The sequence below is a fragment of the Schistocerca americana genome, chromosome 11 (genome assembly GCF_021461395.2).
Source record: "Schistocerca americana isolate TAMUIC-IGC-003095 chromosome 11, iqSchAmer2.1, whole genome shotgun sequence".
Taxonomy (NCBI): Eukaryota; Metazoa; Arthropoda; class Insecta; order Orthoptera; family Acrididae; genus Schistocerca; species Schistocerca americana.
The window spans coordinates 133927826-133999914 of record NC_060129.1 but is presented as its reverse complement, the minus strand read 5'-3'; positions in this window follow the sequence as shown (position 1 = coordinate 133999914).

The window sequence follows — 72089 nt, the reverse complement described above, 5'->3', positions numbered from 1 at the left end:
ATCAAGGGGACAGGCGTGGTTCTCTGGCTCTGAGAGCTAATGGTGTGTGATGCAGCTATAGGAACTGTAACAGGAGCGACAGTGGCGGCATTAGTGGATGTCATTAGTACTGGATGCAGTCGTTCAAACTTATGCTTAGCCTCAGTGTAGGTCAGCCTATCCAGGGTCTTGTATTCCATTATTTTCCGCTCCTTCTGGAGAATCTTACAGTCCGGCGAGCAAGGGGGATGGTGCTCCCCGCAGTTGACACAGATGGGAGGTGGGGCACATGGAGTGTCAGGATGGGACAGTCGACCACAATCGCGACAGATGAGGCTGGAAGCACAGCGAGAAGACATATGGCTGAACTTCCAACAATTGAAAGCACCACATCAGGGGAGGGATATATGGCTTGACATCACAACGGTATACCATCACCTTGCCTTCTCAGGTAACGTGTCACCCTCAAAGGCCAAGATGAAGGCACCGGTGGCAACTAGGCGATCCCTCGGACCCCGGTGGACGCGCCAGACGAAATGGACCTCTTGTCACTCTAAGTTGGCGTGCAGCTCGGCATCGGACTGTAATAGGAGATCTCTGTGAAAAATAATGCCATGAACCATATTTAAGCATTTATGTGGGGTGATAGTAACAGAAACATCCCCCAGCTTCGTACAAGCGAGCAAGGCTCGTGGCTGGGCAGAGGATGCTGTTTTTATTAAGATCGACCCTGACCGCATTTTGGACAAGCCCTCCACATCCCTGAACTTGTACTCCGAATGTTCTACAAAGAACTGAGGCTTCACAGACTCAAACGATTCCCCGTCAGCTCTGGTACAGACGAGATACCGGGCGAATACCTTTCGCTGTCATTCATAGCCTGTCGTTCCTCCCATGGTGTGGCCAGGGAGGGGAACGATTTGGGGTCATACACATTAGCCTTGAAGTGAGCTTTGGAACGCTTAGAGACTGCTGACGGCTGGCTGCCAGCGAGAGATGATGTACCAAGCTTCATTGCGGGTTATCCGCCCTGATGCCACCTACTCCGACCAAGGGCCCTCCCCACGGGCGCCACCCAGCCACAGCAAAGGCCACCAGGCAGGATGGCCATTGCCGGGAGTCCCGATGCCCCAGGGAGATGGGCATCTACTCCTTGGCATACGTGGGGAGTTAACGGCGCAGGCATCAGTAGAGCGATCCCTTTGTTGTCAGGGGGCTACAACCAAAAGGGTACATGGCAGCCCCACCACAACGGACTGGCTACCGTGCTGGATTTTAGGTGACATGTCGTCCATGGTTTTCATCTGTGCAGAAACTGGCACTGCTCATCGCATGGCGGAAAGTGCACGCAGGAACGGGTCCATGCCCAAGAGATGGAGAGCGGGCGGGACTGCAATGCAACGAAGAATAAGCTGGTGAAAGTTCTCAACGCAAGAAGGACACAATGCTCCAAGTAAGGCGCCCTTCCCCGCCTCGCTCTTCAGAAAAATTTTGAGATACGGAGGTCAAACCCGAGAGGGGACCATCACATGAGGCCGAATCGTTTGAGACTCCTTTTAGTCACCTCTTACGACAGGCAGGAATACATCGGGCCTATTCTAACCCCCGAACCCGCAGGTGGGCATGGATTCTGTGTTTCACATATTAAGCAGTGTAGAAAGAAAAATAGGAAATAAGTGTCTTTTGATTAAATGGATAGCACATCTGCAGAATTTTCACTGAAGAATCTAAAAGTCACATAAATGTTTTGCATTTAAAGCCCTACAGACCTGGAAAATCAGGGAAATGAAAGATGCTGGTCATATTTTCTGTTTTAATGAACAGTGTATCAGGAAATACTCTATTCTGTCAAATATTATGACTCTGATGTGTACCCAGCACGTTGTGAAATATAAGTGGAGATGAAAATGTACTAAAATAATCTGGAAAATAAATTCTTATGGTCCTGTTTTTATATGCAAGAAAAGGTAAACTCCAAGGTGGGGGAGAAATAAAGAAATTATAATTGTAGTTTGTATTCAGGCCTATAGATGCATATTTACAGTACATTGACAAGACTATTTTGAATGCTCATAAATCATCGAGCAGTTTCGTACCATTGTTTTATGTAATGGCATGAATTTCTTTAGTTAAATCACAAGGCTATTTAGGAGAAGAAAGCATTGAAAAACCGCGGCTTTTTTAGATCTGAAAGTCTTTAGGTCCAAACACTCTAGCTGCAATGTTCATCACAGCGCAGTTCTGACAAGCCTGTGACGTCACGGGGATACACGCAGCCCCGTGGTGCATGTGGTACTGGGCCACACCACACCTCATCGTCTCTGGCAAGAGATGGGCAGGGAGGCCACTATGAAAACACTGGTGATGACAAGGATGGTACGCTGTGTGCTGCCACTGCTGATGGGGATGCAGTCCTGAAAGCACGATGGGAGAAGGCGCAGCTCTGAGAGCCCAGCTAATGAAGCAGACCATCATATACAGAAACTGGCTGGTGTATGCTGAGGTGTGAAACGAGAGTAGCCCAGCACCATAATTTCACCCGAGGGGCTGAGGGTGAGGGTGGATGCCACCACCCAGATGGACCCTCCCTCGACACTGCAGAGATGCTGGAGACCATGGAGGGGATTCCATAAGAAGATGAAGAAAATACACCAGCTTCAGCAGCAACATTCCGCCACGACTTCTTCTCGACGTGACTTCCTGGCCTTGCTCTTTTGTAGGATGAGCAGCTTGACTGCTTTACTTACATGCTCCAAACCTTGTTGGTTCCGATCTTTTAGCATCAGAATTCCGTTAATCTGGTGCAGCTCAGGGGAGGCGCAGTGCCTTGTTTTGAATTGTCTACAGTTTTCTCAGTGACATATGAATACTTTGGGTAAGATACAGTTGGGTTCACTGTTGATAAAAACTTCTTCTGCCGTCCAATCTATGCGCTTCCACGAGTCTGTTCATCTTGGCAACATCCCAAAGTCCGTTACTCGGTACTTGTCTTTGAATATGGTTCGCATAGTAATTTTTCGAGGGTACTCATCCTTCAAACTGATGTAGAACTCTGGGCCAATCTGGAACAGAGAGGCATTCGTTTTATTCAGTGAATTCAGAAAGGACAATGGCATCAGAACTGGAACCATTTCTTCTGTCATTTGAGAGGATACCCTCTGAGAGAGGGTCAAGATTATGGTTTATTGGTGTGATGTGAAGTCATACATTATCCACCATTTAAGGTGTTTTTGGCGATTGCGTTTTATCCCCGTCTTCCCGCTGTACAGCAGACTTTCCATGTTGTGAACATGCACACCCACTCTATGAGAGGAGCTCCCGTGTGCTGCTGCCCATGTGTGTTAATTGTCATGATCATCACTCTCCATGCTCACTGGATTTCCTTGTTTATAAGAAGGTAAAGAAAATCCAACAGTGCAAGTCCCTTGCTCATTTGTCCTACAGCAAATCTTGTCAGAAATAATCTTCACCCTGCATCTACCACATCTAAGTTCGCCTTTCCCTCACCACCTCTCCTCTCCCCCTTCCCTGTGGTTCCCACACCGTTCACTCTAGTTGCCATTTCCCTTACATGTTTGGAGAAGTGTCCCTCTTCTTTGGCACCTAATGGTGATTGGGTCTGCTCCTGGGACTTGTTCTACCGGTGTCTCCTAGACTAGAGGCCTGCTGCCACAAGTCAGCTGAAGGACCCGCATTCTGCTTGCTCACTCTCAGTTCCAGATCTCGTTGATGCCTGCTCTCTCTCCAGGCCCTACCCTCTTTGGATTATGAAAGAGGTGGTGGAGGAGGAGGAGGAGGAGGAGGAGGAGGGTCAGAGGAGAAGGTGTAGCAATTTAAGTCCCAGAACAAGGCCCCTCCTCTGCCCTCAGAGGAGCTGACTCTCCCTTCGCAACCTGAGTCTGACCTCTTGTTTATTGATGTCACCCTGCCCTTGTTAGTGATGGATGTTGACCCAGTGGCGTGACTGGCTCTGGTCTGTCTGCCTCTCATTTTTATTCCTGTTCTGTACTTATTCAATGGGACTTTAGTAGCTACTGCTCTCACCTTCCTGTCTTCCAGTCCCTTAATTTCTTTTATTTTGGAACTTGTTTTATTCTCCAGGAATCTCATTTTACTGATGGTCATTCTCTAACCCTTCAGGGTTCTATTTCGTCTGTCAAAACCCAGTTGGCCCTTTGATGGCTTCTGGTGGCGTTTGCATGTTGGTCCATATGGACATTGTTAACACATGCCTCTCCCTTAAGGACACCCAGAACGACCCATGTCCTCCATGTTAATTTTAGCAAATAGAAGGAACATTTTTTCTAAAACCATTAAACATATTACTCTCCAATTTGGACTACATGTTCAGTGAATATTTCTCTACAAAGTTATAGTTCCATGTTAAGAAATATTTATTGGTTTTTGTTTTACAATTTTTTTAAACATATGCTTATTTTTTCTCTAAAATTTTGCAGTTTTTCTTCTATAACTCTTTAATTAAACAATATTTTTTTACAATTTGTTATAAAAAAGAAGGAAAAGAAGTAAACAATATTAGTATAAATTTCATTGATATACTGTTAGCACTTTTTGAGAAAATGTTCCTTGAAGATGAAAATTTTAAAGTCGCAGGAAATGGCTTCTAAAGTTTTTAATACATTCCTGCCCCATATGATGGATTATCAGCATCCTCTTCTTTTTTCAGTGTTAATTTCCTTTTCACTGGTCTTTTCTTCCCTTTTTCCACATGTTGTAGGCTTTTGTCTCTTCTTCCTGCACCTTTTAGTCTTTCTTCATCAATTAGACGCATTGTGGAAATAGTGTTGTGTTCTGATTGGAAACCTAAATGTTTCAGTACATCACATTTCTACATCTACATCTACATCCATACTCCGAAAGCCACCTGACGGTGTGTGGCGGAGGGTACCCTGAGTACCTCTATCGGTTCTCCCTTCTATTTCAGTCTCGTATAGTTCGTGGAAAGGAGGATTGTCTGTATGCTTCTGTGTGCGCTCTAATCACTCTGATTTTATCCTCATGGTCTCTTCGCGAGATATATGTAGGAGGGAGCAATATACTGCTGGACTCTTCGGTGAAGGTGTGTTCTCGAAACTTTAACAAAAGCCCGTACCGAGCTACTGAGCGTCTCTCCAGTAGAGTCTTCCACTGGAGTTTATCTATCATCTCCGTAACGCTTTCGCGATTACTAAATGATCCTGTAACGAAGCGCGCTGCTCTTCGTTGGATCTTCTCTATCTCTTCTATCGACCCTATCTGGTATGGATCCCACACCGCTGAGCAGTATTCAAGCAGTGGGCGAACGAGTGTACTGTAACCTACTTCCTTTGTTTCCGGATTGCATTTCCTTAGGATTCTTCCGATGATTCTCAGTCTGGCATCTGCTTTACCAACGATCAACTTTATATGATCATTACATTTTAAATCACTCTTAATGTGTACTCCCAGATAATTTATGGAATTAACTGCTTCCAGTTGCTGACCTACTATTTTGTAGCTAAATGATAAGGGATCTATCTTTCTATGTATTCGCAGCACATTACACTTGTCTATATTGAGATTCAATTGCCATTCCGTGCACCATGCGTCAATTCGCTGAATATCCTCCTGCATTTCAGTACAATTTTCCATTGTTACAACCTCTCGATACACCACAGCATCATCTGCAAAAAGCCTCAGTGAACTTCCGATGTCATCCACCAGGTCATTTATGCATATTGTGAACAGCAACGTTCCCATGACACTCCCTTGTGGCACACCTGAAATCACACTTACTTCGGAAAACTTCTCTCCATTGAGAATGACATGCTGCGTTCTGTTATCTAGGAACTCCTCAATCCAATCACACAGTTGGTCTGATAGTTCATATGCTCTTACTTTGTTCATTAAATGACTGTGGGGAACTGTATCGAACGCCTTGTGGAAGTCAAGAAACACGGCATCTATCTGGGAACCCGTGTCTATGGCCCTCTGAGTCTCGTGGACGAATAGCGCGAGCTGGGTTTCACACGACCGTCTTTTTCGAAACCCATGCTGATTCCTACAGAGTAGATTTCTGGTCTCCAGAAAAGTCATTATACTCGAACATAATATGTGTTCCAAAATTCTACAACTGATAGACGTTAGAGATATAGGTCTATAGTTCTGCACATCTGTTCGACGTCCCTTCTTGAAAACGGGGATGACCTATGCCCTTTTCCAATACTTTGGAACGCTACGCTCTTCTAGAGACCTACGGTACACCGCTGCAAGAAGGGGGGCAAGTTCCTTTGCGTACTCTGTGTAAAATAGAACTGGTATCCCTTCATTTGATAATTTTTCCTTCACTATTTTGGGAATCCTAATCCAAATTAAATAATTTACACTTTCATTTGGATTTTGTGTTTTCCCATGTAAACACTTTTTCAATAAACTTGGCGGTGATAAATCTATGAATATGGACTTAATTACATCAATTACAGCATTTGGTAGACTGTTTTTATGGGCATATTCCTTTCCTGATTGGTAGTTACACCATGAGTCACTCCCTGTGGGGCACAGCGCATGTTGTGGGTACTCATTTGTTGTGCAGTATGAAAAAATAATGCCCATACTGCTGTCCTCATATGCTCAATGCTTCTTGTATTTTGCCTAATTGCACACCCATAATACCTCTGCAATCTATCAATTGCATCATCTGTCAATCTTCCTCTTCCTCCAAGGGTCTTACCATCACTAAGCTTCTCGGATCCTAATGTCTGCTTTAGTTTGCACAAGTGAGCCCCCACGCGCAAGTGTGACAGTTGTCATTCCTCTGCCAAGAGCATGCTAATATTTACTGCAGTAATTGCGTACGCGAACACCATACCTTTAGAAAATCAGTTAAATATAGTTCCTCAAAAACAAACACAGTAATTAAATTTTAAAATATTTTTTTTGTACAGTTAAAGTTAAAATTTTACCTAAAACATGCGCTTATATGCAAGAACACTGATACAAACAATATTTTGAAGTACCATATATGAACAGTACTTTCTCAACCTACAATTTTATAAAACCTTTCTTGTATGAAATATGTTCAATTAATGGTTAAAACTTCATACTTCTATTTTTCTAAATAAATAACTAAACACAAAATATATTTCAAAGGGTCATCTCACAGTATAAAATTTTGTAAAATTGCAGGTATAACTGACCAATTTTTAACATACTGATCTTTTAAATCATAGTTACAATTAATCACGAGAGCATCCGGTAATTGCCAACTTCCAATTCTCAACATACTGATCTTTTAAATACAAAGTTACGATTAATCGCGAGAGCATCCAGTAATTGTCAACCTGCAAAGCAAGCCCTTCTAAAATTACCGATACCTCTCACACAACCTACCACTTTCTATTTTTTTTGTCTTTATTGTAATTTTAATCACCTCATACAAGGCGGGCTGGCAGCAGCATATTACACTGCTCTTCAGCGTTGAGCGGTACAATAACATGACATATAGGTGGCACAGATAATACAATAAAAACGGCGGGCAAAAAATGTAGATACGAAAAACAATAAACATGAAGCCATTCACGCTGGACGAGAAAAAACACTAACATTTGTTGACACGGTGCACAGAACACGGATGACGGGGACGGCACACGTGAACAGTGGTGGTGTCACGGCGAAAGAACACTAAACACAAAACGAAGGCAGAAACACGAGACACTGATGGCGATTAGCTGCGGCGCGCGAAAGTCCAGTGAACGTGTACGACTCCGGGGACCTGCCAAGAGATGAGGGGAGGGGGTAGGAGAGGGAGAGGGGAGAGCAGAGATGCCACAGGCAAGGGAGATAGGGGGAAGGGAGGAAGGGGAAGCCCAGGTGAAGAAGGGTGGTGGAAGGGGCATAGGGGGAAAAGAAAGAGGGGAGGGATGGTGCCTAAAGGAAAAGACAAAGAAAGTGGGGGGAGGATCAAAGTTGATAGGAGGGATAGATGGAGGGGAGGAGGATATCATCAGGGAGAGGGAGCTGGCGGAAGCCACCTTGGTAAGGAAGGTGGAGAGATGGAGACTGGGTGGGACGTGGGAATACAGGCGTGGCAGCAGGTGGGATGGGAGAGGATGGGCGAGACAAGCGGGTGAGGTGAATCGAGTACAGGAGGTGTACAGGATCCGTATCCTTTGAAGGAAAAGGAGGAGGTGGGGGAACGGAATGAGATCGTACAGGATCCGCATGGGGGAGGGGAGATGGATGCGATAGGCGAGGCGGAGAGCATGGCGTTCAAGGGTTGTAGGGATTTATAAAAGGTGGGGCAGAGACCCAGGGTGGATGGGCGTAACAAAGGATGGGACGGATGAGGGATTTATAGGTGTGGAGAATGGTGGAGGGGTCCAGACCCCACTTACGGCCGGAAAGGAGCTTGAGGAGACAGAGTCGGGAGTGTGCCTTGGCTTGGTTTGTCCGGAGATGGGGGGCCCAGGAGAGGCGACGGTCGAGGGTGACGCCAAGGTAGTTGAGGGTGAGGGTGAGGGCGATATGACGGCCATAGTGAGGTAGAAATCAAGGAGGCGGAAGGAAGGGGTGGTTTTGCTTAAAATGATCGCCTGAGTTTTGGAGGGATTGACCTTGAGCTACCACTGGTTGCACCAAGCAGTGAACCGGCCAAGATGGGATTGGAGAAGGTGTTGGGAGCGCTGCAGGATGGGGGCAAGGGCAAGGAAGGCCATGTCATCGGCAAACTGGAGAAGGTGGACGGGGGGTGACGGCGGCGGCATGTCCGCCGTATACAAAAGGTACAGAAGGGTGGGGGAGGACAGAGCCTTGGGGCACACCGGCGGAGGGAAAAGAGGTGTAGGAATCCGTGTTAAGGATGGTGACGTATGAAGGACGGTGGGAGAGAAAGGAGCCGATCAGACGGACGTAGTTAATGGGAAGGGCGAAGGTTTGGAGCTTGAAGAGGAGATCGGAATGCCATACGCGGTCATAAGCACGTTCGAGGTCCAGGGAGACGAAGATTGCCGAGTGACGGGAAGTAAGCTGTTCGGAAAGGAAATGAGTGAGGTGAAGGATAAGGTCGTCGGAAGAGAAGGACGGCCGAAAGCCACACTGGGTAGGAGGCGGTGCTGGTGGAGATGCTGGTGGATGCGGCGGGTGAGGATAGATTCCAGGACTCTCCGTATAAATAGGCACGCGCAAACGCTATGAACTCATTCTCTGACTCGCCTTGAAGATGGCTGGGAGGTTTCTAGCCGAAATATCGCAAGAAGCATTGTCACTGCCCCGAGTGCACGCCCGAAAGATGATGGAACAACAATTCTTCAGTTTGCTGAGGGTAGCATAATACACTTCAGAACTGATCTTTGCATCATGAGGGAGTACATCAAGCAGAATAGCCCCTTCAACAAGTTTATTAAAGAGACTACCTACACTGTAGTTGTTGGTCCTCATATGGAATGTTGCTGTGCAGTTTGGGATTATTATGTGACAGAATTGACGAAGGACATCGAAAAAGTTCAGAGAAAAGCAGCTCGTTCTGTGTTATCGTAAAATGATAGTACAGACTGTCATAGATTTGATACGCAAGGGACTGTGACACTCATCAAAGCAACGTCATTTCCGTTGTGGCTGTATCTTTTCATGAAAATTCGATCGTCAACTTTCTCCTCTGAATGCGAATATATTTTGTCAGCGAAAAAGGAGCGTTATAATAAGAAAGCAGAGATGTTTCAGAAAGATTTAAGTGTTGGTTTTCTCCTAGCGCTCTTCGAGAATGGAACGGTAGAGAAAGGGTAGCAAAGTAATTCGATGAACCCTCCATCAGGCGGGATTATGAACTGCAGACTACTCATGTAGATGTAGATGCAATTATTCTCCAAATGACTGTCAATTGCGTTGGCGAAGGTACATAGGATTGTACCACTGTTGGGTAGGGTGATGTTGGACTATCCTCCCCCCCTCCCACACACACACACACACACACATGCACACACACACTTTTGTAATCTTGGTTGAGGCGACAGACTGATCAGTAGCGTAGCTCGAGGTCTAGTTTAGGGTGAAAGATGATAATTCAGTTGAGAATCGACGAATGCCTAATAAAGATAATGGTAACAGACGGACCTATAGTTAACCTTATATTTTCGTTTGTGCCACATTTAAATACAAGCGATTCACTTTTCATCATACAAATTGAAAGTGCAAGGTAAATTCAGAAAATGTGTTTTGGGTAATGGACAACGTTCCCACGAGTATTTCGACGTGTACTATACGAATATATAGTACATAAACTGCAAAACTGCAAGGGGGAGGGGAGAGACCCACTTATGAATACTTTCTTCAACACTACATGAATACTTTTTGCATGTGTCATCAGGTACTGAAGTTAAAACATTCCCGATTTCAGCTTTTAATATATCTGTACTTCTGATTCGTTTTGCTTGCGTAACATCAACCCTAAAGACATAACCAAGTCTTCATGTATAATAACCTGGCGGAGAATTTACGTCTATAGGAGGGCCTTAACAAGGGGAAAGTGGGAATTTCATTGTGTACTCAGAGTTTACATTTAATTATCATTGGTATGAAACGTGCAACCACTTGAAAGCTACAGCAATGAAATAATCAATTTGCACCCATTACAGGCGACAACATGTCACTTCCATTACATGGAAAAAGGTCACCTGACCAGAAGTAGCTGTTAGAACACATACTTGCCTGTGCCTGTTAGTTGCTACCTGTAACTATTTATGATGTAATATCTACAATAGTAAACTTCATCTTAAATTTGGTAGGGTGTTGAAGGATACAAGTTGTGAATTCGTGAACTGCAATTTGAAGCTGTGACAGATCAGGACTGCCTCAGTAATGCACTCATGGAGGTTAGGGGGCATGAGGACAACATCCGGAGTGGAACTGCTTTCAGGGTGAGGACGCAGTGGGAGAGGGATTATATCACCATGGAGGTAGTCAGTAAAACGATGGCACCACTGGAGTTCAACAGGGGACCAGTTATGGATCTTAAGGTCAACACTAATACGGTGTGTGGTAGGAAGTGGTATAGAATGGGGTTATTTGCGTGGATAAAGATAGTGGCACAGGTAACAGTCATTTTGATGAAGAGAGTGAGAGTAAGGTGTTTGGTAGGAGTAGTGTAGAGGGATTATGGCCAAACAGGGATGTTGGTCAAAACACAGTCCTCTCACAGTAACCCAGCTAAGCTTGTTTCTACTGGATTGCAGAAGGTGGTAAATATATTTTCCCCCAACTCCTACTCAGTTCCGACTTAAATTGCAACAATCAATTTCTTAAAGCTGAAGAAATCACAGCAGTTGCAAGATGCATGGGAGCTAACTAAAACAAGGATCGAATTTTACTGTAGCAGATAGGTTCGAGAAAGGTGATTCGTTTTGAAATATGAGGGTGTTAGAAATATGATTCGGTAGTCGTTGTAATCAATAAATGACTTCTCCACAGGATCCTACGCACGTATGTGCTTGAATGGGAGGACTCAATTCCAAATCCCAGTATGCTCCAGCGTACACTGTGTATATTCCATGTAGAACCAAGACTTTTGTGATGGTTGTGCTTTTTTCCACATTTAGCTGCTTGTAAGACGATTAAGTCTCTCTTTGTAGGACACAGTGGAACCATACGCGAGAAAACGTATTAGACATGTCGACCCATGGTTGATTTTTGGGCAGTATTACTTCGTATCGAAGGCAATCAGTTATTGACAATGTATTATACTTAGTAGTAGGGGATGTCTGATAGGTTCGCCTTGAGCCTGAGGCTCATAAACTATGTGTTTGTGTTCCGAAATTTGCAACGGAAATGCCTATGTCCAGTCATAATGAAGGTATGGGTTTGAGGTGCAATACTGTGATGACGAGGGGAGGCATACGTCAAGTCATAAGAATGGTCAAGATATTTGTATTTCGAGAGCTACAGCCATCAGCAGGGTGTATTTGGATAACAGCTGATGTCACGGCCGCCATCTTCGATAACAGTACTTTGGGATGACACTCCTTTTTTCCTACTATTAAGGTAGTGGTTGGAAAAGGTATGGTGGCAGTAGGGTTATCATTTGACATGGCTGACGTATTCTGCAGCATTAGCGATGGTAGCAGCGTGAAGGCAGCGGTGATGGTAGCAGTGATGGTAGTAACGATGTTAGAATAGTGAATAAACAGCAGTGAAATGGAGATGGGGACAGTAATGAGAATGGTGCACAAAACAGAGTGCCGATGAACAGGCAATCTTGAAGGCAGAATAGACTGACGATGAACAGGCACACACACAGAAGAGCTGCTGAACAGATCCAAAGCCTAGGGGCATTGCCTATACCACGCCAAATTAGCACAACTGAATTAGTGGTAGAGCGTACACTAGCTGATTGGTACTAACCAAAGCTTTTTTTTTTTTCATTCAATCGCTGGTGGGAGTGGTGGGCCCTTTCTCAAATAGGCTGTTGGGATCAATTAGGGCAAGGTTATATCTTTATACTGTAGTGACAAGAAAAGGGAAGCTAGATTGTGGTAGACATTTTGTGGCCAAATGCTCTCCAGTGAATGAACGAAGGGGAATATTCCAGTCGAATTTCAATGATATAATAGAAATTCAAAATTTAGTTGAGTGGAATAGAGATTATATTCCAGGAATGTTATCCTTTTTCACTCATAGGTGCATAATTGTTATAGATGTTTAGAAATTGTGGAACAATAGGTTGACAATGAGAGCTAGAACTATTGACAGCTTCTGTAACAACGTAAGTTCGAACTGCTTATTGCGTGGGTGTGTTTATATTCAGCAGGTAGTAGATATTTCACAGTGAGTGAAGCATTCTTTTGTGTTCTGTGAAAAATTACTGGATTAGGTGAGAAAGTAGTGTAGACGAAAGCTAAGTAAATTGAAATAAGATAATCATTCAAAGTAAATGGAGAAACCAGCTGGAGAAAGGGGTGAAGAATTTGTCACAAGAAAGAATTATTTGGGGGAGGCTAAAAGAACTGGTTTAAATTGTTTATGTTGTAACAAGTGCATGGCTGGTTTGAAAGCTGCAGAAAAACGGAGTGTGATCGAAAATTTGTACAGTCGATGCCCGAAAAATGTAGGAGACACATATCTGTTAGAAGTGATAGAAACACACGATATTGTTAGACAGAGGCCAACCACAGAAAATCCAAACAAAACACGTCATACTGCTGATACTTCGTGTTGAAAGAAATCGGGTGGAAACTTGTTGTAAGGCGTATGTTAGTTTGCATGCTGGTAAAAATAAAGTGGTACAACGTTTAAACAAGGTTTTATAGAGTATTCAGACGTCTATTGACATGAGAGAAAAACATTCAAACCGTGGAAATACTCTTGCAACGACTACAGCTAAAATTTATGAACATATCTATTCATTTCCCAAACAAGAGTCGTAATATACTTCCATTCCTACCACACATTCATCCATCGATGGCCTAGATGGGGGGACATCCGAACTGAAGAAGGAAGAAGATGTAGAGCTCCTGAAAGAAATAACATGATGTGTTGATAAATGTGCCAACACCTTGTAGATATACGGGGCCGAAATGCACGCTATCTAACGCAGACGGGCGTGAATTCTGGAACAGGATAAGTAGTGAATTCTAATAAGAAAAGTATGCAGCTCCTCGAATACTTATCTTTTATTCTTTGATGTGGTACATCGCTCTTGATAATACAAATAAGACTATCTTCAGATACGGTTAATGGCGCCTTGCTAGGTCGTAGCCATGGACTTAGCTGAAGGCTATTCTAACAGTCTCTCGGCAAATGAGAGAAAGGCTTCGTCAGTGTAGTCGCTAGCAAAGTTGTCGTACAACTGGGGCGAGTGCTATCCCGTATCTCGAGACCTGCCCTGTGGTGGCGCTCGGTCTGCGATCACACAGTGGCGACACGTGGGTCCGACATGTACTAAATGGACCGCGGCCGATTTAAGCTACCACCTAGCAAGTGTGGTGTCTGGCGGTGACACCACATAACATATGTAATAAAAAAACTCGATCAGTTCTAAGAAGCTGGAGGATGTCTACAGGTTCAAACACAATCTCGAAATGATTCTGTAAATTTTAGTAGGTCCACATTTTGTTCTATCAGAAAATATATTGTCCATTAACAGCTGTAAATAATAGCTATTGTCTTCAGTGTTTTGTTTTGTACTATTTTCTGACTTAACTTAATTAAACTAATAACCTTCAAATTTATAATTAAAGGAAAAGTTAAGTAATAACCTTCAAATTTATAATTAAAAGAATGATTTTTAGGCCTTCCCAATAGCCTTCCTTATCATTATTGATAGAGGTGTTTAAACGGTAATTGGAAAAAGGAAAGTATTCTGTCATGTTTAATCATTAATTATTAATTAACTTTTGACACTCCTATTACGACATTTTGATTTTCAACATGGCGATCAACGTGAAAGTTAGATGTGGTTCTCCGAGGAAAATTGTTAATTTTGCCATTAAAAAGGAGGCATGTGCAAGTTGTAAATACGAAATCACAAAGTTAAACGAATATGTGTCCAGCTTACAATGTATAATCAGTGCTCTGAAAGTGGAACTTTCGAATTTTCAGCTTGGAAAAAGTGAGCCTAATAGTCGACAAATTCCGCAAAGCGTCGCCCCTGCTAGCAAAAAATTGATTGAAGTCACTTACAAAAACAGCACGCAAGAGATACAAAATCGTGTAAACAGTAAAGATACTGGTGAAATAATCTTTGTGCACGAGAACCCTTTTGAAGTACTTTCAGCTGTAGACTGATATCTCAACGAGCTGTGTCGAACCAAATGGTAAGAAAATGTACATCAGGACAAAGAACGACAGAGTCGCTTTCAATCACAGGAAAAAAAAACAATGCAACAGTGAGTATAGTCACCGACAGTGAATCAAAATCAAGTTTTCCTGTAGTTGGATTATCGACTAATATGGACAAAAAAGACAAAACAAGCAGTTCCGCCACGCAACATCCAAGTACTGGCAGGCCTAAAAACAATTATCATCAACCAGCAAAAAAGTATAAAAGAAACCTATTTGCACATACTGAAGGACGTAACCTAGCAGCCAAATTTCAGTCTAGAAGCAGTAACAAAATTACTGGCATAGTGAAGCCAGGTGCAGAAATTTCTGGCAGTCGCTTCCATGAATCATGACATGAAAACAGCAACAACAAATAACGACTCTTTCGTGTTCTTAGGGGGAACAAATAACTTAGCAAAAAATGAAACGAAAGACATAGTGACCTCACTTAAAAGAAGGCTACATAAGCAGAGAAGTTCAAACGTGATCGTCTTCTCTGTTCCACATCGACATGACGTGCCTGGTCATGTGTTAATAAAGAAGAGCGAAGCACAAATAAACATATGCTAAACATATGCATGAGATTCAAACATTTGTAGACATAAGCTGTGAAGGAAGAAGATTCCACACATTCCATGGCTTACATCTCAACAGACTAGGGAAGTACTTAGTTATATAACGGATCCAAGAAATAGTGACCAGCAAATTGAATGTGCAGTGTTGTGCTACAGAGGCCATCCCTCGCAAGAACAAAACTAACGAATACTTGGGAGAATCAACCACGAAACACTAAGTCAGTAAAACAATACATCGGCAGGAGAAGAGTGATATTTTTTAAGACAATAAAACCTTCCACCAGCGCAACACCAGATGCAAATGTATGTGTTTCATATGTGCCTCAAGCAGACGTCAGTCAACACGAGAATAATTTATCGCTTTTGCATTATAATGAACAGGGCTTAGGAAACACAACAGATGCTTTTGAATAATTTATCACAAGACTATCTCCACATGTAGAAATAGTGACAGAACACCAGAAAACAGTGAACAACATTCAGTATTGCAAATTAGAAGGCTACAACCTAGCTATGTTGTATTGCAGAAGACACAAGAAAGGTGGTGGTGTTGCCAACTACTCAGAAAAAAATGTAAGACCTTAACTACCTCAGATAAAGTGCTATGGGAGAACAATTTCTGTGTTGACAAACATTTCGAAATTGCAATTCTGAAAATCACATTTTACGCTATTCCTTTCCACGTCACACTTGTATATAGATCCCCCCATGGAAACTAAGATGCTTTTCTGAAATCACTTGATAGATTTTTAAGGAAATTAATGTCAGGCTGTAGAAGAGTAAATCTTGTCGTACTGGGGAGATGTGAACATCAACACTTTACATGATAGGAAAACAAACGTTTTACAGATTGTAATCTGTCTTAAGGGGCTAAAGATCTTCTTGGACTATACCCACCAGAATAGCTAACACACATAGTAGTTCAGTTGATCATGTTATCGCAAATTATGACCACATCATCTCACCAGACATAATAAATGGTCACCCCTCAGATCATTTACGCCAAACACTAGTATTAAAATGTAATACAAAAATCAAACCAATAAAAATGTACGAGCGCAGGAAAATATTATCTGTAAACAACATTGCTACGCTAAGACACAGTGTAGGCTGGTAATCATGAGAATCATTTATAAGTACCATTGGGGTCAACAATAAATGGAACATATTCACAGAAATTATGACTGAACACTTAAATAAAGCCATGCCATTAAAAAAAGTGAGCGTCCAAAAAAATCAGCCTTCAAAACAAAACCTGTGCCATTAGATTTTAAAACAACAGATCTGAAAGAAAAAATGGGAAACATGTATAGTGTACAAAGACTAAGTCATAGTTACATAAACAACTCTACAATCGACAGAAATATAAGTATCACAAAGAAGTCAAGAGATTAAAATCAGAAATAATAAGCCAACAGATACGTGATTCAGATAACAATTCAAAGATTTGCTTGTCAATTGCAAATAAAATCAGAAACAATGAAACAAAAACCAAAATTAATAATACACTATTAACTGTGAATAATGAAGATATGTCTGATCCCCTTCTAGTCTGCAATGTCCTTAATAATTACTTCATAGATTCTGTCAAAAACGATGTCTCTATAAAACAGGATATACAGCACTCATATGAGTCCTGTAACAAACAAAACTGCTGTACACTACATGCAGCAAGCTCATATGACATTATGCAGCTTATTGATAACCTCAGAAAGAAAAAATCACCAGGATTAGATGAAATTTCTCCATATCTATCGAAGAAATGTGAACATCAACTAATGAAACCACTAGTTCATCTAATAAACTGTGTTCCTGAAGACATTGTGTTCCATGACAATTTTAAACTATCTGTAGTGAAACCAATACACAAAAAGGGGGAAATAAAGCATGTACAGCACTACAGACCCAGTGCCCTAATCTCAACTTTCAGCGAACTGATAGAGAAAATAATAAAAAAAAATCTTGGAACATTACTACAATGCTGACATATTAAATGATCTCCAGCATGGTTTCAGAAGAAGTTGAAGTACCACTTCAGCAACACTACAAATTGCCCATAATGTACTCGAAAAAATAAACAAAAAATCCCAAGCAGCAGCAGTATTCCTGGACTTCCCAAGGGCTTTTGATAGAGAACATCATGATGTGCTCTTATCAAAAATTGCGAAGAATGGTGTCACTAGAACACGCATACAGTTGCTAGAAACATATTTAAAGGGTAGACAACAGTGTATTGAGATTGTGTAATGGAGGAATACTGGAGCAGAGAAGGTCAAGTAAGGAAACATACATTTTGGTGTTCCTCGGGGCTCTATATTAGGCACAGTCCTATTCATATGCTATGTAAATGATTTCCCAAGTTCTCTTGACAATAAGCAATTGATCACTATGTATGCAGATGATACATCTGGTGTCTGCTATGTAGATGATGAGCCCATCCTAGCTGAACAGACAAATAACTTTATTGAAAAGGCAAGAGAACATTGAAAGACAGAACCAAAAAGTAAACATAAAAATCTAATATTATTCCTTTTAAAACAAATGGTCCAAACAGAAAATACTGTGATCGATGAAATTCTACCAGAGACCTGTACAGATGGTAAATTCTTGGGTGTATGCATAGATGACCGACTTTCATGGAAGCAGCAAGCTGATTATGTCTGTAACAAAGTAACACCCAGTCTATTTGTATTAAGATTATCACCATATCTTAATTCTGAAGCTCTAATGACTGTATATTATGGATTAGTGCATCCTTTCTTGTCTTATAAAACAGTATTGTGGGGTGCGGCATGGGAAACTAATATGAAATGAGTTTTCATACTGCAGAAGCAAGCCTTGAGGATCGCAGCAAAAGCAAAAGCAAACCCCTATTCATTAGACACGATATTCTCACAGTTTATGCCATGTATGTTTTAGAAACTACAATGCTAGCGAAAGAAGACACTGAGATCACTAAAAGGAACATGGATATTCTTAGCTACGAAACAAGTTATAGAAAAGATTTTCAGATGGTTAACAGAAGATTACCACTGAAAAGCCCCTGTGCCAAAGGAGCTGCTTTTAATAACTTGTTACCAGATGAAGTTAAGATACTGACAGGGGATGCTTTTAAAAAGCGAGTCAAGCAGTGGCTTATCCAAAAATGCTCTTATAACTTGAATTCATCATTAATTAAAATGTAATAAGAAATAATGTAAACTGAATAATTGTAACTGTAAAAACTTTATACTTGTTGGAAACGCACATGCCTGTAAAATTACGTATTACGAGCAATAAATTGAATTGAATTGAGGCATAACCATTGTTAAAACTACTACAATTGCTTAATAGTGAAGGTTTCAGTATGATGTGTGGTTTGGGCAATAAAAAGTTTTTCTCGTACTCTCAAAAACTTGGTAAAAAGTCTGTTATCCTTTTTCTACTCAGCTGTTGAACTGTAACAAATTGAACCAAGAATCTTTGATGTGAAAATGTCTTCAGATGCCATACGATTATGAAATGCAAGTTATAAGGAAGGATGAAATCTAGCATGAAATTTTCTGCATTTAAAACAAACAACGTCACGTGAACAGACCTGAATGTCGTGAAATCGAATTGGTTTTTCCTGTTTTGGGCCAGGGGCTACACTAAGCGCTGCGCAGAACCAAACGCGTTACTGCTGCTACAGGGTGTTTCAAAAATGACCGGTATATTTGAAACGGCAACAAAAACTAAACGAGCAGCGATAGAAATACACCGTTTGTTGCAATATGCTTGGGACAACAGTACATTTTCAGGCAGACAAACTTTCGAAATTACAGTAGTTACAATTTTCAACAACAGATGGCGCTGCAAGCGATGTGAAAGATATAGAAGACAACGCAGTCTGTGGGTGCGCCATTCTGTACGTCGTCTTTCTGCTGTAAGCGTGTGCTGTTCACAACGTGCAAGTGTGCTGTGGACAATATGGTTTATTCCTTAGAGGATTTTTCTGGTGTTGGAATTCCACCGCCTAGAACACAGTGTTGTTGCAACAAGACGAAGTTTTCAACGGAGGTTTAATGTAACCAAAGGACCGAAAAGCGATACAATAAAGGATCTGTTTGAAAAATTTCAACGGACTGGGAACGTGACGGATGAACGTGCTGGAAAGGTAGGGCGACCGCGTACGGCAACCACAGAGGGCAATGCGCAGCTAGTGCAGCAGTTGATCCAACAGCGGCCTCGGGTTTCCGTTCGCCGTGTTGCAGCTGCGGTCCAAATGACGCCAACGTCCACGTATCGTCTCATGCGCCAGAGTTTACACCTCTATCCATACAAAATTCAAACGCGGCAACCCCTCAGCGCCGCTACCATTGCTGCACGAGAGACATTCGCTAACGATATAGTGCACAGGATTGATGACGGCGATATGCATGTGGGTAGCATTTGGTTTACTGACGAAGCCTATTTTTACCTGGACGGCTTCGTCAATAAACAGAACTGGCGCATATGGGGAACGGAAAAGCCCCATGTTGCAGTCCCATCGTCCCTGCATCCTCAAAAAGTACTGGTCTAGGCCGCCATTTCTTCCAAAGGAATCATTGGCCCATTTTTCAGATCCGAAACGATTACTGCATCGCGCTATCTGGACATTCTTCGTGAATTTGTGGCGGTACAATCTGCCTTAGACGACACTGCGAACACCTCGTGGTTTATGCAAGATGGTGCCCGGCCACATCGCACAGCTGGCGTCTTTAATTCCCTAAATGAATATTTCGATGATCGTGTGATTGCTTTGGGCTATCCGAAACATACAGGAGGCGGCGTGGATTGGCCTCCCTATTCGCCAGACATGAACCCCTGTGACTTCTTTCTGTGGGGACACTTGAAAGACCAGGTGTACCGCCAGAATCCAGAAACAATTGAACAGCTGAAGCAGTACATCTCATCTGCATGTGAAGCCATTCCGCCAGACACGTTGTCAAAGGTTTCGGGTAAGTTCATTCAGAGACTACGCCATATTATTGCTACACATGGTGGATATGTGGAAAATATCGTACTATAGAGTTTCCCAGACCGCAGTGCCATCTGTTGTTGACAATTGTAACTACTGTAATTTCGAAAGTTTGTCTGCCTGAAAATGTACTGTTGTCCCAAGCATATTGCAACAAACGGTGTATTTCTATCGCTGCTCGTTTAGTTTGCATTGCCGTTTCAAATATACCGGTCATTTTTGAAACACCCTGTATGTGCATGAAGTCAGACAGGACCACTTGGTGGCCATATTTGTAGGCTGCGTGTTCTCGTTTTCGCTTAGTTTCTTTTGTGTAGTGAATGATGTCCAACTACAAGTGCTCTGAGTGTGTTCAAGATGTGCCAGGTCGTGATGTTGTTGGCTCTAACTGTCACAATCGCAATACTAAAGCGACTGAAGTAGTGCTTCACGGTTTCCCTCACGATGCACGTCTGCAGAGGATTTGCCTGTGGAAGTGCTGTAGAAAAGACGCTGCGACTGTTGCAAATGCTAGAATATGCTCCCGCCATTTCAAAGCAACTGATTATGTTAGAAACTTGCGTTCGGTATCGCTTAATTTACTGCGCAAACGGGCGCTTAAAACCAACGAATTTCCGTCGCGTAATTTTCATTGTGGTAGTAGCGTCAGTTATAGCACGCCACATGCAACAGAACGTAAAGTCCGTTGAAGAAACACAGAGACATTAAAAAACTTCCGTCCCAGATGATGTTGTTTGTAATGATTCAGATGAAACCACTTCACAGAATTACTTAGTGGAATTACAGTGGAAAACTACTCATTTAAACATCCTGTAGATGAAATTGGGAACATATAATAAACATCTTTGAACTCTATTGTCATTAGCGAAACAACACCTGCACAATGAAAAATGTAAAAGGAATACACTTGTGTTTCGTTAAATTATCGAATGCTGAACAATGTATTATCATCCACTAAAATCAGGTCTTTCTTACAGAAAGTAAAGCGGTTTCCACGAATCAAAGGACATTTCCATGTCGAATACTTAGCACACTATTTCTCACGAAAGTTACAATTTTCTCAGGATATCTTCTGCCTCTGCCAAATGAGTTTTATCTGACCTTAGTCAATAATTGTGACCTCATGCGGTCCGCAAGGCTAGCAAAACAAATTAAATTAAGTGTGATACTGTACGCCAAAATCATGTCATCTGACCTACAACGACAACAAACATGAGATATTATCTTAAAATTACTTAAACCTATTATCAAAAGTTAACATGGAGACATGAACAGGTACACAAAATATATCCATATATAAACAAATTCAATGTTGCAAAATCATTATCACGAACCAAAGCAGTATCAGCTGGTGCTGACATAAATAAAAACATGTAAGTGAAAGTGCAAAATACAATTTTCACAACAAATACAGTGATACAAAATCATTAATGAACCCAATGGAATGACAGCTGGTAAATAACCACCTATGGAAAATAAGACATGAGTACAAAAACACACCCAGAAACCAGCTCGTTGACACGCTGTCATTTTGCAGTTTCGTCACATGGTATTTTCACTGGGTATTCTCTTTAGGTGCTGGGGTGGGCGTCTCTTCTAAAGGCGACTTGGAGAATAAGCTACTAGGGGACCACAACACTGAATTGGGGAGTTCGCGGCGGCATAGATTGTAACGTCCGTTGTAACCCAGGTTGTTCATCCTAGACAGCACCCCGCGACGTTGCCTCGTGCCCGTTTCCACCCTCTGCGTCCATACTGTGGGATGGTTCGGCGTTGCAGATTTGCAGGACATCGCCACTTATGGGCCCTGCCTCATCATCGAGAAGGCGGCTTGGCGGTCGTCGTCCGTGTGTTGTGGAGGAATGTGTTTTACCGACACACGCCCCCGTCTCCTGTCGTGTCAATGGGGGGACACGCGCTTTTCTGCGTCGCATCGAGGTCGACGTAAACTCGTGCGGGTGTCGGGCTTGAGACCCGCTTATCACCTCTTTGCACCGTCTCAGCTGATGCGTCAGTGGTGGGACCCGTGTCCCTCCGGGCAGTGGGCGTTACCTCACCGCAGCAGCCGTCTGGACTAGCGGCGCTCAGGGATCGGCGGCCTCGCCTGGTGTGCGTCATACTTTCCCTTTCGCTTGTCAGATGACTAGCGCATGGGGTGGAACGCCGGCCATCAGCTGGCGCTGCCGTGGTGACACGCCTGCGGGCTCCGGTGTGAGCCTGCGCCTGGGGGAAGACCAGCATCCCCTCCCCTCTGGCGGGGAAACAGCTGTGACCGCTCGCCGCATCACTGCTTCGCCGTTGATACCAGGGTTCGACAACGCCTGCCGGTGGACCAAGCCCTGTGCTTTCTGATGCGGAGGCTCCCTAGGCGGCCTTGCACCCACTTAAGAACTGCGCTCACAGAGATCGTTACAAAATATCATGTGTACAGATTACCACAAAATCTTCGGAGTTTCTCACTCCTGATCAATACATGGAATAGTGCCCAAAATTAACTTGACAAAAAGGGCCTTCTTAACATTACTAATAAAAAAACAATGAAGAAAATTAAATAACCAATATTCAAACAAAAATATCCTTTTTATAAAATATAGTTTTAGCATTACATCCGCTGTCAATCATTCAGGGTAGATCTTGTACAAGGTTTGGTCAGGATTTGGATAGGATTTGGCGCCGCTGCTAGCTACAGACACAAAACTCTACGTACTCCTAACTACGCTCTCACACACAATCTACACAGCTCGTACTAGTCACTATCACCATATAGCCCGACTACAATTCCCACATATAAACAAAATATTCCTTTCAACACCAATACCCATATCGTTGTTCATTGACTGCTCCTCCAAGGTTTGCAGAACATGTTTGCTGATCTGTGAAAAATTTCCGAGACTTCTTTTCTATGGACATTGCATAATAAAAGTTATGATTAATGAGACACTAGGTTCATTAAAGTCACATCTGGAATGGTAAATGTTTCAACATCTATTCATCAGACTAATGCAAAAGGTCAGTGGGCATTAAAATGGAAATAAAAATCATCCTATCCTATTAGCAAACACATAAACACTTCGTCCTATAAGTACATAAAATACTGTCAAAAGAAATCCATTGTCCAGGGCCATGAGTACCCAACTTACTGCTATCATAAGATACTCATAATGATTACACACTTACTTACCACATGTCCCCAGGGGTCCTCACCTACCGTCACGTTATTTCAGCTTGGAGGTAGTCGCATTGATTCTCTATTAAATATCAAGCTGCCTGAGTTTATAAGCTGTTTCCATATACGCCCTCTGGGGTTTCACATTCTGGTGCCGTACCTAGTAGTATGTGGCGGCAAGTTACACTTTCCAAATATCTTATAAGATGGCAACTCTGAAAATCAAACACTATTAATCTCCCTTCGTACACAAATCCTTCACCTACAAGTCACCAAGTCGCTTCATCAACATCGCAGTATATTTGAAAAATCTCACTGAATCATGCTCACCTAAGGGGAATAAGAACACTAAAACTGTAATTTATCATCAAGAATTACCTTACTACCATTGACTCGCCACGCCAACACACCCGATACCTTTTTAGTCATCAAAGAACGAAAGCCATCTTACTGTAATAGGAAACGCTTCATATGAGCCTCATAATCATTCACATTCAGATGTTTTGAAGCTGCACAACACTACTCCTTTCTGCTGACAAGAAGAAATAACTACACACATATTGGGGGACCCTTTACAATTCATAGAAAATATAAACTTTAATTTCAATCACACCAGAGTGAATCAAAACATTGGAAAATATACACTGTAATTTCACGAAACAGAGGCGACTGGGTTTACCGCGGGCACACCAATACTGTGGCCCTCCCTCAACAAATCTTCCCTAATATCGCCATCCTCTATCAAATGCACATCAATATCACTGGTCCTCATTAAGTTGACGCCAACCGAGTCAGCTGCTAGTCATTGATCCCTTTGATTAGAGGCATGTGGCGGATTGTGACGCGGGTTTGCGGGACGAATTTCAACACCCACTGGCGGACCACCCGTACTGTTTACGGCACCCCTGTTGTTGCTTGTTCGATAATTATTCTGTGGTCGATCACGACTACCGTTCCTAGTTCCACTATAATTGCGCCTAAATCTCTGCCCATTACCGTATCTTCTAAACACCCCGGGGTGTCTCTGATATACTCTCGGCGAATGATGACCATTGGTATCGTTTGTTCTGCCCGCGTTCCGTGAGGAGTCGCGACGCTGCCAACGCTCGCGCGCCCTGTAACTCTGAGGCGACCCGTTACGTCTGGAGTGCCACCTGTCTCTACGGCTGCGGCTTCGCTCGCGCGGCCGCTGCTCGTAGGCGCTCTGACCGTAATTCTGCGTGGTGCCATTCGCATCGCACTCAAGCTCTAAAAGGAAATTGCGAAACCCCTCTACGTCATCCTTACATCGCCCTGCAAGGATAACGTGCCGCAACTGCATTGGAAACTTTCCCAGGCAAATACGAATAATTTCCGCAGGTCCATAAGGATCGTCAAGATGTTCATTCGCCTGCAGTATGTGCTCGAACATCTGCACAGGGCTGGAGAATTTTGACCTGTTTGACTCTGGTAGCATAATGAGTCCGTGTTTTACACGACTTTGCGCTGCCAGTGACCAATTGATCGACAGGAAGTGTTGTCGAAACTCCCCAACAGTGTAGCAATTGCGTGCAATTGACCTCATCCGCGCCGCTGGCTCACCTTCGAGGTAGCCGCACATATACTCCATCTTGTGCGCACTGGGCCACGTAGGAGGAAGGGAGGCCCACGGGTGAATCCCCATAGCCGAGTTACGGAAGACTTCAAACTTCCTCACCGTCAGAAAATGTTTAAAGTCAAATTCGTAAGTTTCCCTTGGCGAACGTTCCTGAGGGGATCCGCGGCGTTCCCACCTGGTACGAGATCCGTGATCATGACGATGATCTAATTCGCCATCGTTCCCGGAATCATCGTCGGAATAATGGCCCTTTCGTTCATTTCTTTCAACTTCATGGGCCTTTAACCCTTTTAGGTGAAGTTCTAAACGGGCAATGCGCTCACATATTCTCTCGGTAACCCCTCTTTGTTGTATTTTTATTTCACACTGTCCACACGGACATTTCGTTATCGACCGTATTTCGTCTGCATCCGCTGATGACGAGGTAATCGTTTCCCTATTATTGTCAGACTTACGCGCCACTGCGTCTGAGATCCTGGCTATTTCTTCTCGCATCTCTCGGTGGGCCGTCGCTTGTTTTGTTTGCGTAAGCCCTTGCTCTCGCTCGAGAGCTATTATCGCCTGGCTGAGGGTTTCTACCTGCGCGCTAAGGTGGACCGGGCACTTAGCCGCAGTGTCCTCTATTCGGGACACAAGAGCCGCGTGGTCACTCTGGCATTGTTCTGCTAACGCGCGGAGATCCCTGGCGGAATTTTGTCCTACTCGGGACTCAAGAGCTGCTTGTTCACTCTGGCATTGTTCTGCTAGTATACGTATATTCCCAGCGAATCTTTCTTCTTGCTCCATCACCTGCTTGTTAATGACTTGCTGCCCCTCTTCTAAGGCGGAGATGCGTTGGTCAATGATCGCCAGTTTCTCCCCAACACCCTGTACTATTTCACTAGTCAATCTTTTATTCGTTTCCCCGATATGCCTCCTATTTTCTTCGGCTTGTTTTTTATTCACTTCCTCGATATGTCTCCTATTACTGTCTAGTAATTGTCGTAGCATAGCCTGTAATGAATTTGCATCTATTGAATGATTCGAAATCACTACAGCGGGCTCAGGATGGACAACACTTGTACTTGCGTTTTCCGCGTTTCGTTCCTGGTCGGACTCGACGTTTTGACCTCGTCCTTGTTCAGGGTTATTGTCTGGCAGGTTTCTCCGATCACGGCTCCCTGAACAGCTACGCGTCTCCATCTTAAGGATAGTTACTCCGTGCTCCAAAATACAACAAGAATAATGCCAAAGTCTCCTAATGGACTCACAGTCCCCACAAAGCACCCAAGATTTACTATATGACACTGGTACCCGCCACAGGACAAGAATCAACCCAAACTTGTAACACAATTGAATCCAAAATACAATGTCTATACAGTAATACATATACAAGATAAAACATGTAAGAAAATGCACACCTATATCATAAATTCACGTAAATTCTGTATCACAGAAAGACAATATACCAATTAGCACATCCAACCGAAAATAACTAATCCTCACTGCGCATCAGAAGATCTCTGGTTTACCGAAATCCTGGCAGGGTCGCCATGTGTAACTAACCACGTTACTATGGGTTATTCCTTATTATAGGGAATGGAAATACTTATTGCTTATGAAATCAACGTGAGAAGAATAGGGTCGCCACCGACTCAAACGATACAACTAATCAAAGATTTGGTCGAGTCGGAAAATAAATTAATTTGATCACAGACCAAAAACTCACAAAAATGCATATGTTGTGAGGTCGTTCACAGCGGATACGATGTAATTAATAGTATTGCCCATGCGATGTTCACGACAATCAAACATTTAAAATAAAATAGAAAATGCATGAACACTGCATAAGATCAGCTCCCAGCAACACACCTGAAAATATGACTTAATGTAAAGCATTTGTTATAAAGTACAAGAGGACACTAATCACTGGACCTGTACATAAGGAAACGCATTGGATGTGCTAATGGGAAAGCTACGAGGTGAGTGGCTTAGGCGCAAAAACGTAATCTCGGAACACAAGAGAAAATTGTAGATAAAATCATTTATTCCTAAGATAAGGATGTGAGGCATGTACACGATTCCTGATAACATGTGGTTTGTGGAGGCACAATTTCTATGTATAGTGCCAAATTCCAACAATATCACATCATACAATCATGTTAACATTTTCTAAAATATACATGCTATCGGACAGTTAGTGATGCCGGTAGCCCAACAACCATAATGTTCTACCACGTGGTTGGCTCCCCACAGACGAAAGACACGGAAAGTAAGGAAAGTTTACGAGAAGGCAAGGCTCTAAATATTTAGAAAGGTGAAAGCTTATACAGGCACAGCTGAAGGCAAACAGACATTCGTACAGAAGCGAGTGCTCACTCCTTATCGACACCTTTGTGTGGCGCTCTTCCGGCGGATCCAAGTCTGCTACAGAAATTTGATAAAAGAAAAATCTGCCAAAGTTTTGCATTCCTTGCTGCGACAAGGCAAAGCAATCTTCCAGATTTGAAAAGCGAGACCAAAGGCTAACAGCTCTCCCCTCGCCAAGTAACAACGCGCCACGCGGTCAGTCTAACTCACCCTTCTTCGACTGGAGCACAGCTGTGGACGCTTCCCGTACCGGCGGCAGACTGCCTCCCGCTTCCCCAGCCTCTTCCACGCTCCGCGTGGACCGGAAAACCCCAAGATGCCATTTCCGCCACCAACCTAAGGCAGGTGGATTTCTCACAAGTAGCGGAATCCTCTTTGCCGACTTGACCACTACGAGAGTTGGCTATTCTGTGCAACTGCTGCTGAATCTGTACGACTATCGCAGACTTTCTGCAGCAGACTACGCCACCGTCTAGCAACGTGACACACAACCACATTCATTCAATCACACTACTATGAGAGTAAAGAGAATAGATAAACAAGGAAAAGAAAGAGAAATGGTAATGAAAATGGGCTACCGGACTAATGAAAGGTGGCTACAGGACCCTTTCAACCTCTTCATTGCATTATCTTGGTAGCCCAATGTCCAAGTTCCCACCTTGCTGCAGGCCAATTGCAAGCACCGCCACATCAGTTGCACCCACATACTACATGCTAACAGCTTGGTATTATCCACATGGAGCATTAGTTGCCGTGAAGAGAGAGTACTGGAGGGGGCCAGTCACACCTTCTGAAGTAGAGGCCAGTGACCACTCAGCTGGCTGCCCTGATGTTCTGTCTGCATCCATGAGCCAACAACATCACCAAAAACCACTCGTGGAGCCACAAAGCTTTATTCTCACTCTCCTGAGTATGGCCTGCAGCAGCACCATCCACCTTCCTCCTTCTTCCAGGCATCAGAAGTGTGGGACCAGTGCTTGACAAGATTTTCTCATGCCTGCATGGTGGCATTTATCCCCCTCTCCTCAGTCCCCACGCTTTCACCCTCCCAATCAACCAAGACCACTTTTCACCTTCATCCCTACCTATCCTTTTACCCCTGTGCAGCAAGAAACAATGCTCAAAATCCTTTCCTTTGCATCTACCAAGTTAATCAGTGCCAGGGCCATCTTTTGGCATCGCACTGATGAAACTGCAAAGGAGACGCTCCATGTAGTGCAAGAGACATTCTGCAATGGAAACTGACAGCACGATGAAGGCACCATCAGAGGTGAACCTTCAGGTAGCTGCTTAGAAGGTTGTCTGAGAAGAGGAAAAGGAAGAAGATTATCAGGACTCAGGCTGGTGTTTATCACCGTTTTTTATTTTCTGATTTTACATAAACCCATTCATCCAGAGAGCTTGAACCGATTTCTATTGCAGTTTGGTTGAGCACCTGACAATAATGTCCACTGTGCAAGGTGGCTCTTGCTGTGGTTGTGTGGCACAAATGGGCAGAGCCCATCATTGGAGTGGGTGTATAGAGGTGGACACTCTAGGTATGAGAGACATTAACTTTTCAAAAAAAGCTTGCCATTCTTGTGAGGTCGTTTCTTTATTGCCAATGGAGTTTTCATGATGCTTCTTGAGGACTTACTGTCCCTGGCTACCCTCTGGGAGGAGTGCCAAGTATGTCAGCATGGGGTGAAACACTTTAACTCTTACCTGGTCTGTACCAGGACTGATGGGGACGCTTTTACTGCCACCAACAATTATTTTCCATGAGAACTATCAAAGACAAGTCCTGTGACTTGGATTTTTTGAGTAACATGTAGTCTGGTTCATTGTTGATCAAAACTTCTTCTGCCATCCATTCTGTGGCCATTCATGATTGTGACCACCTTGATGTCAGCCCAGAGCCAATTACTCCTTACCAGTCTTTGAATATAGTCAACTAACCATTTTTGACAGGGAACTCGTTCCTCCAGGTCAATCTGGAAGAGCGAGGTATGCGTTTTGTTCAGAGTGTTAACAAAAGCCATAAGGACAATAACATTGATACTGGCACATTTACTTTGTCATTTGAGGGGATACCCTTCAAGAGAGTGTCAAGGTTATGGTTTATCAGTGTGAAGCCTTACATGCGACCACCTGTTTTTGGTGATTGTGTTTTGCCAAGTTGTCATCCCACTGTACAAGAGATCCTTTATGCAGGGAATGTGGACACTCACTCCATGGGGGAAGCCCCTGTGTGCACCGCCCATGTGTGTTAATTTCCATGATCATAACCCTCCACACTCACTGCTTTGCCCAGTTTATAAGTAGGAGAAGAAGATACTGTAATGTAAATTCCTTCAATGTTCTTCCTGTGCTGTGCCTCATCAGAAAGATGGCCAGTGTCTATGATATCCAACTTTGTCTTTTGGATACCCTTTCCCCTTCCCCACCTCCTTATCCCATTCCTGCCACCACTTCTCTCCCACATCCCTGTGAATCCCACGCCCTTCCCTCTGGGTGCTGCCCTCTACCTGGCTGGAGATGTGTCCCCCCCCCCCCACTCAGTTCCAGATCTCATTGAAGCCTGCTCTGTTTTCAGGTCCAGCGATCTTTACCCTATTAGAGAGGAGGTTTAGGAGGAAAATACGAAGAAGGATAAAAAGAAGAGCAAGCTTAAGTTCCAAGAACAAAGCCCCTCCAGTGCCCCAAAGACGCTGAATCCCTTCTCAAACAGTCTGACCTCTTGTTTATTGACGTCGCTCTGGCCTTGTTAGTGGCAGATGGTTCACAGTGGTGTCTATGTCCACTGTCCTAACCGCCCTCCCTTAGTAACTCCACACTCCCTTCCTTCAGCTTGAGGATTTTAAAGCCATTCATCACTTGTAGGGAGGTGCTATTTTATCTACTCAGGCTCTCCTCATAGAAGTTCCTTACAGCCTACGACCTGCATCTTCTTAATTATGGTCCCCCGTCCCATTTTGGTGCCTATAATGGAATTTATTGTGTGATTGATGTTTTGTTCAATCTCACTCCGCTTCTCCCTTCATTATACTGGTCGCTGCACGGTGACCTCTGCAATAGCGACCGCATCCCATTGATTCTCTTATTCCTTTACCAACTCCCGATGGCCAGGTTACCGTGTTGGGTTTCCATCATGCTCATTGGTGGCTGTATACCTCCTAGGGCGTGTTTACCACGTCTTTTTCAGGTTGTATTTACAAAGTTTTTAGTGACATCTCCAATTTAATTAATGATGCCGACGGCATTGTCACTCAACGGGCCCATTTTGCCACCAGTTGGTCCCATGGTAAAGCATAGCCATCGCCATACCCATCCATGATCGATGTCGATTCTTGCAACGCCTTAAGTAGCACCTGTACTCAAGGTGCCTTATTACCTTTAAATGCCTTCATGCCGAAACCTGTTACTTAATTAAACACAGCAGTTGCAGAGATGTCGTACTGTACAGTTCCCCAATGCGCCACAGCCATCTGGCAGATGTTCAAAATAGCTCACTGTCATGATGGACACAGATACACAGGAATGGAGATGACAGCACTACAGTAGAAAAATTGTGAAGTGTATTGATTTTGATGTAAATCGCGAATATTTACCATCCATAAACTGTAAATTACTCAACAATTCATTTCAAATGTTTCCTTTCCCAGAGTAGTTTATCTGAAAGAAAGCACTATGCAACACATGGCACACATCTGAGTAAATGGGCAAATCATTAGTCAGCCTGATCATTGTTGTTGTTGTTGTGGTCTTCAGTCCTGAGACTGGTTTGATGCAGCTCTCCATGCTACTCTATCCTGTGCAAGCTTCTTCATCTCCCAGTACCTACTGCAACCTACATCCTTCTGAATCTGCTTAGTGTATTCATCTCTTGGTCTCCCCCTACGATTTTTACCCTCCACGCTGCCCTCCAATACTAAATTGGTGATCCCTTGATGACTCAGAATATGTTCTACCAACCGATCCCTTCTTCTGGTCAAGTTGTGCCACAAACTCCTCTTCTCCCCAATCCTATTCAGTACCTCCTCATTAGTTATGTGATCTACCCATCTAATCTTCAGCATTCTTCTGTAGCACCACATTTCGAAAGCTTCTATTCTCTTCTTGTTCAAACAATTTACCGTCCATGTTTCACTTCCATACATAGCTACACTCCATACAAATACTTTCAGAAATGACTTCCTGACACTTAAATCTATATTCGATGTTAACAAATTTCTCTTCTTCAGAAACGTTTTCCTTGCCATTGCCAGTCTACATTTTATATCTTCTCTACTTCGACCATCATCAGTTGTTTTGCTTCCCAAATAGCAATACTCCTTTACTGCTTTAAGTGTCTCATTTCCTAATCTAATTCTCTCAGCATCACTCGACTTAATTCGACTACATTCCATTATCCTCGTTTTGCTTTTGTTGATGTTCATCTTATATCCTCCCTTCAAGACACCATCCGTTCCGTTCAACTGCTCTTCCAAGTCCTTTGCTGTCTCTGACAGAATTACAATGTCATCGGCGAACCTCAAAGTTTTTATTTCTTCGTCATGGATTTTAATACCTACTCCGAATTTATCTTTTGTTTCCTTTACTGCTTGCTCAATATACAGATTGAATAACATCGGGGAGAGGCTACAACCCTATCTTACTCCCTTCCCAACCACTGCTTCCCTTTCATGTCCCTCGACTCTTATAACTGCCATCTGGTTTCTGTACAAATTGTAAATAGCCTTTCGCTCCCTGTATTTTACCCCTGCCACCTTCAGAATTTGAAAGAGAGTATTCCAGTCAACATTGTCAAAAGCTTTTTCTAAGTCTACAAATGCTAGAAACGTAGGTTTGCCTTTCCTTAATCTTTCTTCTAAGATAAGTCGTAAGGTCAGTATTGCCTGATCATTAGCCTTTCTGAAAGACATAGGACTAACAATTAGAAGAATTGTATGAAGTATTAATGACATTCACACTAAGATATTTTTATGTAGATGAATGTATAAATAAATCATGGCTTAAAATAATTAAAATCAAACCAAAGGTACCAAGAGATAATAAGCATATCCCCTGTAATGACAAGTCCAGCAGTTTTTTTCTCCTGGTGACGTTATCTTCGAATTCCGATAGTCTAATAGTTACTGAACTTTGAATTTAATGTATGATACAAAAATTACATTTATTGTCATGTAAGGTAAGCATGAGTAAATTCTCACAATTGTTTAATAACACCTCACTCTTCCAAAATATAAATAAAACAGTTACCATGAAACATTATTGCAGGGGAACTGGACGAAGAAGGCAATACCAGTCACATTAAGTACTGCAGCCCCCTACTAGCTAGCAGTGTTGAAACTTTCACATATTATGTTCGTCGTTTAACCCTCACATAAAAACCACATGCTCAGTGATTGGCCAGTCACATGAAGACACAGACCCTAGGCATTGTGACAGCAATGGAAATAGGTCCAATTTATGTATTAGGTCCTTGAATCCACGGTGCGTAGTTCCAACTGTAAAGCATGGAGGGGGTTCTGTGATGGTATGGGGATCCTATGGAGGGAATAAAGTCGGATATTTGGTGAAAATAGATGGGAAAAATGAACCAAAAGGATCATCATGCCATTTACCAGCGCCATGCTAAGACATCTGGTTTGCGTCTGTGAAAGGGTTTGACTTGCAGCAAGACAACGATCCAAAACATACGTTTCGCTTGTGTCAGAACTATGTGAAGTCTCTAGGGGTTCATAAAACACTGAAGAACACGGAAATACCGCCACAATCCCCTTATTGTAATCCAATAAACTGCTATGGGATGAATTGGACAGGAGGAGCCTAAAATAGGAAATCATGAGTGGGTCACAATTGTGGGAGGTCCTGCAGAAAGAATGGAGATTAATTCCAATTGAAATCTTGCCAAAACTGACGCAGCATATGCCGAGAGTGTGCAGTGATGAAAGCAAAGGGCGGCTAATTGGAGGAAACGAAAATTTAATGGTTGCACTTTCCTGTGTATTATTTGAGCTTAATACACATTTGGGAAACAACAAATTGTTTGTTTGTACTGTTTTTTCTTTCCATTGTCTATAATTACTAGGTGTTTCGAAGTTTCCAAACTAATGGAGGGTAGTATATATATATATATATATATATATATATATATATATATATATATATATATATATACTACCCTCCATACTACTCTCCATAAGTTTGGAAACACCTTGTAATTATAGACAATGGAAAAGAAATACAGTATAAAATGGATTTGCCCTGTGCCCTTCCACCATCTTCTCACCATATCTCCATCCTCCTCCCCTCCTCCTCCCCTTATTTCTGTGCTCTGTCACTTTCCCTGTCTCAAACCACCCACCTCTTCTCCCTCTCTCCCTTCCTCCCTACCTACCTCCCTCCTTCCCACCCTCCCTGCCTCCCTCCCTCCCACCCTCCATCGCGCCCTCCTGCCTCCCACCCTCCCTCATTCTTTCTAACTACTACTTTTCTCGCTCTCCATCTATTTCTTTATGCATTACAGCACACAAAGCAATTAATGCAAGCTCCTCAGTTACTGCACACACATTTGCTGAAAAAAGAGAGTTACTGTACATGCAAGAGTCACTGTGCATGAAGGAGTTACTGTGTATGCAGGAGCTACTGCACAAGTGTGGCTTACACTGCACATTAGAAATACTGTGCATGCAAGAGATCCTGCACACACTATGGCTGCTACACTAGCTAGAATTGCTGAATGTGCAAGAGTTGCTGCACATTCCAGTGTATTTCTACATGCAAGTGTTACTGTGTACAGATAAGTTGCTGCAAATACGACAGTTACTGCACACACAACAGTTACTGCACACACAACAGTTACTGATTTCGTTATAGTTATGGCATGTGAAAGAGTAACTATGTATGAGAGCTACTGCATGCACAACAGTTGTTGCACATACAACACTTTCCGTATGTACAAGATTTACTACATGCACGAGCGTTACTGTACATGCAAGAGTTACTGCACCCATGGGAGTTACTGCACACACAAGAGTACAATTATTGTGCATGCAAGAGTTACTACATCCACAAGAGTTACTGCATGTCCAAGAGTCATTGTGCACAAGGATGACTACGCACACAAGGCTTACTCACTAGGTTATTGTATCCCAGATAGATATCCAGATACAAAGAGTCTCTGCGTCATAACTTCCACATCACAGATGCAATAAAATTATTTCGTCTTTACTCCGAATCACAGCAGCAATGCTACCAACACAAATTGTGTTTCATTTTCAATGCTTTGATAACTGACCAACGGTGCATAGTCCTTCCCTTCATTAATATCGATGCTATAGGGTCTCATATGTTGCCCCATAGTAGCATAACGCACACTTTTGACACGACATTTATACATTCACAATTTCAGCTGATAACTTTCTGTAATGAAGAAACATATTTTACGTCTTACATCGTAGCACCTTGGTTAAAAGTATCTCATTTTCTGTCACGTAGTTACCATCTGGTAAATTTCAAAGTTATAAATCGCCACGAACGCATTCTGTCATTTTGCCGTTTCCAGCACTTTCTATGGACTCCTGACCATTCGACTGTCATTCTGTAAGATCTTGCCTGGGGTATGCAGTGTGCGGAAAAACAATGTGACCAAAGGAGTAGGCAGAAAGACGGCATCAAAAATAATAATAATAATCTGAGTATGGGAACTAGATGTCGCAGTTGAATATCTACAGCGCTATGCCAGCATGAAAGTGGTAGTCTGTTTCAACCTTTGTTACAACATACTTAGTTAGGTGGCCGCTTAATTATTATTTACTTCGAGCTTTTTAAGACATCTTGAAACATAAAACATGGACATGTGGTTGTTTCTAAAGAAGTGCTGTCAGGAACGTCGGCTGAGTATGTGATGTTTCAAGTTTTTCTTGATATCATCCTGGAGACTGGTTAGAGTGTGTTTCATTTTGAGTAAAGACGTCAGTATGTCAGATTTTAATTGCGTTCCTGTAGCGCCGTAAATATGGATTTCCAACCGCGAGTTGCTGTGCTCGAATTCATGTCTTTCATACTGTCTTTCCTCCCTACTCTTTTGGGGCAGATTGATTTTTCGCACCCTGTATAACGATGCCGGATGGCAAACCTCGCTCAACCACCACTGCCTAAATTATACACTTTTTATGTACGGTACACATACGTCATTGAATGTCTTCCAGCCCGGTCCTCCGCCTATATTTCGCAGCGTCACTGCAAAGCCAGCACGCGAAATTCAGAATCACGAAAGCACCATCTGATCCGCATAATTACACTGTACTGACTGAGCACATTTACACGTTAATCACGAAAGCCGATAGCAATAATGTAGATGCTGAATTTAGTTTTAAGTTAATCTTATGTCTCCTTCAACTGACACAGCATTGTTGTGCCTCAGATACTGATTGTTGCTACCAGCACCGCGGAATGATGGCAGTTTTTAATTTTCTCGTGAGTAATGGCAGTTTTCTGAACTAAAGAAAAACGGAAAAATAATTCACATGCGGGTGTTCATCTTCGAAATGAGAGTGAATCCCTACTTGGTGCAACGACTTAATTTTTTATATCTTCCCATATGAGAAGCTCCCGTATCCCTACAGTTGCGAGATGCGTGTCCGTTTCCACACGGGAATCACACTCCTAGTCGCTGGCCAGTTGTACCATTTTAATGGATCCGGAGGGTGCTGTTTCGTACTCCGCACATTCATGGATAGCTTTCTGACACAGCTGCCTCCTGCTGATGTTAACTTACATGAGAAGGAGGCGATTGTATGCGAAAACCTTACGGAAAACACGTAAAGAAATCGTCAAAAATACCTTCATAATATTTTTATCCAAGCCAGTTAACTCACGTGATACTGTTTTATAATGCGCACCTGGATGACATGCGTTGTGCGAAGCGGTAAAAGGGGGAACGTGTTCACACTCCATGGTTTTGATGTTTGGAGTGGCTAGAAATATCCCTCTCGATTGAAGACGATATCTTAATCATGTATGTGTCACCAGCTATCGCTTGTCTAGACACAACAAAAAAGATAACAGTATGATCTGCTTTTTATCGTTGTGAAATATAAACTCAGTGTGAGAACCAGTTTTACTTCGTGGCAATGTGTCCCGCTGTTCTCCCTCTGATTCTATAAACAGCATTCGTCAAACGGCAACAGATAAAAAACGATGCGTCGAGGGCCTTTACACAATGGAGGAGGACCGCATCCAAGTCGAGAATTAATTCACTGAAAAGGCGATGAAAAGAAAAAGAAACTTGTGTCAGCGATATTATTCGGTCGTATCGCTGGGCAGCAGCGAGCGCGAGAACGAAGACCACCAAAGCTTCATTTTACGGTGTTTGACTGCGTTATACACCCCTAGTTCTCGTATGTGGAAAAACACCACGCTTCATGCGATGGACCATAGAGATGCAGAAACAGACGGCGCATGATTCAATCCCTGCTTGATGATATCTGAAACCAAATAGATCATACAGTTGTAGTCTCTGTACCTGGAATCAAGAACTGATTTCAACAACTGATCTCGTTGTTGTATTGGTGTCAGTTAACCAAATTTCCCCAAGAGTCGCAGTATTAGTCCGATAACTATCCTTGTTACGTTTGGCTAGGTGTAACGACAGCAAACGTTTCAAACACTGTCCCGACAATTCGTTTTTTATTCAAACGATAGAATTGCATTAATCCGACGATTTTCTGTTCTTGTTGAACTGTGGCTCATTTAGCTGGCCGTTTTCACAGGAGACCGAATATCGGTTTGACGGGAAGCACGTAGTTTTCTGGCCATTTACTGAGGAGTAAGTGTGATGTGTTTTATTATGCTTTGTGAAGTAATATCCGTAATATCTGATTTTTACAGGGAATAAAAGGCTATGACTTCTCCTTAATCGGATACGGCAAACAATATAATATGGAGATAAGAAAGACGTGCCAGGATACGTTACTTGTAGAGGGAATTCATAATACTGGGTTAGAGATTAACGTTCTGTTGTGTCAGAAATTTTCGCCTTTCGTAGAGTTTTAGTTCTGACGACCGACGTAGCCTAGATCCCTACTTTCATCAAAGCAAGGATTTTGGAATATGATGGCTGCGTAGCTCATGCAGTAATTTAGCTCGAAATTTTCCCTTTTGAAAGAGAGTGACCAAATGTTCCCCGGTGCTTCGTCACTGGGCAAACTGTAATCACTTATGTTACACGGGTGCTTCTGATGGTCGGCAAGCACTCGCACCGGCAGCAGTGTCGACAACTCACCGCTGGAAACCCAGCCCCGGAAACGCGTATGGAGATGTAGTCACCTACCTTAGAACATTTACACATACAATTCCACTCTTCGCAGCAGATCTCGTTGTGTGATACAAAGCCGAGTCGTCATAAGATGGACGCTGTCGTCGTGTTTAGTACGACCGACTCTGCAACGCCACATACGTGGCCCCTACAATTGACAGAGCTTTTCCTTACACCCTTCAGACTGAAACAAGCCCTAATACGCAATTAAAACATTTAAATGGTGTACATTTAATCGATCGCTAGGAACAGGGCGGTTAAGAAGCGACAAACGTAGGGATTTCCTTCGCTTTATTTTCTGCTCGGCACTGGAATCGCGCAACCTCTGTTGCCAAAGTGTTTTCTTTCTAGTTGTTTCTTCCTGCGTGAAGTAGGACTGCGACATCGTTCACCCTCCAGCCTCGTACTTAAGCAGCACCGGAGTAGACTTGATGACGACAGAGGAGAGATCTGTCATTAGTAGTTACTCAAGGGGAATGTGATGTGCGCGTTTGAATTCTACATGATAGAAAACTACTAGGAACTGAAGTGAACCTAATCTTTGACAACCATGACCAAATTAGTGCAGTGACAATTGCTGAGCTGCAACTACTGTCTACTATTAAACACTTTACTTTCTGTTCAATACACTGACTTCATGTACGAGAGCGTGTCATATACGTTGCCTTTTGGTGATAAGAAACTGTTAGCACCTATTCGTCCCGGTGCATTATTGTTGTCATTGCTGGAAATAGACGGCAACGTCACGCAGATTATGTTACTCTTGTGCCATAGGTATATGCTGAGACGAGAAAGAAGGATACGGTATCACGTTATATAACGCCTTCTCATTCATTTTTGGTTGTTGAACATTAACCAAAGTAGATGACAAACAATTAGAATGAGAGACTTGAAATTCTGATCAACGCACAAGAGAGGGTACATCATGGTCGACAGGCAGGACTTCCTGTAAACAAATACCCTCGATGGGAGTAACAACAGAAGGTCGTTCCCACGTCGCCTGAATGGGGGACGTCAACGGAACAGATAAATTTAGGGGCGCCTCAGTTTTCTGTTGTTTAGCCATTGCAACAACAGAAGGCTCAACGACTTCCCCACCTTTGTATGTTTCTGCAGGAGTTACTGCAGCTGTGGGAGGGATACTAGGAGAGACACTAGCCACCTCAGCTTCCATTCTCGCACCATCGACCCTGTTAGTAGTGTAGGAGTCAGCACTACAGGATACAGCAACCAACAGACTCACTTGAGGGGGTGGTGTGTGAGGGGTAGTTGTATCCGACCTCACTGTCCTGTATACGACGTCTCTCGTGTTCACTGTCTGCACTGCCAGTTTGGCAACAACAATTTCAGGGCTGTGATGTGATGGTGAGACTGCAAAGTGTTGGTCCATTGCACACAGAGAACAGGTGGCACCACCCTCGCGAGCGGTAGAAACGAGACCAGCCAATCCCAGTTTCCGATGCTGTTCAGAGGAGACCTTCAACAAAAATACCTCCCTCTGAACATTAGGTCTAAGGTTCGTTGCAGACAAAGCACGTCCCTACTTACCCTTATTCGTTCCATGAGTGCGGTAATCAGAGTTCTGTAAATGAGAAGGAATGTTTTGTTTGACTACCATGTCCACTGAACGGATCCTGCTATAACATTACAACCAGTATTGAATGGACTAGCTTCGCAGTGTATACCCCTCACATGACTATAAGAGAGAAATGTCGACTGTTGTCAGCTTCTGGCGGGAGATTAAACACTCAGACATATGTATACTTCAGTTCCTCGTTACCAGGAAGCAGCATACTTCTGGAACCATCTCAGTGCTTAAACGGTACCTGAGAACATGGAGGCTAAAGCAACCTATCTATTTATAGTTGATCCAAAGACTTAACGAAAAAGACATATCAGAATGAAAATAGACTGTATGAACCTGATCAGCTGTTTCATGAATTGTATCAACGAGCCAGTTGTGAATCTCCAAAGACCCAGGCTGGAAGGAACCAGTGGGTTTGTCGAAACTGAAGCTGTCTTTGCCTTTTCCCAGAACACCCATGGCCGATATTATGAGCGGACAACTCTGTTATCAGTGGACTCACACAACAACTGACACTAACGTCCTGACGACGATGTACTTCACACGACGACACGAGAAACACCGACAGAAAGCTGTCCAGGTGCGCGCGTACTGTGGTGAGACAGTAAACTGGCGACCCTCCCAGTCGGCGCTCGACGCGGAACTACACCTGGACCAAGGCTACAGAAATATCGTAGAAGAATCTGTATCTTATGACATCACATTTGAAACTCAGATTTCTCTGGTCATGCTGTGGCTTTGAAGCTTTCACGAGTTCCTGGATGACTAATTACACTACTAGCCTGTAGAATGTGGCAACCTCATGCTTTGGCAAACAGTTTCTCCAAACATTATTCCACAAATATTTCTTTTGTGTGCATGTTCCAAGCGAGGTATACAGCTAGGGTGCCTGACATTCCCACACTATGACCATACACGGGATGTAGACAGAAACCACAAATCTGTAGCAATAGCTGTGGTATATTCGGCACCGCGTTTACGAGAGGTAACGATGAAATCGCGGTCCATCTTACCAGATTTAAATTTTTGTGGTTTCGGCAAACCACTGCAGACAACCAGCGTGGCTTTTCCTTGAACACGGGTTCTGTTGATTCTTGCCCCCATCCTTGTCTAGTGAGAGGCCATGTCACTGTTTGAATGGTCTCGATGACAAGAGAACTTTAAAGTTCAAACTTTCCTCCTTTACTTCAGGAACAGGTCTCGCTGTTTCGATACCTGTCACAAGCAATATGGTTTCGCTGAAGTAGCTACACTTAGTAATCCGTGTATCAGCTGAGGGTCCTGCTCAAACTAAGTATACGAGAGCTTAGATTATGTAAGGGCCTATGGAGACATGTCGGCTGATGCAGACGACCCCAGTTTTCTAAAAATATATATTAGTGCCCAAGAATGTTCATCTCCGCCTTAACCGTTAATTTACGTTTGCCACTTTCCTTAGATAGCCCCTACTGGCCTATTCTATGTCAACATCAAGAATTTGTAGTTGCAGTAGGACTGAGGCACGTCTTACGGTGCTGGGCAATCGACAGTAGTCATTCATCTGATGTTTGGAGGGGGTGTCATAGGAATATCGGCGACACTCCAGGCCCTGGAAAATGAGACAAGGCAATTTCCAGCTTTGCAGGTGTGGAGTACACTACATAGATCCAATTCTCATGTTTGATCGGTAAATGCCTACAGAAGTATTCTTATGTTGTATAATTTTCCTGTACGATTTCTATGTGCAGATTTCATGATAGTTTCCAGTCAATGCTAGTCCTGTGCATTTTAGTGAGTTACTAATCTGGATAGGATGGTTTCATGAGGCAGTAGTTGCGGGGGTGAAAAGCGGCAATTTGTCATATTCAATTGTACAGATCTTGGTATGGGTGGTTTCAAGGTTTCTTTGGTAGTACCTGGTTAAGGTGGGGTCGTTAACAGTTTGGAGGAAACGGGCAGGGTGATTGAACCCACCCACTCCTACCATTTCCATAAAGAGTATATTTTTTTGTCAGCTTATCCACTAACTCAATATTAGCAAATTCGTCATCTCTGCACCTCTTACCATTCTGTGTGTTTGTGCGTAAAGGGTGAGGGACTAGTGTCTGTGCCCCTAGAAGAGCATTGCACAGTTCCTCGTCTGCAGCATAGCGACGTGCAGATGCATGTACCTCAATGACTCCCCATCACATGTTGTCAGGTGTGGTGAGGTCAGGACTTCTTGGTGGCCATTTCAAGGGAGCCAGTGTTGCTGAAGAGCCACGACCTGTCCAACCAATTGAGAAATTGTTCTGTATACACTTGTATTCGCAAGAGTAGCACGCGGCTAGAAATACTAAACACCCTTTCCAGGAGGATATTGCAGCACCGACAGGCGTCACTTAGCCGGCCCACTGTTTCCGTGCTGACAACAAGACAGTTTTCTGTTGTTTAGCCATTGCAACAACAGAAGGCTCAACGACTTCCCCACCTTTGTATGTTTCTGCAGGAGTTACTGCAGCTGTGGGAGGGATACTAGGAGAGACACTAGCCACCTCAGCTTCCATTCTCGCACCATCGACCCTGTTAGTAGTGTAGGAGTCAGCACTACAGGATACAGCAACCAACAGACTCACTTGAGGGGGTGGTGTGTGAGGGGTAGTTGTATCCGACCTCACTGTCCTGTATACGACGTCTCTCGTGTTCACTGTCTGCACTGCCAGTTTGGCAACAACAATTTCAGGGCTGTGATGTGATGGTGAGACTGCAAAGTGTTGGTCCATTGCACACAGAGAACAGGTGGCACCACCCTCGCGAGCGGTAGAAACGAGACCAGCCAATCCCAGTTTCAGATGCTGTTCAGAGGAGACCTTCAACAAAAATACCTCCCTCTGAACATTAGGTCTAAGGTTCGTTGCAGACAAAGCACGTCCCTACTTACCCTTATTCGTTCCATGAGTGCGGTAATCAGAGTTCTGTAAATGAGAAGGAATGTTTTGTTTGACTACCATGTCCACTGAACGGATCCTGCTATAACATTACAACCAGTATTGAATGGACTAGCTTCGCAGTGTATACCCCTCACATGACTATAAGAGAGAAATGTCGACTGTTGTCAGCTTCTGGCGGGAGATTAAACACTCAGACATATGTATACTTCAGTTCCTCGTTACCAGGAAGCAGCATACTTCTGGAACCATCTCAGTGCTTAAACGGTACCTGAGAACATGGAGGCTAAAGCAACCTATCTATTTATAGTTGATCCAAAGACTTAACGAAAAAGACATATCAGAATGAAAATAGACTGTATGAACCTGATCAGCTGTTTCATGAATTGTATCAACGAGCCAGTTGTGAATCTCCAAAGACCCAGGCTGGAAGGAACCAGTGGGTTTGTCGAAACTGAAGCTGTCTTTGCCTTTTCCCAGAACACCCATGGCCGATATTATGAGCGGACAACTCTGTTATCAGTGGACTCACACAACAACTGACACTAACGTCCTGACGACGATGTACTTCACACGACGACACGAGAAACACCGACAGAAAGCTGTCCAGGTGCGCGCGTACTGTGGTGAGACAGTAAACTGGCGACCCTCCCAGTCGGCGCTCGACGCGGAACTACACCTGGACCAAGGCTACAGAAATATCGTAGAAACTCAGATTTCTCTGGTCATGCTGTGGCTTTGAAGCTTTCACGAGTTCCTGGATGACTAATTACACTACTAGCCTGTAGAATGTGGCAACCTCATGCTTTGGCAAACAGTTTCTCCAAACATTATTCCACAAATATTTCTTTTGTGTGCATGTTCCAAGCGAGGTATACAGCTAGGGTGCCTGACATTCCCACACTATGACCATACACGGGATGTAGACAGAAACCACAAATCTGTAGCAATAGCTGTGGTATATTCGGCACCGCGTTTACGAGAGGTAACGATGAAATCGCGGTCCATCTTACCAGATTTAAATTTTTGTGGTTTCGGCAAACCACTGCAGACAACCAGCGTGGCTTTTCCTTGAACACGGGTTCTGTTGATTCTTGCCCCCATCCTTGTCTAGTGAGAGGCCATGTCACTGTTTGAATGGTCTCGATGACAAGAGAACTTTAAAGTTCAAACTTTCCTCCTTTACTTCAGGAACAGGTCTCGCTGTTTCGATACCTGTCACAAGCAATATGGTTTCGCTGAAGTAGCTACACTTAGTAATCCGTGTATCAGCTGAGGGTCCTGCTCAAACTAAGTATACGAGAGCTTAGATTATGTAAGGGCCTATGGAGACATGTCGGCTGATGCAGACGACCCCAGTTTTCTAAAAATATATATTAGTGCCCAAGAATGTTCATCTCCGCCTTAACCGTTAATTTACGTTTGCCACTTTCCTTAGATAGCCCCTACTGGCCTATTCTATGTCAACATCAAGAATTTGTAGTTGCAGTAGGACTGAGGCACGTCTTACGGTGCTGGGCAATCGACAGTAGTCATTCATCTGATGTTTGGAGGGGGTGTCATAGGAATATCGGCGACACTCCAGGCCCTGGAAAATGAGACAAGGCAATTTCCAGCTTTGCAGGTGTGGAGTACACTACATAGATCCAATTCTCATGTTTGATCGGTAAATGCCTACAGAAGTATTCTTATGTTGTATAATTTTCCTGTACGATTTCTATGTGCAGATTTCATGATAGTTTCCAGTCAATGCTAGTCCTGTGCATTTTAGTGAGTTACTAATCTGGATAGGATGGTTTCATGAGGCAGTAGTTGCGGGGGTGAAAAGCGGCAATTTGTCATATTCAATTGTACAGATCTTGGTATGGGTGGTTTCAAGGTTTCTTTGGTAGTACCTGGTTAAGGTGGGGTCGTTAACAGTTTGGAGGAAACGGGCAGGGTGATTGAACCCACCCACTCCTACCATTTCCATAAAGAGTATATTTTTTTGTCAGCTTATCCACTAACTCAATATTAGCAAATTCGTCATCTCTGCACCTCTTACCATTCTGTGTGTTTGTGCGTAAAGGGTGAGGGACTAGTGTCTGTGCCCCTAGAAGAGCATTGCACAGTTCCTCGTCTGCAGCATAGCGACGTGCAGATGCATGTACCTCAATGACTCCCCATCACATGTTGTCAGGTGTGGTGAGGTCAGGACTTCTTGGTGGCCATTTCAAGGGAGCCAGTGTTGCTGAAGAGCCACGACCTGTCCAACCAATTGAGAAATTGTTCTGTATACACTTGTATTCACAAGAGTAGCACGCGGCTAGAAATACTAAACACCCTTTCCAGGAGGATATTGCAGCACCGACAGGCGTCACTTAGCCGGCCCACTGTTTCCGTGCTGACAACAAGACAGTTTTCTGTTGTTTAGCCATTGCAACAACAGAAGGCTCAACGACTTCCCCACCTTTGTATGTTTCTGCAGGAGTTACTGCAGCTGTGGGAGGGATACTAGGAGAGACACTAGCCACCTCAGCTTCCATTCTCGCACCATCGACCCTGTTAGTAGTGTAGGAGTCAGCACTACAGGATACAGCAACCAACAGACTCACTTGAGGGGGTGGTGTGTGAGGGGTAGTTGTATCCGACCTCACTGTCCTGTATACGACGTCTCTCGTGTTCACTGTCTGCACTGCCAGTTTGGCAACAACAATTTCAGGGCTGTGATGTGATGGTGAGACTGCAAAGTGTTGGTCCATTGCACACAGAGAACAGGTGGCACCACCCTCGCGAGCGGTAGAAACGAGACCAGCCAATCCCAGTTTCAGATGCTGTTCAGAGGAGACCTTCAACAAAAATACCTCCCTCTGAACATTAGGTCTAAGGTTCGTTGCAGACAAAGCACGTCCCTACTTACCCTTATTCGTTCCATGAGTGCGGTAATCAGAGTTCTGTAAATGAGAAGGAATGTTTTGTTTGACTACCATGTCCACTGAACGGATCCTGCTATAACATTACAACCAGTATTGAATGGACTAGCTTCGCAGTGTATACCCCTCACATGACTATAAGAGAGAAATGTCGACTGTTGTCAGCTTCTGGCGGGAGATTAAACACTCAGACATATGTATACTTCAGTTCCTCGTTACCAGGAAGCAGCATACTTCGGGAACCATCTCAGTGCTTAAACGGTACCTGAGAACATGGAGGCTAAAGCAACCTATCTATTTATAGTTGATCCAAAGACTTAACGAAAAAGACATATCAGAATGAAAATAGACTGTATGAACCTGATCAGCTGTTTCATGAATTGTATCAACGAGCCAGTTGTGAATCTCCAAAGACCCAGGCTGGAAGGAACCAGTGGGTTTGTCGAAACTGAAGCTGTCTTTGCCTTTTCCCAGAACACCCATGGCCGATATTATGAGCGGACAACTCTGTTATCAGTGGACTCACACAACAACTGACACTAACGTCCTGACGACGATGTACTTCACACGACGACACGAGAAACACCGACAGAAAGCTGTCCAGGTGCGCGCGTACTGTGGTGAGACAGTAAACTGGCGACCCTCCCAGTCGGCGCTCGACGCGGAACTACACCTGGACCAAGGCTACAGAAATATCGTAGAAACTCAGATTTCTCTGGTCATGCTGTGGCTTTGAAGCTTTCACGAGTTCCTGGATGGCTAATTACACTACTAGCCTGTAGAATGTGGCAACCTCATGCTTTGGCAAACAGTTTCTCCAAACATTATTCCACAAATATTTCTTTTGTGTGCATGTTCCAAGCGAGGTATACAGCTAGGGTGCCTGACATTCCCACACTATGACCATACACGGGATGTAGACAGAAACCACAAATCTGTAGCAATAGCTGTGGTATATTCGGCACCGCGTTTACGAGAGGTAACGATGAAATCGCGGTCCATCTTACCAGATTTAAATTTTTGTGGTTTCGGCAAACCACTGCAGACAACCAGCGTGGCTTTTCCTTGAACACGGGTTCTGTTGATTCTTGCCCCCATCCTTGTCTAGTGAGAGGCCATGTCACTGTTTGAATGGTCTCGATGACAAGAGAACTTTAAAGTTCAAACTTTCCTCCTTTACTTCAGGAACAGGTCTCGCTGTTTCGATACCTGTCACAAGCAATATGGTTTCGCTGAAGTAGCTACACTTAGTAATCCGTGTATCAGCTGAGGGTCCTGCTCAAACTAAGTATACGAGAGCTTAGATTATGTAAGGGCCTATGGAGACATGTCGGCTGATGCAGACGACCCCAGTTTTCTAAAAATATATATTAGTGCCCAAGAATGTTCATCTCCGCCTTAACCGTTAATTTACGTTTGCCACTTTCCTTAGATAGCCCCTACTGGCCTATTCTATGTCAACATCAAGAATTTGTAGTTGCAGTAGGACTGAGGCACGTCTTACGGTGCTGGGCAATCGACAGTAGTCATTCATCTGATGTTTGGAGGGGGTGTCATAGGAATATCGGCGACACTCCAGGCCCTGGAAAATGAGACAAGGCAATTTCCAGCTTTGCAGGTGTGGAGTACACTACATAGATCCAATTCTCATGTTTGATCGGTAAATGCCTACAGAAGTATTCTTATGTTGTATAATTTTCCTGTACGATTTCTATGTGCAGATTTCATGATAGTTTCCAGTCAATGCTAGTCCTGTGCATTTTAGTGAGTTACTAATCTGGATAGGATGGTTTCATGAGGCAGTAGTTGCGGGGGTGAAAAGCGGCAATTTGTCATATTCAATTGTACAGATCTTGGTATGGGTGGTTTCAAGGTTTCTTTGGTAGTACCTGGTTAAGGTGGGGTCGTTAACAGTTTGGAGGAAACGGGCAGGGTGATTGAACCCACCCACTCCTACCATTTCCATAAAGAGTATATTTTTTTGTCAGCTTATCCACTAACTCAATATTAGCAAATTCGTCATCTCTGCACCTCTTACCATTCTGTGTGTTTGTGCGTAAAGGGTGAGGGACTAGTGTCTGTGCCCCTAGAAGAGCATTGCACAGTTCCTCGTCTGCAGCATAGCGACGTGCAGATGCATGTACCTCAATGACTCCCCATCACATGTTGTCAGGTGTGGTGAGGTCAGGACTTCTTGGTGGCCATTTCAAGGGAGCCAGTGTTGCTGAAGAGCCACGACCTGTCCAACCAATTGAGAAATTGTTCTGTATACACTTGTATTCGCAAGAGTAGCACGCGGCTAGAAATACTAAACACCCTTTCCAGGAGGATATTGCAGCACCGACAGGCGTCACTTAGCCGGCCCACTGTTTCCGTGCTGACAACAAGACAGCGTCCCCGCACTCCGCGCAGCCGCTACGACAGTGCCGTCGCGCTGCCGTCAGCTTCTTCTCGACTAATTTTCTTGACTGCCACATGGCAAGCTCACAAGCCCTCTCACTGCGCTCTCAGTGTGGTCTGCTAGCGTCGGTGTGATGGTGTATTAAGAGGTCAGGTGCTGGGCTAACACTAATTCAGACGTATATGTGATTTCAGTCTTTCTCGGCTTATTCCACTGATGAATTCTTCTCGGATTATCAGCCGAGTGGTGGCGTGATGTTCGCCAGAAGATGATGGGTACGAAACTCATTGAAACGTTCCGACAAGACGACGCCACCACTCGGCTGATAACCAGAGAAGAGTTCATCACTGATTATTAACAAGAAATTCCTACTCAATATTTACAAAAAATTCATGTCGCCCAACCCATTCTTTTCTTTAAAAAATGTAATCATTACAATACTCTTCATTAAATGTTAATCCTGATCCAGTATTGATGGGAACTAGTTGTGATAGATTGACGTCAAATTTAAGATTATGACAATTACGACATTACTGAAAGTTACTGCTAAAACTAGCTAACTGCTTAACATTAAAATTTAAATCCCAAAATCCCTCTTAAAAATTTATATAGTAAACCCTTAACAAAATATATAATCACAAGTTGACATCGAATTTCAAAGCATTTTTCATAGAAAATCAGTTTAATATCAGAAATTATAATTCACAGTGTAAATGACGTTTGGACTCCTACTCAAGTTTACACCCACAACTTTCACTCGTTGCACAATTTAAGATTTACTCAAGTACTGTTCGGAAGTACCAGTCGTCATATTTTATTTCACTCCTGTACTGTGTGCACTTCTTGGTGATATATTAAAAACATAATTAAATTCGCATGACGAAATCTCTCTTTCTTTGTCGCTGTGTGTTGTGCCTTTATCGAACTTTATATGGTAGACCGCTTTTCTCCCCTCTGTTGCCCATCTGAATGCGTATATTTCCCTTTACTGTTTGGAGTGAAGAAAGCCGAACAAGAAGTACGAGCTGGTCACACAGGACAAGATATGAAAAAAGTATAAACTTTCACTCGCTTACAAACATAAGAATAAGTGCCAGTGTGTTACAATATGTTTAAATGACGTTCAAGGCTTTTTGTGACGAGTTGGCGCATAAAATCATGCCCATTAGCGTACATTCAAATGCTTTTCTTCATGATCAGACCCAGCCTTTGATATGTCGTCAAGCATGTGTTTGCAACCCCTGGACTCGCACATCCACAGTGTATATTCTAATACGGGGAGACATTTTAACTGAAAGTGGCTTGTGCGGTGTCTGCCGACAAAGACGTCGTTTCAGTGTGTATGTTGTTCAGAAATACGATTCTGTGTTTATTCGAACATGCATGCATGCATATATGCATGTATGTCCAGAACAACATTGCATTGTACTTCTGAAGAACACAGCAAGTACAATTTTATACTCTCGTCCAAGGAAAAAACTTTGACCAAAATTTTAGTCACACTCTTTACTTTTTGTAGATCCTGTGTGACACGTCCGGGTTGTCTGGGAGAAAGTTTGTATAGTCCTTTGTAATCAGCAGGCCTAGAAATCATAAACAAATTAACTTGTGCATCTGAATGTAACCTATAGATGCTAATAACTGTAAGTAATGCTTTTAGGTGTACTTAATGACATAAAGAATTTTTGGTACCTCCAACCGTTCAGTGCTTAGCTTTTCCGATTTTTATGTAATACCACACAATTCCTTCCGTTACGATTCCTTGATACTTGAGGATATATCCTACAAACCGATTCCTCCTATTACTCAGATTGTACGTGTACTGATTTCTAACCGTTCGACCGAATACTTCTTCATTACGTACTCGATTTAGCCATCTTATCTTCAGCATCGTTCTGTATATCATTTCAGATGCTGAATCGATGAGAGCATGACAGCTTTCTTTCCGCTTGCCAACGGATGGAGGGCATGTGGGCTAATGTTGCAGGGCCAGACCTTCTGCCAGTCACATGGACTGGTCCCCTCTAACTAAAGAACAGGATGCTGCCCATTGTCGGGAACCATATGTTGGTCTGGCTCCTGCATAGACGCCCCTTGCACGTTGTAGCATCTACGGTATGGGCACATACACCACCCCACCTCTGTATGGCCTTGTTGCTAAACAGTGGAGGTGGAGGTGGGATTGGAGTATTGTAGTCTACAGTGTGCAATATTTTTCTTGGTGCATAAAAGACATGAGGGTATCACAGGTTCTCTGTATTCTCCCTTGCACTGATAATGGCCAGGTAAGACTGGCTGCTCTAACGTTTATATGTCTACTGAATCTTTTTTCTTTTGAGATTCTTATATAAAATTTTCTAATTTGGTGTTTGTATCTGAGGATATACAGTTAAAACTGAATGAAGCGATTACCAGTGATTGTAGATATAAAACAGAGAAGAAATTAATTTTTGATTCTTTATAGGTGTTTTGTATGAAGCCCTTGGTGACACGTACAACATTTAAGCCTCCAACCATTTCACGCCACACATTTAGAAGCGTATGTGGAGTTTGTGGCGTAGCAGAAATGTGTGATTTGTGTTCTGGAATGGTTTCCGGCAAAGGTGGCGTACACGCAAGGTATTTCGCATGACCCCACGAAAAAAAACCTTGGGTGTCAGGCCCAAAGATATAGGAGGCAGAGAACGCAACGCCGCCATGGCAAGGTCGACGGATTCGTCGATTTGGGAGGTGCAGCTTCAAAAATGTGGAGCGGCTTTGGATTCTCTGCTCTTGCACAACGATGGAAATTCTAAAGTTTATTTTACATTGCCTGTAATGCTTATGACGCTCACATCCCCGCTGTCAAAATTAGGAACAGTTTGAGCACAAACAGGATTTCAGCTCACGCAAATCGCTAACCGCCTGCGGTCACAGCTAGGATATGACGCCAGCACTCGTGGCCGCACTTCCCACACACACACACATGTAAGCATGTGGAGTATTCTTGGCGCACATCCGCAGTGATCTCGTTACGCAAATAAGACATAACATGTCCTTAAACAGCAAGTGAATCGATACTGTGTGGAGACCTGTCTGTGGTGGACTAGTGTGCTGACTACTGTGCTGTTCTCTCCCACGTGATTTACGCAAACTGAATTGTAATGTGTAATGGTTACTCACAACCGTCGATAGCCACCAAGGCCATATGTCACAGGCTCCTAATACTATTTAATAGTTTATGGCTAAAATACATCTTCACATCGACGTCCCAATAGAGAATCTATAGTTTTTAAAATGTTCAAGGAAATTTTGATCCTCATGTCAGACAGGTACCCCACTAACACAATCACATAAAGCCCTATTTGGGAGGTAAGATCCGATCAGGTGTAAAATGGAAAGCACAGAGAAAATCCGATGATGCTTTGCACAGATGTGATTGGCAGTGAGTCTAGTATGGTAATTGATCGCATCATGTCACTCTTTCCAGTTCTGACCGCACAGTGAGCACGTAAAGACGACTCGAAAATAGTGTCTGCCATCAAGTATGGCTGCGTGCCCTGTGTTTCGCCTGATTTCATGCAACCCTGCCTAACGTACCTGTCGTGCGTTTCCTTCTGCTGTGGCAACGAAGACGCTCCAGCAGCGTTTTGGATGAGCAGTTTTGATCGGCCACCATACATCCCAGACTTGATTCCCTCTGAGTTTTTATCTCTGCTCATATGACCTGCTCGCTTTCAGGACACCCTCTTGGAACAGACAGAGAGCTGCAGACCAGCTCAGAGAATTGGCGAACAGCACAGGTGGCTGCTTTCTGTGACAAGGATGTCGGAAAGTTGGTACAACGCAACGACAAATATCTAAGTCGGGGTGCCGAGTGTGTACAGAAGTATCGCGATTGCGTAGCTAACTGTTACAAACAAAACACTTTATATTATCACTGTGGTTTCCATTTCGCGGCCGATCGCACCTACTCTCCGAATAAATGTAAGGGAGGAGGGTATAGAAGGATGGATTGCGGGCGGGTTTATAAAATGACTAATAAAATGAAGAAGCCATTATAGTGGGGAGGGGGGGACAAAAGGGTAACTAATAAAGGAATAAGAATAAAAATGTGAAGTGACTGACTTTTTAAAAATTAAGATACACCTATGGTAACTGGGCACTTTTAAATGTTAAACTAGGATCAAATATAGCATATGTTGGGTCATTGTGTGGGAATGATATGTCCAAAGTGGAAGTATGGCTCAAGTGTGTATCGGTATATTCTCCGTGTGGATTCATGTATCATAGTATTTTATGTGTTAAATAGTTGTGATACTAAAATTTATTCCATAAATTTAAGAAAATAAAAGGTTTTATTGAGACACTCAGTTTGTCCTTTGGTTATTGACAGAAGTTTGGGGTGAGGTATATTGATTCCTCATTAAAGTAGTATATCTCAGAGGGAGGAAAGGGTACTTCAAACAACATCAATGACTAACTGGACTGCTATATTTATGGATGCAGCGGATGTTATCGACAGATTTGTTACAAGATATGTTTATGAGCAGGCAACTTCATGGTATACTGAGATAAACAGGTACTGCAAAGATGTAACAGCTACCAAAGAAAATAATTTGCTTCTAACCTTTCATATCCTACAGGACACTGAGTCCAAAGATTTTAAAAAAGTCACCTGGTTGTAAGAGGAATTTCTTTGTCCGAGACAATTTGACAGCCAACTGTCATTCACTCAAGATGGTGTACGCAGTAATGAAGCAAAGCAGTAGGCTCTGCCAGAACCATCGACTCTGTGTCTAACAGTGCATTTTAATTCGACAGTATGCCATCTTAGGAAATTTATAACACTTGTAAGTAAGCATTACAAATATAGATTCTTATATTGTCACGTCATTTGTTATGTATTTCACTGTTATTGTCTAACCTACTTTCAAAAGACACTTTATAATGGCACTTTGAAGACGATATCATGATTGTGTAAGTGTAAATGTAACACTGTAAATAAACAACAGTCTAACGGCGGTATTGACTTTAATGAAAAAAGATTAATATATACAATATATACATCATTTAGCCTAACGTAGAAATGGTGCAGAGCATGCAGCGTGTCCTTTTGTGCCGTCACAACATTGCCCTCGTCGATCTCGAGAGACGTGGTACACGCATGAGGGAGACGAGTCTGACGCCGAATCAGATGATACAGAGGAGTCAGTTGGTCCACAGCCCAGCGGACGTGGTTTGGAACGCCACCTCAACCATCCCACTTGGCGCCGCTTCACTCCCAATGATCGCGCCTTTACACGCCTGACGTCTGCAATACGTAGCAGAGCGTGATGCGCACTTTCTTAAAGGCCACATAAGAGAGAGTTGTAAAATTCTTGCGTGCTCCGAAATTTCCGCGCTCTATCAGCGCACAGTCGTGTCAACGTTTGTCAGAACCTCGGGTTTGCCCTCCGAACTCAGCATTCCAAAATGGAGGCTTATCACGCAACTGACCAGAGACTAAGGTACAACACTTCTGGGTTCACCTTAATACGGTAAGGATCTCCATGTGCGCCGTATTCAACACCCAACGGAATCAGAACATTTTCACCGACAGTCGTGCGTGACGTAATGTGACAGCCACTACACTGTGGTCCGTGAAGTCGGCGGGGATGGCATCGATAGCCAAAGTCCTTTCACACGTCCGGTCAGACTAAATATGTGACACCTGTTGCTAGAAGAAGCAGTAAAATAAGTAAAACTGACAGAAGCAAAGAACGGACAATTTAACTACTGAAACTTCCTGGCAGATTAAAACTGTGCCGGACCAAGACTCGAACTCGGTCCCGAGTTCGACTCTCGGTCCGGCACACAGTTTTAATCTGCCAGGAAGTTTCATATAAGCGTTCACTCCGCTGCACAGTGAAAATCTCATTCTGGAATTTAACTACTACCGACAGAAATAATAATTAGGAAACTGGTCTACAGGACGCAACACACAGTTAGAACAACCACCTGTCAAAATAGTATCCAAACATTTCCGTAACAAATGAATCACCTGTTCCTTAAAAAATTCGGATAGATCTAAAGTGCGTCACGTACTGGACGACGCACAAAGGAGAATGGTCACGTGAAGAAAAGTTCACCTTATCCATTTACCATTATCAAGGATTTCAATTCCTTCAATGGAAATGTCCTCCCCAAAAAAACGTATAGTTCACACGGGAGCCAGATTAAGCACATGCAAAAAAAGAGCCAGAAAAATTTACATGAAGAAGCTAGCCGCAAATCCGATACAACCCTATTAATATTCAAAGGAAGAAGCGTATGAGCCAGCACACTTTAACAAACAAGAAGCTAAATTCGATCTCATGGCTGGCTTAATTACGTGACCAGATTGTACCAGGGTCCATTTTCGAGTCCGCTGACGCGTCCACGTAGGACCGAGCGGCTAGCCGGGCGGGCTTATCATCACTTACTCAGCACCGATTCAGTCAGTTAATATCGCTCCTCTAAAACACTACCAGCACTTCACTCACTCAAAGTAATGAGTGCTATCCACAAGGCACCTTAAACGGATTCCTTTCCACATTTCTGCACGGCTTTTGATACCGTTGCTCCCAAAAGACGTAGTCACATTGCGTGCCTATGGAGTATCGTCCCTGTTGTTCGTCTGTAATCGTGTATCCCTGTCGGAAAGTCAACATAAGCTCAAAACCAGTTCGTTTTGTACCAGCGCGATGTAGAGGAAGGAGTGTCACGCATATGATCTGCGGGTTTGGGGTGGCAATAATTCAGACAAAGATATTTTTCTTGGCGTCGAGAAAAATTCAATTAAAAACTTTCTCCTGCGAATATAAAAATAACTTGTGTATGTCCATCTACATAGCGAGGAACGATAATCATAATAAAGTACAAGAAATTTCATTTCTCATGCACGATGTTCGAGAGCGGAAGTGTACAGAAATAGGCTGGCGGTGGTTCGACAGACCCTCTGCCAGGCACTTTAGAGTCAATTACGGAGTGGCCATGTACACGTGTTGTCCGCCTACACACTTTATCTGGTCAACACTTGTTTGTGGTACAGGCACTGGTCTGATGGTACTTCACCTGCTGGTATATCCTTTGCACTTCTATACAGCCACTGCCGTGATATCAATTTCAGCCTTCTTACGGTAGTCGAGCGTTGGTCCCCCTCTGCAGTTTCCAGCTCCAGTAATTCCCTCATTAGAAACTCTACAATTCCTTGAAGTCTCAGTGTGACCTCTCAACCCAACCAATCTTTTAAGCAAGTTACCGCTTAAGTTTCCGTTTTTCCCATGTCAATGTAGTACTTCCACATTAGTTACTCGATCTACGCATCAAATATTCAACAGTATTTTGTAGCGCCACTTTTTAAAAGCTTCTGTTCCCTTCTTGCCTAAACTGCTGTTCAACATAAGACAAATAGCTTCAGGAGAAGTTCGTAAGATTTCTATTTACATTCAATGGTAGTATATTCCTCTTTTTCAGATACGCTTTTCTGCTCTTCAAAATCTCGTTTACTGCTATTACTTTTTTATTTTGTCGCCCTTTGTTTCGTCCATCTTCAGTTATTCTGTTGCCCATAGAGCAAAGCTCATGCCTACATAATTTCGTAAATTAATTCGTTCTGCAGCGCCTCATTTAATTTCATTACATTCCATTATCACTCTTTTACTTTGCTAGAAAATCATTTACATTTCAAGATATTATCGATTCAGTTCTATTTCTGTCCCATGAATTTTGGCGTCGCTGGCGGAACTGTGTCATGCAGAATGCTTAAGGGTTTTGCTTCTCGCCCCAGAACTTTCATTTCCTCACAAAACTTCTCTTCCTGTTCCTTTACTTGTTGCTTAGTAAACAGATAGTTCAACGTGGAGATAGGCTGCAGCTCTCCATTTCAGTACTGTTTCTGGTTTGATGTGGTATTCCAAAGGACCCCTGCATGGTCTGCAGGATTAGGATCTGTTTGCTTAGTGAACCACTCAAGGCGCGATAGAGTGCTTGAAGGTTCCTAAAAGCAGGAACGTTTGTGTACCGACCTGGAAGATGTAACTGTAAATAGCACACTCGTCACGAATGGGTAGGATGAAGGACAACAATTGGTCACCAAGAATGTTGATATAAACTACCTGATTTATATTCGTGATATTCATGGTACATTATCATAACATCACTGAAGCGTCTGCAACCTGAGCAGTGCCCTCAACACAGGGCGAGTTAAACAACTCACTGGACTGTCAGTGGCCTTGACACGTCACATCATTTGAAAGACGCGACCGCTCAGAGCACACTGCACTCGCCTCCCCCTCCCCCCCCCCCCCCACACACACACACCTCAGTCAGCCTCTGGACAGTTCCTGTGCTGTTTGGCCCACTGGAGACGTGCAGCGTTATGTGGCACTGTGAGCGCTGGCCTTCTTATAGGTACCGAGCTCCACATCTCCTCTCTGTGTGCAGCTATTATACAAAATGTTCGGTTGGAAACTGGTTGACATGGACCTCGATTGACTGGCAGAGAACTGTTGTACTTAGAATCAAAGGACACACCTCCAACGTATTCCACTCTTCTAAATTTCTCACTACCATGCCCAGCAAAGATAGCCACCTTGTCTATGATGGATGCAACAATTTATGAATTTTGATATCTAAAAACTTTTTGAATTCATGCAGTTGCTCCTGTCACCTAACAATTGTTTTAAAATGTTTATGAATGTTCCTAGCTAGGTCACCCAATCTCTGGGAAAACATTTACAAGCTTCACCAGCACATTTGTGAAGAGAGTAAAATATGAATTAGGAAATAATTAGTTCAGGAAGTTTTTCAATTAACCGAGTACAACACCGATTCTTGGACGCTTCATATAATTCCAATCAGCTGAAGCAAATCTTATAACATTGTTTTCAGGAAAGTTGTACTAAAAAATTAAAGAATTAGATTAGAATAAAACGTTTTACTTGTTGCACCTTATCATATTCACCGTGCCTAGAGATTTCACAAAGGTTCCAAAATTTATGTTCAACTTTATTTGTGTCCTCGTAAAATTTTTGAGAGCAGATAGTAAAACCTGGGTGTTCACTCATGTCTTTCTGCAGTCTACTTCCATAACGTAAGCATTACGGCCTGCAATTGTAGTAATATTTTAATATACTAGCTTATCTTGAGTTACTTAAGTACTCCAGTCCACATATTTAATTTCATTACTCATCCGACACTGGTGTGATTTCATTCCTAATTAAAAATGTTCTTTCTTACGGATTACATGAACGGCTCCAGCAGTTGTTCAAAAATGAGATCTGAGTTTTGTCAAACCAATCGTTCACCATAGAGCGACTACCGACCAGAGACCTGAAAATTACATTTCCTGAAATTCAGTCTGTCTACATCCTCTGTTTTGCTCCTCCAAACTCCAATCTGACACCACCATCTTCATTCTGGTAGCGAAATTCTGAAATAGATCAGTTCAGCTGCTCCTCTGCAATTAACAATGGAATTCCCATTGCGCTCGTAATTTTACCGCCCTTCCTTTCAATTTCACCGAAGGCTGTTCTGACTTTTCTATTCCTGAGTCACTCCTTCCGACAATTATTTATCTCTTTTTCGATTTCTTCACATTTCATGCAGCCATTCCACTAGCTTTCATGCATTTCCTGTTTATTTCATTCCTAAATGACTTGTATTACCTTATTCCTGATTTTGCCTGCACGTTTCTGTACTTCCTCCTTTCGTCAGCCAGCTGAAGTATTTCTTCTGTTATCTTCTTTCTGTTTCCTCTCAATTACCTTCTTTTTAGCTATGTTTCTCTTTCCAAATTGTGTAGTCCCTCTTTTTATTAATTGAATTTCCTTCTGAGCTATTCATCGGTGCTGTAATTATATCCTCAGAGATCTTCAACCACATATCTTTATTCATGAGTATTTCTGTATCGCAGTTCTTAGCGCATTATTTCTTCCTGCCCAAATTGTTAATCTTTAGTCTGCTTTTTGTCATTACTAAATTGCGATCTGAGTCTACATCAGCTTCTGCGTGTACATGATTCTAGTACTGATTCCATATCTCTTTTGATTTCGAAATCTCTGCCTGACCATGATGTCATCTAACTGGACTCTTCCCATATTTCCGAGTCTTTTCCTAGTACAGGCCTACCCCTACCACTCGTAAATACTGAACAGAGGCTTCGCTATTACTACCTGAAATCTACTGAATAACTCCATTAGTTTTTGTCCTCTCTCATTGTTAGTGCCAAGCCCATATTGTCCTTTAACATTTTCTTCTACTCCCTCCCCTACAACCGAATTCCAGTTCCTCATGACTATTTTGTTTGCCCTCCCCTTTCATACTGAATTACCCGTTCAGTACCCTCATATATGTTCTCCACATCTTCATATTCTGCTTGAAACATCGGCAAGTATAGATGAACTATCGTTGTAGGTGTTGGTTTGCTGTCGATTCTGATGAGGAAAACCAATATTTTAGGCACACTCTTTGGTTTGTTTACGTCCGTAGGACACCTTTGGGTTGAGATCTGAGGCAAAGTTTGTATAGTTGTTTGTAATCAGCAGGACTGTAAATCATGAACGATGTATTCCAAATTGCATTGCGTAACAGAATTAAATATATGGATGCTACTATCTAGAAGTAATGGTTTAAATTGTAGCTAATGACGTAAAGATTTCCTGATAACTCCAACCATTCAGTGTTTAGCGTCTTCCTTTTTTATGAACCACGCACTTCGTTCCATTACCAGATTCGCTATTCCTTGATACTTCAGGTCATGTACTGTCAATCGATTCCTTCTATATGTTTCATCACTTCGATTCACCACCTGTTCATTAAATACTCGATGTACCCATCTTCAGCGTTATTCACCATAGGCTGCTGCCCCTCTTGGGAACCCCATGTTGGTCTGGCTCCTGCATAGACGCCCCTTCCATGTTGTTGCATCTACACTATGACTGTCTGCATCACTGAGTTACGCACGCCACCACACGGCGGTCTTTTCGCTAAACAATGCAGGTGGAGGCGGGATTGGCCTAATTTAGTTTACAACGTTGAATATATTACTTAGTACACAAATGACATTGGTTTACGACAGTTTCTCAGGCTCTCCTTTGCAGTGATAATCTCCAGGTAAGATTTGCTACTCTGATATCTATATGTCTACTTAATCCCATTAATATTTTCCTTACTCTTTTGCATTTTGTTGTTATATAAATTTGTCGAATTATGTATATGTATTTGTAGTTGTAGAGTTCAAACTTAATGAAGCGGTTACCAATAGGTGTAGCTATTCGAAACACAGCAAATTTATTTTAGATTGTTTATAGGTATATTCCATGAAGCCCATGATGACACGTGTAACATGTAAGCAACAAACCATGTCACGCCATACAATTAGGAGTGTGTGTAAAGTAACCGACGCTTCAGAAATGGGCTAATAGTTTTCGGCGAATGTGGCATATACACAAGGTATTTCGCATAACCCCACGACAATAAATCCTTGGGTGTCAGGCCCATAGGTCTAGGTGGCAGAGAACGCAGTGCCGCCATGCAAGGACGACGGATTCAACGTTTTGGGGGGTGCTGATTCAAAAGTGTGCAGCACCAATTCACTACTCTTCCACAATGATGAAAATTCTTAATTTTATTTTTCGTTTTCTGTACTGCTTATCGACGTACCGGCAAGAGTCGCCTGCAGTAACGTATCACCACTACAGTGATTTTGGGTTGGGGCGTACGCTGCACCCCCTACTGTGTGGACGCGCACGTGTCCCCCGCTGGTCTCCCTCGCCCTGTGTTGTTGTGACGTCCACAGCCGGGCTGGCGGAAACTGGAAGCGGCTCAGACCGCAAACGGGACATTAACTGTCTGATAACCGCTAACCGCATGCAATCGCAGTGAAAACATGACGCACTTCCCACACACACACACACACACACACACACACACACACACACACACGTAAACGCGTCGAGTATTCCTGGCGCACATCCGTAATGGTCCAAATACGCAAATACTACTTGAAGGCGAGCAATCACGATCCTGCGTTAGTAGCTTCCCGCAGATCGAGAGATTTATACCAAATATATTAATAAGCGACGGTACTAATCTCCTATTGCGCACAGAACATGTCACTATTCAAGAAGAAAGGAAAAAATCACGGGAAACTGAAAACAGTGGAATATCACCAAGATTGGAATTGTCTTATAAAAGCTCAAAATTTTGCGCGGACTTTAATGCGAGATGCTTTTAATAGTGTCCACAACGGAGCTTTGCCTACACATCTGGTAGAAAAACCCAAAGAGTTTCTGGTCGTATGTAAAGTACATCAGTGGGAATACACAATCGGTGCCATCTCAGTATGATGACAGTGGTTATGTTACTGATCAAAGTGCCGCGAAAGCGGAGTCACGAAATGCGGTAAATATTACAAAATTCGGTCAATAACAGCAGCCGACTTGAGTAAGTTAGAAGTAGATATCCTCGATGTAGAGGAGCAACTTAAACCACTTAATAAAGGCAACTTTTTCGGCCGAATTGTATACCAGTCACGTCCCCTTACGAGTATGGTGCTATATATTTAGAAATCATCTACAACCGCTTACTCGACAAAATTACAGCCCCTAATGAATGGAAAGTTCGACACGTCACACCAACAGTCACGAAAGCAAACAGGAGTAATTCCCTGAATTATTGCCCCATACCAGTAACGTCGATCTGCAGTAAGATTTGGAACATTGACTGGGCTCGAACATTATGAATTGTCTCGAAGAAAACGGCCTATTGAGATATACTCACCACCGATTCAGTAAATATCGTTCTTCTGAGGCACACCTAGCTTTCATAGTAGCGAGTGCTATCGACAACGGACTTTGAACTGGTTCCTTTCTTGATTTCCAAAAGGCTTTTGATACCATTTCTCAGAAACGGCTTGTAATCATTTTGTAAACCCATCGAATTTTGTCCTAGTTGTGCGTCTGTTGACTCATCAGTGAGAACACTGAATTTAGTGTGTCTCAGTTTTCTTGGTACTTCGTTCTGCGTTGTTATGGCTCTCTCCTATCACATTGTTTACGATCTGGAAACATTCAGTTCAACGCAGTTGAGTAGCATCTGAAATTTTAGAATCAGGGAAACAACTCTCGACTACGTCCTCCAGCTGATTTACTACAATCAAGAGAAGACTGTTCTGCCACGAATGCTGTCAAGTAAACACTGGATGATTGAACAGTGGAAACACGCTGTATGGAGTGACGAATCACGGTACAGAATGTGGCGATCCGATGGCAGGGTGTGGGTATGGCGTATGCCCGGTGAACGTCATAGGCCGGCGTGTGTAGTGCCAACAGTAAAATTCGGAGGCAGTAGTGTTATGGTGCGGTTTGTTTTTCATGAATGGGGCTTGCACGTCTTCTTCTTTTGCCTGGTACTATCATAGCACAGGCCTACATTAATCTTTTAAGCACCTTCTTGCTTCCCTTGAAGAGCAATTCGGGGATGGTGATCGCATCTTTCAACACGGTCGAGCACCTGTTCATAATGCACGGCCTTTGGCGGAGTCATTGGACTAAAAAATCATCTCTGTAACGGACAGGCCTACATAGATTCCTGACCTATATAGAACAACTTTGGGATGTTTTGGAGCCCGACTTCGTGCCACGCCTCGCCGACCAACATCGATACCTCTCCTCAGTGCAGCACTCCGTGAAGAATGGGCTGCCATTCCCCAAGAAACTTTCCAGAACCTGATTGAACGTATGCCTGCGAGAGGTGTCATCAAGGCTAAGGAAGGGCTAATACCATATTGAATTCCAGCCACGAACTTGTGAATCATTTTCAGCCAGGTGTTCACATAGCTTCTTAATGGAAAAAATGAAAGGTATTCATATGATGTGGGCTATAAACTGAAAGTAATAGCGTATGCAGAAGAACATGGAAACAGAGCAGCTGAGTGGCATTTCGGCCGTCCACCGATAGAAATGGTGGCTCCATCTTGGTGTGGGCTGTCTTCCATGGAACAGACTGGGCCCTCTGGCCCAGCTGAATCAATCGTTTGCTAGAGATGGTTATGCTCGGTAATTTGGTGAACATTTGCAGCTATTCATGGACTTTATCTTCCCAAACAACAATGCGCCATGTCACCAGGACACAATTGTTCGCTACGGATTTGAAGAACAATCTGGACAGTTAGAGCGGATGATTTGGCCACCCGCACAGCCCGACAGGCGTCCCGCCCAACATTTATGGGACGAAATCACTTCGTGCACAAAATCCTGTGCTGGGAACACTTTCACGGTTACGGGTGGTTACAGAGACCCCATGGCTCAGTAGTTCTGCAGGGGCTTCCTACGTCCTGTTGAGTCCTGCCTCGTCAACTCGTCGGACTACGCCAGGCAAGAGGAGGTCCGGCACGATATTAGGAGGTGCCCCATGACTCTTGTCACGTCAGTGTATTACTGTTACTAATGGTAGGTGCAAACCAAGTGTTTAGCTGATTTACTTTCCGCTGGGCGACATTCCCTACATCTACACGTAATAATTACTGAGTAAGGCAGTGCATGGCGTAGGGAAAAATCGTGTCTGTACTATTTATTTCCTTCCATACCCCATTCGCGTAAAAATGACTGTCCGTAAGCCACCATACGCAGACTAACCTCTCTCACCTTATCCTCATTCTACCAACGCGAGATACACAATGAGGTGGGATACCTCATTATACCGTGTGGGACCTCCTTTTGCCCAGTGTAGTACAGCAACTTAATGTGGCATGGCCTCAACAAGTCATCCCTCCAGAAATACTGAGGCATGCTGCCTCTAACAGCCTTCCATAACTGCAAAAGTGTTGCCAGTGCAGGATTTTGTGTATTAACTGACATCCCTGTTATGTTCCATATGTGTACCATGGGTGGCAAGAGCATCCTCTCGATTTGCACAGAACGTTCTTCAAACCAATCGGAACAGTTGTGACCTGGTGACATGGTGCATTGTCGTCCATACAAATTATGTCGTTGTTTGGGAACACGAAGTCCACGACTGGCTGCAAGTGGTGTCCAGGTAGCCAAACATAACCATTTCCAGTAAATCATAGGTTGAGTTGGACCACAGGACCCAGTCCATTCTACCTAAAGACATCCCACACTATTATGGAGCCATCACCAGCTTGTGAAGTGCCTTGTTCACATATTGGATCCAGGGCTTAGTGGGGCCTGTGCCACACTTTAACGCTAGTATCAGCTCTTACCGACTGAATCAGGACTCTTCTAACCAGATCACGGTCTTTCAGTCATCTGCGGCCCCACCGAGACGGTCACGAGCCCAGGAGAGGCGCTGCAGGCGATGTTGTGCTGTTAGCCATGAGCGGATACTACGAAAGGCTCTACAGGGAGGCAATCGAAATCGCTAAACATCCTAACAATTTCAATCGAAAGGAGGAGGGCGTGAAATTAAACGGCATATGGATGCCGGTGTTAAAGAAGATGTGTACCACCGGTCCACTAATGGGTGATGACAACGGCGATCGACGGCGACGTACAACAGCCCATTGCACAGACGTGACGTCACTCCGCGGTGCGGGAGCGAGCGGACACGGAATTTAGCGGCAGTCAGTAGCGAGCCAGTGGGTGTGTTGGACCTTCCATCGAGCTACGGACCCCCTTGAAGATGTCTCCCGCAGTCGGAGACGAAACGTTGGGAACTGACACAGAATTCATCAACCGACCACGGCGTAACAGCCCGGATAATTATAATGGACAGTCTGGATGATTGACTGATCTGGCCTTGCAACACTAACCAAAATGGCCTTGCTGTGCTGGTACTTTGAACGGCTGAAAGCAGGGGGAAACTACAGCTGTCATTTTTCCTGAGGGCATGCAGCTCTACTTTATGGTTAAATGATGATGGAGTTCTCTTGGGTAAAATATTCCAGAGGTAAAATAGTCCCCCATTTGGATCTCCAGGCGGTGTTACTCAGGAGGATGTTGTTATCAGGAGAAAGAAAACTGGCGTTCTATGGATCGGAGCGTGGCCAAGATAGATACAAAGTCCATGCCTACCACAGTAGTACAAGTTTATATGCCAACTAGCTCCGCAGATGACAAAGAAGTTTGATGAAATGTATGATGAGATTAAATAAATTTTTCAGATAATGAAGGGAGAAGAAAATTTAATACACTCCTGGAAATGGAAAAAAGAACACATTGACACCGGTGTGTCAGACCCACCATACTTGCTCCGGACACTGCGAGAGGGCTGTACAAGCAATGATCACACGCACGGCACAGCGGACACACCAGGAACCGCGGTGTTGGCCGTCGAATGGCGCTAGCTGCGCAGCATTTGTGCACCGCCGCCGTCAGTGTCAGCCAGTTTGCCGTGGCATACGGAGCTCCATCGCAGTCTTTAACACTGGTAGCATGCCGCGACAGCGTGGACATGAACCGTATGTGCAGTTGACGGACTTTGAGCGTGGGCGTATAGTGGGCATGCGGGAGGCCGGGTGGACGTACCGCCGAATTGCTCAACACGTGGGGCGTGAGGTCTCCACAGTACATCGATGTTGTCGCCAGTGGTCGGCGGAAGGTGCACGTGCCCGTCGACCTGGGACCGGACCGCAGCGACGCACGGATGCACGCCAAGACCGTAGGATCCTACGCAGTGCCGTAGGGGACCGCACCGCCACTTCCCAGCAAATTAGGGACACTGTTGCTCCTGGGGTATCGGCGAGGACCATTCGCAACCGTCTCCATGAAGCTGGGCTACGGTCCCGCACACCGTTAGGCCGTCTTCCGCTCACGCCCCAACATCGTGCAGCCCGCCTCCAGTGGTGTCGCGACAGGCGTGAATGGAGGGACGAATGGAGACGTGTCGTCTTCAGCGATGAGAGTCGCTTCTGCCTTGGTGCCAATGATGGTCGTATGCGTGTTTGGCGCCGTGCAGGTGAGCGCCACAATCAGGACTGCATACGACCGAGGCACACAGGGCCAACACCCGGCATCATGGTGTGGGGAGCGATCTCCTACACTGGCCGTACACCACTGGTGATCGTCGAGGGGACACTGAATAGTGCACGGTACATCCAAACCGTCATCGAACCCATCGTTCTACCATTCCTAGACCGGCAAGGGAACTTGCTGTTCCAACAGGACAATGCACGTCCGCATGTATCCCGTGCCACCCAACGTGCTCTAGAAGGTGTAAGTCAACTACCCTGGCCAGCAAGATCTCCGGATCTGTCCCCCATTGAGCATGTTTGGGACTGGATGAAGCGTCGTCTCACGCGGTCTGCACGTCCAGCACGAACGCTGGTCCAACTGAGGCGCCAGGTGGAAATGGCATGGCAAGCCGTTCCACAGGACTACATCCAGCATCTCTACGATCGTCTCCATGGGAGAATAGCAGCCTGCATTGCTGCGAAAGGTGGATATACACTGTACTAGTGCCGACACTGTGCATGCTCTGTTGCCTGTGTCTATGTGCCTGTGGTTCTGTCAGTGTGATCATGTGATGTATCTGGCCCCAGGAATGTGTCAATAAAGTTTCCCCTTCCTGGGACAATGAATTCACGGTGTTCTTATTTCAATTTCCAGGAGTGTAGTAATGAGTGACTGGAACTCGATAGTAGGAAAAGGAAGGGAAGGAAACGTAGTAGGTGAATATGGAATGGGAGTAAGGAACGAAAGAGGAAGCCGCCTGGTAGAATTTTGCACAGAGCATGATTTAGTCATAGCTAACACGTGGTTCAAGAATCATAAAAGAAGGTTGTATACATGGAAGAAGCCTGGAAATACTGCAAGTTCTCAGATAGATTATATAATGGTAGGACAGAGATTCAGGAACCAGGTTTTAAATTGTAAGACATTTCTAGGGGCCGATGTTGACTCTGACCACAATCTATGGGTTATGAACTTTAGATTAAAACTGAAGAAACTGCAAAAAGTTGGGAAGTTTAGGAGATGGGACCTGGATAAGCTGAAAAAACCAGAGCTTGTATAGAGCTTCAGGGAGGGCATTAGGGAACGTTTGACAAGTATGGTGGGAAGAAATACAGTAGAAGAAGAATGGGTAGCTTTGAGAGACGAAATAGCGAAGGTAGCAGTGGATCAAGGAGGTAAAAGGACGGGGGCTAATAGAAATCCTTGGGTAACAAAAGAGATATTGAATTTAATTGATGAAAGGAGAAAATATAAAAATGCAGTAAATAAAGCAGGCAAAAAGGAATACAAACGTCTCAAAAATGAGATCGACAGGAAGTGCAAAATGGCTGATCAGGGATGGCTAGAGGACAAATGTAAGGATGTTCAAAAATGGTTCAAATGCCTCTGAGCACTATGGGACTTAACATCTTAGGTCATCAGTCCCCAAGAACTTAGAACTACTTAAACCTAACTAACCTAAGGACATCACACACATCCATGCCCGAGGCAGGATTCGAACCTGCGACCGTAGCAGTCCCACGATTCCGGACTGCAGCGCCTAGAACCGCAAGACCCAAGGATGTAGAGGCGCTTATCACTAGGGGTAAGATAGATACTGCCTACAGGAAAATTAAAGAGACCTTTGGAGAAAAGAGAACCACTTGCATGAATAGTAAGAGCGCAGATGGAAACCCAGTTCTAAGCAAAGAAGTGTAAGCAGAAAGGTGGAAGGCGTATATAGAGGATCTATGCAAGTGCGATGTTCTTGAGGACAATATTATAGAAATGGAAGAGAATGTAGATGTAGATGAAATAGGAGATATGATACTTCGTGAAGAGTTGACAGAGCACTGAAATACCTAAATCGAAACAAGGCCCTGGGAGTAGACAACATTCCATTAGAACTACTGACAGCCTTGGGAGAGTCAGGTCTAACAAAACTCTACCGTCTAGTGAGCAAGATGTCTGAGACAGGCGAAATACCCTCAGACTTCAAGAAGAATATAATAATTCCAATCCCAAAGAAAGCAGGTGTTGACAGATGTGAAAATTACCGAAATATCAGTTTAATAAGCCACGGCTGCAAAATACTAACACGAATTCTGTACAGACGAATGGAAAGACTGGTAGAAGCCGACTTCGGAGAAGATCAGTTTGGATTCTGAAGAAACGTTGGAACACGTGAGGCAATACTGACCCTACGACATATCTTAGAAAATAGATTAAGGAAAGGCAAAACTACGTTTCTAGCATTTGCAGACTTAGAGAAAGCTTTTGACAATGTTGACTGGAATATTCTCTTTCAAATTCTGAAGGTGGCAGTGGTAAAATACAGGGAGCGAAAGGCTGTTTACAATTTGTACAGAAACCAGATGGCAGTTATAAGAGTCGAGGGGCATGAAAGGGAAGCAGTGGTTGGGAAGAGAGTGAGACAGGGTTGTAGCCTATCCCCAATGTAATTCAATCTGTATATTGAGCAAGCAGTAAAGGAAACAAAAGAAAAATTCGTAGTAGGAATTATAATGTACGGAGAAGAAACAAAAACTTTGCGGTTATCCGATGACATTTTAATTCTGTCAGAGACAGCGAAGGACTTGGAACAGCAGTTGAACGGAATGGACAGTGTGTTGAAAGGGGGATATAAGATAGAAATCAAGAAAAGCAAAACGAGGATAATGGAATATGGTCGAATTAAATCGGGTGATGCTGCGAGAATTAGATTAGGAAATGAGACGCTTAAAGTAGTAAATGAGATTCACTATTTGGGGAACAAAGTAACTGATAATGGTCGAAGTAGAGAGGATATAAAATGTAGAGTGGTAATGGCAAGGAAAGCGTTTCTGAAGAAGAGAAATTTGTTAACATCGAGAATAGATTTAAGTGTCAGAACGTCGTTTCTGAAAGTATTTGTATGGAGTTTAGCCATGTATGGAAGTGAAACGTGGACGACAAATAGTTTAGATAAGAAGGGAATAGGAGATTTAGAAATGTGGTGCTACGGAAAAATGCTGAAGATTAGATGGGTAAATCACACAAATACTGAGGAAGTACTGAATAGAATTGGAGAGAAGAGAAAGTTGTGGCACAACTTCACTAGAAGAAGGGATCGGTTGGTAGGGCATATTTTAGTGCATCAAGGGATCAGAAATTTAGTATTGGAGGGCAGCGTGGAGGGTAGAAATCGTAGAGTGAGCCCAAGAGATAAATACACTAAACAGATTGAGGAGGATGTAGGTTGCAGTTGGTACTGGAAGATGAAGAACCTTGCACAGGATAAAGTAGCATGGAGACCTGCATCAAACGAATTAAGACCACAACAGCATTCAAGTTACGTAAATGTTTCCATCTCATGTAAATAAATCTTTTAATACCATGTGTGCATTTGCGTTGTAGAAAGAGGAGGCTGGGTACCCACAAAAACATCCTCCCTCTTGCTTCCTTGCAGTACACGGCTCTACACCGTTCAGCTGCTGTCCCATGACTTTTGGCGTCTCTGGCGGAATTACAGTGTCATATACAAATCATCAAGATTTTACTTCTGGTCGCTGAACTTTCATTTCCTCACTAATCCCCTCTTCCTACTCCTTTACGTTTCTCTGGATGTACAGACTGAATAGCATAGGGGAAGGCTACAACTCTGCTTCATTCTCTTCATCTCATTCGACTCTTCAAACGTCAGTATTGTTCCTGGTTTATGTGTGAACTGTAGATAATTGAAAAGATGTTGTTACAGTCAGTATTGTCAGAAGCTACCTCTGAATCTATAACCGCTGTAAACTACGAAACCACATACGTAACACTGCTGTGTTTAAAGCTTCAAGGTATGTGAGTATTTTACTATCTGTACTGAACTATCGCCTGGTGTGAAGCAATAGCGAGGAAGCTTCATCATAGTCCGATCAAATAAATCAGAACCGTTCAATCGCCATTGACCACTAATAAATAATGATGGTCAGATTTCAATGAAGATCTCGGAATAAAGGGACACCATTTTAGTTAGCAGAAAAACCGTCGCCCTACGTTCTCCGTGGAGACAAGCGAATGCCATTAAAGGCTACACAATCCATATGTTTAGCGCAAACTATGACAGGCTGCCAATTTTAAGCACCACGAACAAAAAATCTGTCGTTCCTGGAGGACATGACCGTGACATCTTGTGACAGCGACTCTAGCCTAGATAATAGCCTTAGTTCGTCTACGAAGAAGATCCACGAGTTCCTTCAGATGTGTCATATCCAGTAAGAGCCCATTGTTGATGGTCAGATCCCTCAGATTAACAAAACAGTGGTGCTGTTGATTGATAAGTTTCATCTGGTATAGTCCAGACATTACAGGTGACGACTGGACTATAACAGATGAATAGTAGTAATCAACAGCGCCGCTGTTTAGGACCTGGTTCCTTAGTGGCCCACTCGAGAGGTGATACGGTGCGAGAATGACTGCAAAACCAGGAATGTGTCTTGTGGATATGTACAATCTCTTGTGGAAAGACGTGATTGTCCATAGCACACACATCATGAATACGTTGAAGTAAGCTTCCTTGTTTATATTGATGGTAACCTCCTCCACACAGCTCACTGGACCACCGGTACCCTCGATGCCTCGCTTTGTTTGGTGAAATGGCGACCCTTCAGCCAACACCACACGCACACCCAGTCACCTACTGTCCGGTTCCTGTGCTGTTTGGCCCACTGCAGGCGTGCAGCATTATGAGCCGATGTCAGCTGTGATACTCTTAGAGGTATTCAACTCCGCACCTGCACTGCACACAGCTCCCTACGAAATGTACACTTGGGAACTGGTTGAGATGGACCTCAGTTCTCAGACAGGGGAGTTTCATGTCAGATGTGAAAATTATTGTCATTGAAAATCCGTGCTATTCGTCTCTGGATATTTTTACGACTGTTCTTATGTCACGAGTTACAGTTGTATGTAGGCTGTTTAAGTTTCTATGTTGGTAACGCCACATAGCGCTCTGTATGAAAATCACTGACTGTGCTGTGTGCAGTTTATGGCCGGTTTGCATTGTTGGTATATTTGCTATTGTAGTGTTGGGCAGTTGGATGTGAACCGCACGTAGCGTAAGTTGGAGGTGAGCCGCCAGCAGTGGTGGATGTGGGGAGAGAGATGGCAGAATTTTGACAGCGGAAAATCTGGACGTCTGTCCATCAGAAAGAGTAAATTTCTAATACTCCATATCATGAACTGACATATATATATATATATATATATACATATATATATATATATATATATATATATATATATATATATGATGACTTTTCAACATTATTAGGATATATACATTGTTTGTTCTCTATCAAAATCTTTCATTTGCTAACTATGCCTATCAGTAGTTAGTGCCTTCAGTAGTTAGTATCTTTTATTCAGCTGGCAGTATTGGCGCTCGCTGTATTGCAGTAGTTTGAGTAACGAAGATTTTTGTGAGTTAAGAGATTCATGAAAGGTATAGGTTACTGTTAGTCAGGGCCATTCTTTTGTAGGGATAAAAAAAATGTCGTGTGACGAGTGCCTCCCGTCGGTTAGACCGCTCGACTGGTGCAAGTATTTCGATTTGACGCCACCTCGGCGACTTGCGCCTCGAGGGGGATGAAATGACGATGATTAGGACACCACAACACCCAGTCCGTGAGTGGAGAAAATCTCCGACGGAGCAGGGAATCAAACCCAGGACCTTAGGATTGACAGTCTGTCGCGCTGACCACTCAGCTACTGGGGGCGGACTTTTGTAAGGCTTATTGAAAGTCAGATTGCGTTGCGCTTAAAAAAATTGTGTGTCATTATAGTGATGATAAGAATAAGTAAAGAGATAAATGTCTGAGAACGTTCAGTTTTGCTCAGCTGTTTGAAAATCAAATAATGTAAGAGGTTTATCACCACAGTAATACATAATTTTCTGAGGGGATGTTTCACAGCCGCGTGGGATTAACTGAGCGGTCTAAGGCTGGACTGTATCGCTGGTACCGGTGGAGGTTCGAGTCCTCCCTCGGGCATGTGTGTGTGTGTGTTTGTCCTTAGGATAATTTAGGTTAAGTGGTGTGTCAGCTTAGGGACTGATGACCTTAGCAGTTAAGTCCCATAAGATTTCACACACATTTGAACATTTCGAAGTTTCACAGTCACTAACAATATGTTTCATAACACTTACCAGAAATTAAAAGTCATAGCTGCAAAAAATTGAATTGTGGCTCCTGTTTTTATCAAAGCCTTGGAGCAACATTTCTGATAAATGAGCGCTTCTGAGACAATCATACGCTACACTTACTCATGTGTGCACAAATCACTACCTGTTAAAGTGGGTAGGTAGCAAGGTCAAGTAGTGTCCTTCCTCCTTGCAGTTTCTAATGTGAAACCAGCAAATAGCCACATGTCAGATGATCTCTTTAGGTAAGTCCAGGGAGTGTATCAGCAACCGAATTTAGCCATGTAAAATTTAAATTGCGTTTATTGCGAATGGTAAACACAATCATAGCATACTTCGACATATCAAGTGTGACTATTCCCTCATGTGTATCAATTAGCAAGTAAAGGTCCAAACTCTTGGCATCGCCAGAACCCACATACCTGGGCGACAGCAGCTAGGAGGCGCCGCTGCCGCCAGCTTGGCGTTGTGTGCTGGCCACACCCCACATGTCAGCCTATCAGCGCCCGCTGCTGTGCTATAAGCCTGGAGCACAGGTGCCCGGACGGATTCGAGGGTAGGTTCCCTCACTTCCTGATCGAGGACCCACACTGCCTGGGCTACACTCAGGGTGTATTTTCGACGTGGAGGAGCCCCAACCGTGCCTGTCGTGTTGTTGCCCGTCAGCACGCTGTCACTGCTGCCCGCCGTCCGGTCGCCGCCGCCGCCGCCGCCGGGTCGCCGTCTCTCGGTGCTCGCTGCTACTGCTGCTGCTGCCGCCGCCGCCGCCGCTGCTGCGGTCTCTCGGTGCTCGCCGGCGCCTAGTGCTCGTCGCCACCCCCCATTTTAGTTCCTTTTGTACTTCGGCGTCTCCTGTTGCCCTTGGGGACTGCCTGCAGTCATGGACACCCCAACTACCACCATCATCTGCCCATCTCCTGCTCCCACTGTAACATCATGGAGTGCTTCCTCTGGGATTAACCTGTCTCATCCACCTCCCCTACTCACAGTCTCCCCCTCTCCCCCCCTGCAACTACCACTGCTTCCCCTGCCTGAGTCACCACCTACCGCGCCACAGTCGCCACCACAGAGTGCCCTACCCCCTCGCCTGGTGCTACTGCCTAACAGGAGGGCCCTGCCTTCCACCACCTCCCCATCCATCCAGTCCCTCATCCCTCCTCCCAGGCAAGACCCGCATAAAAATCTTCCAAAAATCCACTGCCCACCCCACCTCCCTCTGACCCCACCATGGATACCACCCCACCTCCCTCCTCTCCAGCCCCCTCCCTGTATACCTTCGTCCTAGCCAACCCCGATCCGAAATTCCTGGATGCTCGCACCGTCACCCTTGAAATCCAAAATTACATCCCCACTGCACCCATCACCCAACTTATCCCTCACAGAGACTGTTCTCATCAAGTCTCCCTCTCCCTCTTTCCATACTGATCTCCTCCAGCATCTTGCGTGCATCACCTTTGGGCCCCATGCATCCCTCACCCCCTTCCTTACAT